The sequence below is a fragment of the Lactuca serriola genome, chromosome 3 (genome assembly GCF_051521515.1).
Source record: "Lactuca serriola cultivar US96UC23 chromosome 3, Lser_US96UC23_V15, whole genome shotgun sequence".
In the NCBI taxonomy this organism is placed as follows: domain Eukaryota; kingdom Viridiplantae; phylum Streptophyta; class Magnoliopsida; order Asterales; family Asteraceae; genus Lactuca; species Lactuca serriola.
The window spans coordinates 236,639,717-236,711,805 of NC_136410.1; the positions used below are offsets into that span (position 1 = coordinate 236,639,717).

At 36.3% G+C, this 72,089-nt stretch overlaps 2 protein-coding genes and 3 long non-coding RNA genes across 8 annotated transcripts; 1 reads left to right on the forward strand and 4 right to left on the reverse strand.

Annotated features, from left to right (window-relative positions):
• Positions 1–2,995: 2,995 nt before the first annotated feature.
• On the reverse strand, positions 2,996–9,511 carry LOC145093738 (F-box protein AUF2-like). 3 transcript variants are annotated; one of them, XM_079031978.1, is made up of 2 exons: positions 8,491–9,511; positions 2,996–3,591 (listed from the first exon to the last, which is right to left on the reverse strand). In XM_079031978.1, exon 1 carries the CDS (start codon positions 9,458–9,460, stop codon positions 8,501–8,503), a length of 960 nt encoding a protein of 319 aa, XP_078888104.1. In that variant the 5' UTR covers positions 9,461–9,511; the 3' UTR covers positions 2,996–3,591; positions 8,491–8,500. The 3 variants fall into 3 exon arrangements, with proteins under 3 accessions (XP_078888104.1, XP_078888103.1, XP_078888102.1); XM_079031977.1 differs by lacking the exon at positions 2,996–3,591 and adding an exon at positions 8,056–8,277; XM_079031976.1 differs by lacking the exon at positions 2,996–3,591 and adding an exon at positions 8,056–8,292 and having other exon boundaries at positions 8,491–9,510.
• A 4,607-nt stretch (positions 9,512–14,118) lies between these two features.
• LOC145093739 (F-box protein AUF1-like) lies at positions 14,119–16,491 on the reverse strand. Its single transcript, XM_079031980.1, has 2 exons — positions 15,466–16,491; positions 14,119–14,959 (listed from the first exon to the last, which is right to left on the reverse strand). The coding sequence occupies exon 1, from the start codon at positions 16,454–16,456 to the stop codon at positions 15,476–15,478; it is 981 nt and encodes a 326-aa protein (XP_078888106.1). The 5' UTR covers positions 16,457–16,491; the 3' UTR covers positions 14,119–14,959; positions 15,466–15,475.
• Positions 16,492–18,722: 2,231 nt separating this feature from the next.
• LOC145094836 (uncharacterized) lies at positions 18,723–21,467 on the reverse strand. The gene is made up of 3 exons (XR_013703592.1): positions 21,094–21,467; positions 20,798–20,947; positions 18,723–20,701 (listed from the first exon to the last, which is right to left on the reverse strand). It is a non-coding gene; the product is annotated as an uncharacterized LOC145094836 (long non-coding RNA).
• A 1,670-nt stretch (positions 21,468–23,137) lies between these two features.
• On the forward strand, positions 23,138–24,123 carry LOC145093740 (uncharacterized). Of its 2 annotated transcripts, XR_013703037.1 has the most exons (3): positions 23,153–23,641; positions 23,791–23,838; positions 23,926–24,123. It is a non-coding gene; the product is annotated as an uncharacterized LOC145093740 (long non-coding RNA). The 2 variants fall into 2 exon arrangements; XR_013703036.1 differs by having other exon boundaries at positions 23,138–23,838.
• Positions 24,124–26,886: 2,763 nt separating this feature from the next.
• On the reverse strand, positions 26,887–27,401 carry LOC145094837 (uncharacterized). Its single transcript, XR_013703593.1, has 2 exons — positions 27,138–27,401; positions 26,887–27,056 (listed from the first exon to the last, which is right to left on the reverse strand). It is a non-coding gene; the product is annotated as an uncharacterized LOC145094837 (long non-coding RNA).
• Between the last annotated feature and the right edge of the window lie 44,688 nt (positions 27,402–72,089).

Sequence of the window (72,089 nt, forward strand, 5' to 3'; positions counted from 1 at the left end):
TTACTCAACGTAGGAGGCACGGAGTCCAGCTCATGACTCCAAGAAAAAGAAGCGCTTCTCGGGAGGCAACACGAGTTTGGTTTGCATTTTCTTTCTTTTTCTTTTTAGTTTTTAGAATACTTTTAGTTCTTAAGAAGTCAATCATGTCATCCGAATTATTATCTGCATAAGGAGTCAATAAAATGAAATAGTAACACTTATTGAATATCTTATAAAATTAAAATTGGATGAATTAATAATTTTCATGAATAGACAGGACTCACGACGTGAACCATTACGGGTTCACGACGTGAATTAAGATGTAATACAGGCACGATTATTCTATATGAATTATATTTTTAAGCGTGCCCACTTTCAAGTAATAACCCAATATATGACTTAGCCCACTTCTTATTAAATTGGCCTAATTTTAAGTCCAGACAAAACTCACGACGTGAACCATTCCGGATTCACGACGTGAGTTTTAAATTATTCAGGATCACATTTTAAGGGATAAGGAATCAGTTTGACCTACCATTTGTTTATCCCTCACGAAGTGAAAACTGCAGTTGGTCCCCTCCGTCCGATTTTGGCCGACAACTCCACTATTTTCCTTTGTGCTTACGTAATACTCCAATCTAAGGGAGGAGGGAGTCTTTCCCACTGAACCCACTGCGACATCAGCTTTTTTCTTTGATTTTTCTTCATCTTTCCGAACCCACAACACACGAAAATTCTATCTTTTTCAACCCACTCAACCCACTCAAATAAAAAACAATACTAAACAACTAAGGTACAAGTCTTAAAACATATGGTACAAGACAAAACGAGAGATAGAGAAAGTAGAGAGAGAGGATGAAGTGGGTTCGTGAAACCAATTAAACAATCTGCCGAAGAGGGAGTGGTATCGGCAGTAACTATATTGCTAATTAAGATTTTACCTTGATTATTTTGTATATATTTTTTTAATTAAGTGGGTTGAGTGGGTTGAGAAAGATAGGATTTCCGTGTGTTATAGGTTCGTAAAGATGAAGAAAAATCAAAGAGAAAAGCTGATGTGACAGTGGGTTCAGTGGATTCAGTGGGTTCAATGGGAATGACTCCCTCCTCCCTAAGGTAATGTTTTTAAGTGCTAAGTTTAATTCATCTCTAAAAAGTTTAACTTAGGTTTAGGGTTTGTAAGTTAGTTGAAATGTATAAAATATACCCTAGAATTCGTGAATTAGCCCTGAAATGTTGATGATATATGGTCGAAAATATCATAGGAGTAAATCCCCAGCATTATACTGGCCAATTTGTACAGGAACATAACATAATTTGACATGGATGACGAACTCACGGCGTGAATTCTTAGGAATTCACGACGTGAATTCTGGGCTGAACAGTTTTCTATTTCTTTTATTTCTAAACTTGTGGGTTGTTTCTTTTGGGTGTGTTTGTTACTTGTTTTTGCAGAAATGGGTCCTAGAAGGGAGGCACCTCTTGGAGTTGCGGGTTTACACCCATTTTATAATTTTCCCACAACAATGTCCCGCGACATCTTGACTCGATGGAACAACAAATTAGGGTGGCTCTACAACCGCGAGATTGTTGTTGCTCCTACAATCAATTGGACGTGGTTGAGGGAAGTCAGGCTCGTGGAAAGGTTGTCCCCATTTTTGAAAAAATATTTATTGGAGATGAATACTCGTTCACTTGTTCAGGTTGGCTCAACCTATTTCAAATCCAAGAGCGGGTGTATAAGGAATTTTGTGTTGAGTTTTTCTCAACAGTGACATTCCAAGAGATTGTCCAAGACCCACATTGGCCGCAAGCTTTGGTGTTCCGGTTGGGGGGGTGAGTACCGGGAGTGCAGCCTCGTTGAATTTGCTTGGAGAGTTGGACCATATGATCGACAAGAGGCAATGACTCCCGAATTTGGTATGTTCTTGAGCACGGCAGCTAGAGGATACACGGAGGGTGTCACTGGATATGTTTTCTGGCATAATATTGCGTCCGGAATGTTTAATTCCGGAGTGTCTCCCGAGAGTAGTATTCGGTCCCCTATCCATCGCTTACTCCACCATTTCATCACATTCTCCATCAATCATAGGAGGCAAGGAGATAAAGTAACAAAACAAAATTTATTCTTCTTATAGTGTATCTTGCAGCCCTGAGTGTGTTGCAACATTCCTTATTTTCTGGCACGTTTTCTGGTCGGGTTTGCAGCTAGTTCTCGCCCGGGGAGCCCCATTTGTGGAGGGCAATTTTTTACGCGTTTGGCCCGCCCGTATCATTTGGTTGTTCCTGATATTACTCGTTCCATGACTTGTGTGGATGAGCATGAGTTTGGCATGGGGTATTTGGAGACCATGCGGGTTGTCAGAAACTTTGGGTCGCTGATGTGCACGAAAGTACCCACTAATTTTAATATCTATAACCTAACAAACTTAGACTAACTATGCACTTATAGGCAGTGTACCTAGTCAGATTACAGTATAGCTTGGGTAAGTCGGGTGTCGATCACAGGGAACGGTGTTATTAATTTATATATTCACTACTAAATTAATCTAATTATTAATAAGCCAAAAAGGGTTTGTATCTAATTTTGCAAGTTTAGATAAACTTAATTCTTTAACAAAAACTCAATCAGTAAACAAAATACTTTTGTTAGTTCGAATCCACTTTCACTCAATGGTTATACATTAGTCAAGACTATTACCGTTGGTTACCAATTTAAGAAGTATTAGCAGTTTAGTTATAAACCTACTCATTATTAATCAATTCATGTAAATCTATGTATGGTCACACAATAGTTAACACATAATCAATTATTAAATAAGATTGGAGCTATGAAGATTAAGTATTCAAAACACACTTACAGTCATAATATGCGTTCTCTAACACAACTTAATTCGATGATTCAATTACTTATCTAAGATTGGTTTGATCTTAGCTCTAATAAACTAGTGTTCACTTTGTTATTAGGTATTCATATTCATGCAGATTTGTGTTCCCTAACTACACAGAACAAGAATTTAAAGCAATTAAATCACTAACTAAACATGCTAGGTAAAATCAATCAACACAAGCATATAACCAACAAATAAAGTCTAATCTAATGCATTCAAACCATGAGTTCCAGCTTCATCTAGCTAACAGAAGCAGCTGGATTTAGCTGGACATGTTAACAACTAAACAGTCAAAAGCTATAATCAAACACATGATAAATGTACCAAGTTTATAAAGCAAATTATGATCTTCCTCTTCTTTGGTGTTGAAAACCACTTCCAGATCTCTTTTTCCTCTGAAATTCGCCTTCTGGAATCTCTTTCTTCTGCCAAAAGTCTCCTTCATTCGTAATGACCAAGAGTGCATAAATATCCTCAAAAATCCCGCGGCACGTCGTGGCTATCTCTGCCACGACGTGGTTTCCAAGTTATCCGTATCGGGCAAGGACTCCTTCTTCACGTGATCTTTATCTTCTAAAATACTCATGTCACGTCGTGGTTGTCTCTGCCACGTCGTGGTTTTAGTAATTTCTGTGGATTTCTTCATCTCTTGTGTTTCAAGTCTCTAATGTTCTATATATTGTCACTTTTGGTCCCTCTCTTCGAAAATACTTCTAATTGACTGCAAATAACAATTTAAAGTCATAAGTATCATTATTCTAAACATATTATCAACTTATTAATAAAAATGTCAATAAATATTGCCTAAAAATAGGTATAAATATGGCAATATCAGTCGCATTGGGGAATAGTACCTTCAGATGATGAGGGTAATAAGGGTGATGAGCAGCTTGATACACAACCAGAATAACCACAACCGAGGCCGAGGCGTAGGAACGTAAGAGGAAGGGGAGAAAGAGGGAAACCAATGCATCCACTCGCATCCATGGTAGGAGCACCTTTTGGGGGTGATATGGCTGGTTATTTTGACCAGTTATCTTTGAGTGTCAACTGGATTGGGGGGACTATGGAGAACATGGTTCAGCATTTCCATGTGGATCAGCCGCCTCATTTGGGGTATCATTACCCAATTTGCCCAAGGTGGACGGAGTATCGAGGACATGGAGGCGATGGAGCGGGCACTAGCGGGGTGAACGAGGATGACGATGATGATTGATCGTTTATTTTAGTTTTGTTTGGTTTGGTTTTATTTTGTTTTTATTTGTTTAGGATTGTAAAACTAGTAAGATATTATGTTACTTTTCTCTTTCTTGGTTGTTATTTTTTTTTTTTCAGCATTGCTAGGAGCGCGTACAAAGGTTGTCGAGATATGAGTGCGTATGTGTTTAGCCGGGAGTGTTTAAAGTCGAGAGTCGAGACCCATAATTTAAATTAAGTGTGGGGTGAGTCAAGCGAGAAGAAAGTTAGAGAGAAGAGTTGAAATTAATAGGGTTAGAAGAGTCTTAATCCATTAAGATATGAGGTTGAAAATAAGAATTGAAAGAAATGTTTGAAGAAACATAATTCTGGAATTCCAGTTCTCACGTCGTGACTATTTTGTATTCACCTCGTGAGTCAGTATATGGTGACTTTCCAGAACCCGCTTCACATCGAATTCACGTCGTGAATCTTTATAAACTCACGTCGTGACTTTGTATTTTTCACAAAAGGAGTCTTATTTTTCCATATTCATTATGTGGTTTACCACCATTCTTTTTGGGATTATTATGAAGATAATCATGGCTCATTTTCTCTACCATGCAATGTGGCGTATGCTTTCCCACATTGTTTTGTCCATTCTGAACATTTTTCTCAAACTCTGTATTCAAGATGCACGTTTTCCGCACTTTTGGAGATGATCACGCCACTATCCCAGGGAGTTTGTTCCTTTTTCTCCCTTCTCTTAATTTTTATATTATTTTAAGCATATAATGGGAGCATTGTATGAAATAAGTATGGGGTAGGGGGTAGAAAAAGTAAATTGCTAGATAATTTGGTAAATTTTGAAATTTTTAATTTTTAATAATCAAATCTAGTAATAATAATTTGAACTGTAATTGCTAGTGTTATTGGGATGATCCGATAAGAGCTCAAATGTTTAGTTGAGCCAATACACGTTATAGTGCATTTGTGGCCTCCCTTATTTTAGTGAAATCATGGAACAAAAACATGACCCTGCTTAGTTTGAGGAATGCAAAATGTTTTGCAGCCTAAACTTGAAATGTATCCAGGAAAAATGTCTTAACCAATAAAGGTTGAAGTTAAGCGCCCCTGCTTAAGCATGTACGTTTTGAGTGAAAAAAAAAATTGAGTTGTACATGTAAAAAAAAAAGAGAGAGAGAGAAATTACTGAAAAAATTCTTGAAGAATTTTGGAGCTATCAAAGTATGAAGATCAAAGATCAAGGTTCTAAAGAATAAAAATTTGAAGATGCCAAAAAATTATGAAAGTTGTGAATTCAATGAAGTTAGAGGTTAAACATCAAACGAAAGAAGAATTCAAGAGCTCCAAGTTGTGGTATCTTCTAAAAAGTTGTAATTCTCTAGTTATGTATGCTTGGGTAGCTTTACAAAATATCTTGAGGTTAGAAAGCTCTCTAAGGATGGATTCGGAGGGTTGCATAAAACGAGCATTGTTCGAAAGAAGTGGGTAATTGTTTATGAAGATTATGAGTATTTAAAGTATGGGGGTCATTTAGGAAAAAAAAATGTAGACACAAATGCATGCGTTGAGGTCTTGGCATAATGGCTGAGCTGGAATTGGATTGTTTTATGTAATGCTAGTGATGAAGGTTTGAGTTTAAATAAGTAGATTTGCTTGAGGGCAAGCAAAGCCTAAGTGTAGGGTATTTTGATATTGTCATATATATATATATATATATATATATATATATATATATATATATATATATATATATATATATATATATATATATATATATGGTCATTTGCATAGGATGATGGTACTTATAAGGTTAAATTATATTTTGCAGCAAAAAAGAAGACATTTTGAATAAAAGGGACTAAAAGCGTTAAAGAATGAAACTTTGAAGGTTGAAGGCTTGAAAGACAAGAAAAACACCCAAAAAGATGTACTCACGACGTGAACATTTGATGATTCACGACGTGAATAAAGAGAGATAGAATATAAGCATCTGGGTGAAGGAATCCTTGACGATCACGATTACCTCAAATTCACGACGTGAGTTTTAAATTCTCACGACGTGAACGGTGAATTTGAAGGGAATATAAATATCTTTACCCATTACGATTAGAGGGACTTTTGGCTGGCTTAGGAGGATTCCTGGAGTCGAAATTCAGAGGAAAAGAAGTGGAAGCTAGTTTTAACACCTAGGAAGGAGAAGTTCATAATTTGTCTTTATAGATTGGTACAGTTAAACATGTTTTTTTATTATAGTTTTTGTTTGTTTAGCTGTTAATATGTCCAGCTAAATCTAGCTGCTTTTGTTAGCTAGATGAAGCCGGAACTCATGGTTTTAATGCATTAGACTTGACTTTACTTGTTGGTGATACGCTTGTGTTGATTGATTTTACATAGCATGCTTGAATTAATTATTTAATTGCTTTAAATTCTTGTTCTGTGTAGTTAGTGAACACAAATCTGCATGAATTTGAATACCTAATAATATAGTGAACACTAGTTTATTAGAGCTAAGATCAAACCAATCTTAGATAAGTAATTGAACCATTAAATTAAGTTGTGTTAGAGAACTCATATTATGACTGTAATCATGTTTTGATTAATCAATCTTTCATGACTCCAATCTTATTTAATAATTGATTATGTGTTAACTATTGTATGACCATAAATAGATTTATATGAATTGATTAATAATTAGTAGATTTGGAACTAAATTGTTAATACTTCCTTAATTGGTAACCAACAGTAATAGTCATAGCTAATGTATAACCATTGAGTGAAAACGGATTCGAACTAACAGAAGTGTTTTGTTTATTGATTGAGTTTTTGTTGAAGAATTAAGTTAGTCTGATCTTGTAAAATCAGATAAAAACCCCTTTTTAGCTCATTAGTAATTAGGTTAGTTTAGTAGTAAATAAATTAATTAGTCAACACCGTTCCCTGTGATCGACACCCAACTTACCAAACTATTCTATAATTCGACTAGGTACATTGCCTAGGTGCATTTTAGTTCGTTAGTTAGGTTATAAATTATAAAATTAGTGGGTACTACCGTGCACATCACCCACCACCACCACCCACCCACACACATACACACACACACACACCGACCGATCGGACATGACAAAGCAAAGCGTGCTCAACGTCATACAGACGAAGCTGATAGAAAGCAAAGTTCGACCAACACAATCTAATCACCCAACAAAAGGTTGATGTGCAACGTGAGCACTCGGAGTTTCTTGGTAAACAAGCGGAGGAAGATCAAATAGCGAAAGATTTAGCAATTCTCCAAACTAACGAAGAAAATATGAGATCACGACAAGTACGAATGCTCCAGAAAATGAAGGAGATGATCGAAAAGAAATATTTGGTTGACTAGTATATCGTTTTTATGTTTTTAGGACTGATTATTTTGTGTTCAATGGTTTTTTTTGGTGTGTAACGTTGTTTTAAGTTTTTAAATGTTATGGTTAATCTAGGATTTAATTAAATTGCATATTTCATTTTTTATAAATAATCTAACGTGAATGAAAATTTTGAAAAAATAAATAAATAAATAAATGTTGACATAGAAAGTTAAAGTGTTTTAACTGGTTATCCATTTCCTTTATTTGGTGTTATAACACCATTTTGAGATGACCTTTATTTGGTGTTATAACACCATTTTGAGATGACACATGTGAGATGACCCTTTTTGGGTATGATAACTAACTACACATCCACTGGTCTTAAACAATAATTTAGCCTTCAACCCTATTGGTACATTTTAAACAATAATTTCTTATATTTAGGAGATGTTTTGTAGAAAACCCAATGATTTAGTGTTTGAACCATTAAAATGGTCTAAATGATTAGGTGTTGTTGGGTAAGGTTGTTGAACAGATCTGTTGAATGAGAAAAATCACCATTTACCCTCAACAAAAACAACTTTCAAATGCATACTAGTCAATCAAAATCTACAGATTTTCAAAGTAACATTTATAAATTATATAAAGACCAATGTATCAATTCTATGTAATCTCAAAAAAAATCAAGTTTTATGGACACAAAACTAATCAAATGAGATTCAAGAAAACAAGAAAAGGAACCCCTCAACATCGCCTTCATTAACTTTCAAAGCAGAAACAACATTTAAAACTGTAAACCATGTCGACTTTATACTATACAACTTCATTTCATACGATTAAACAACTAATGAGCAGGTTCTCTGCATCCAAAAGACCTGAGTGTAAATATTAAATTGATCATAAGAACAAGTTCTAACTTGATAGATATTCAATTGCAATTTGAAAAGGATAAGAGTCGTAATATGCAACGTAATTGATTTGTTACTTCAAAAACAACTATAGACGTTAATGGAAATGTTTAATAAATAAAAAGATAAAACTTATAAGAGTATTATGAGGATCAGAGTATGGACCTGATTCATACTAAAGGCCTAAAGCATTAAGCATTTCCGTCTGCATAATCTCCTTCTCCAAAACATCCTTCACAGCTTCAGTATATGCAGCTTCTTCTTTATCTTCAAAACCATCTTCACTGTTCTTAAGAAAATCATTTCTACCCTGGATATCTTCCCTCTCAAATAGAGCACAAAATATACCCTTCATCACATACCCTGAAACTGGCAACTTCAAAACGGGAATGCAAGTTTCAGTCCCGATAAAAGAACCCTTTCGACTATTGATCTCGGCTTCCGAAGCTGAATGTACCCATTCCTTCACCTCATTGAGTTTTTCCCCACTCAGAGAAAGCCTCCCTTTTCTCCCTGAATCAGTAATGGAAACCTCTTCCAACATTGGTAGATCCTTAACGATGTTCATCAACATCTTATGCCACGCAATCACATCATTCAGACACCGATACGAAATGTCACGTTTTTTATTGATATGCTGTGCGATACTGATTAACTCGTTTTCTTCATCCACCTTTCCAATTTGATATATTCCATCATTATCACAAACATAATTCGGGGATAGAAATACAAACGACTCTACTCTGCTACCAAACTTAACCCTCCACTTGAACAGACAACGATTCTGGACAACTCTGTGATCGGAAAACGGAAGTTCGATGTATAAAGACTTCACTCCTGTAAACTTTCTCAAAAAGCCATGGGCGGATAGCTTAGGATGACATGGCCTACTTTGGGAGATATCACCGACGGGGTTCTTATTGGGAATGTTAGGGTCTTTGAAAGGAGCGGTGAAGGAAACGGCATCGACTTCAAGTACAATCGAGGAGAAACGTTTGGAAAGCAGGTAACAAAAGCATAGGCTTCTCAAATCGATTATTTTGTTTAATATTTGGAGGATAATTTCATCTGGTAAACGATTGATTGAAGACGAATCATCTGCATCTCTTTCTCGGGATTTCTTGGGGTTCCTCATTTTACAGAGAAAGTGTGCTCATCGGACACTGTAACCCTAATCGTCCTCCGGTTAAATTTAAAGTTTTTTTTTTTTTTTTTTTCCAGGGATGCTAGGATTATCTTTTTAGCTTATTGTTTATAGCTTATTTGTGGTGGAAATAAGCGATAAGCATGGGAGGGGATGCTTATTAAAATTAACTTATTTTGCTTAATAAGCTGGATTTTATCCAACATTCAAATTAGCTTATTGTGGGAATAAGCAATAAGCACCTTTTTTTTTCTATCCGAACACCCCTAAATATTAAGTTTAGTTATAATTTTTTTTTGTGTTATGGAAGGTGCTTGTTGTTTTAATTTTTATTGAGGTTGGTCTCTGACCCAAATGAAATGATTTATTTACTTTTTTATTTTCTATTTTCTACTTTTTTTTAATTAATTATAATTTATTTAATTTAAAAAAGAAAGAAAATAAACCCTCTCCCCACTCTCCTTTTCTTCACCGGTTAACACCCTCCATCTTACTTCTCACCACCATCGGTCAATGCTGCCACCACCGGACATCCGTCGACACCGAACCTCCATCGTCACCGGAACTAAGATAACCTCCACCGAGAATCAGATCACCATCGTCCGCGACTCACCACAACTTCGGATCACCACCAGAAAACACCTTCATCATCAACGATCCACCACCATAACCTTTTTTCAAATAGGCACCCTTACCATCCTTTGCTAGCCACATCTAATACCATCTCCCATCATACCGTTGTCCACCTACAAAAACCCACACCTCTATTTCCACCAATTTTGTAATGTCCCTAAATTCTATAATAAAATTTTCATTTAAGATAAGTTTAACCAATTAATTCCCTTACATAAATCAATAAGTGACATTCATTTGAGTTAAAATCATAGGGTTATCAGAGTTGAATTCACAAAACTACGAAAAACCATAATCTTCTATGTGTGTACAATCTCGTTGAGCCCTTCACACGAACAACCTGCAAAATATTTTAATCCACAAGTGTAACATAAAGCTTAATGAGTTCTCCAGTATACCACATATTTCACCATACATACAATGCATACAAGCAAAGTCCTCAGCCCTAGCGCCGAAGTCTCACAGACATATAACATATATAACAAGCCCAACCTTAGGGAGTATATGGGACCAACCCAGACTCCATTGTCAGGGGCCACACCAAAGCTTCATGTTCTGGTACTATGAAGATTGTTAGTTAACCAGAAATTAATCCTAATTATGATGAAGCAAAAAGGAAGAATGATGAGGAGTTTGAAAGGTTGAAACATTTACTAATTTAAATGGATCAGAACGAAGCGGAGAAAAGGAGAAGGAAGCAGTTGAACTTACACCGAAGGCACTTTGGCATGAATGGAATTATGAAGGAATGATGGATGATGCCATCAAGAACGTTGAAAAATATTGGCTAAATCCAAGATCATCATTAGCTTTGGAGAATAAAGTTGATTGTCAATTGGATTTTTCGATGACAGCAAGAGCCCTTTTGTTCAGATGTTTTCGAAAAACTTATGGTGTTGCAATAAACAATGGAGTCACAAACAAGAATCTTTTTGAATTCTACTCTCGCAATCAAATCCACAATACGATGTCTGGAGTTTTAAAAAGATAACTACAATTGTAGACTACGAAGCTGAGAGCGTAATGAACGATGAGTTCATTAACTACAAGTTTAAAGCATTGCGAGGGAGCAACAATGAAGAGTTCATATTTTCTTTTGCAGATCTGCCTATCATGAATCCTCATAACTATGTTACCAACTTTTCTACTTAACCCTACGTTTTGATCTGACTCTAGTCAACCAATCTATAATTCATAAAATCGAGTGATACAAGCATATTAAGATAGAATGATCATCTAACTCTAATAATACTCAACAAAAAATAGAAAAGATAATTACTTTAACACATAAGGATCTTATCAAACAATAATAATAAATAAACGACTAGATTAAATCCAAAATCATGAAATCAACACATAGGTTCAAGGTTCAACTATTCTAAACGAAAGTAAAGAGTTTTTAGCTCATAACAAAGTAAAAACATACATAAATTCCTAGTAAAATTTGCTATACATGATTGAACAAAGCAAACTAAATGATTAAACGCATTTTGACTCTTAATCTCTTCAATTCTCTCTCTCTCTCTCTCTCTCTCTCTCTCTCTCTCTCTCTCTCTCTCTCTCTCTCTCTCTCTCTGGGTTCTTTAGTCGTCAAAGTTTGAGTAATAATCGATGTATCCTCCAGGGAATGAAAGAGGTTTGTAAATCTAATTTTTTCAAAAATCATGTCACCATGCTATGGTGATGTGATTGCCACGGCGTGGTGTCGTCTCATCTGCGCACCTCCAAGTAATCCGTGTTGTACTCTATTCGGTAAGCATATCGACAATGAGACCTCACCGTGGTGTGGTAAGTGTTTTGCCACGATGTGGTTTTCATAAGTTGTTGACTTTTTGCTCAGATTGTTTCCAACTTCCCAACTTCCAACACAACACTTCAACTCCTTTGATATGTCCGATGCTACAAAACAAATTTTAAACATTAGAAATATCAAATATCTCGACTAAGACAAAGTGTAGCTAAAATTTATAAGATCATATAAAATATTAAAATATATGACTAAATATGGCGATATCATAACATAACTTAAAAATATTTGTCAAAACTTTTAGAATAATAAAATATCAAATATTATATAACGTTGCGGTTAGATAATCTTTTAGACAAAACTACAAAATTGGTCCTTGTGGTTTGCGAAAAAACTTTGGATAGGGTCCAAAACGTTTTCAACCTGCATGGAAGGTCTAAAATCAAAAACTTCTTGTAATTTTGGTCCAAAAAATCTTAAAAAGACTATTATGCCCTTTTGTTTTCTTTTTATCATTTCTTTTTTACTTTTCTTTATTATTTTATTAATATTAAAAATAATATAAACCCCCACACAAGACACACACTTTCTTTCTCTCTCTCTCACTCACCCTCTCTCTCTCTCTCTCTCTCTATATATATATATATATATATATATATATATATATATCGTTCAATTTCCTCAAAACTTATAACGAAAATATGAAGTTTCAATCAGTTCGCAAACATAGTTTCCATTAGATTCACTAACAATTTGGGTGCAAGTTCAAGGCTACAGCTCTCCGTATTCAAGTGATATCGGAGGAGTAAGCCAATAACCCAATGAGTTCTCAAAATAATAAAAAAAAAACGGATCAAAGGGGAAGGGGGAGAGTGTTTCGTGGCTTCTACCTGTGAGAATGAATGATATGTAATCGATTTATCCCTATCTTCTTTCCAACCAGATTGTACGCACAAAGAGACCCCCAAAAAAAACTTGGGTGTTGAATTTTTTTGCCCACCTTCAAGAACAAACGATCATGGATGGGAATTGAAGCTTATATTCAGAAATTTGAAATATATGCTGAAATCCCTAAACAGTTGAACTCGTCCCTCATTCTTTATGCTAGACTGATGATGATTTGGTGGTTTGGTGTTCCAAAGGTACAAATCTAAGCTGATCCCCTACCAGATAAGAATCACCATTTATACCCTTATTCTTCACCATCTTCACCTGAAACTCTTGATAAAAAAAGAGAGAGAATAGCCTTCAATGATTTACACCCATAATCCTTTGTTCTTCACAACTTTTTTACACCCATCAAAACATGCGATCGATTCAGAGTGAGAAGAAAAGAAACTGACCTAATTCTTTCAGATAATGATCTTCACACACACTTGGAGGATCGATTGCGTGGGTAATCGTTTTACTGAAGTGTAGTTGGGTATCATGAGTAATTGTTTGATTTTCTACAAGAAGTATTAAGAGAGAGAGAGAGAGAGAGAGAGAGAGAGAGAGAGAGAGAGAGAGAGATTATATTATTTTTAATATTAATAAAATAAGAAAGAAATTAAAAGAAATGTAAAAAAAACAAAACAAAAGGGCATAATAGTCTTTTTTAGATTTTTTGGACCAAAATTACAGTAAGTTTTTGATTTTGGACTTTCCATGTAGGTTGAAAACGTTTTGGAACCTATCCAAAGTTTTTCGCAAACCACAAGGACCAATTTTATAGTTTTGTCTAATCTTTTATCATTTTTTTGTAACTAGATATGTAAAATTGTTATGTTTTCTAGTTTTGGAAAAAATACACGACAAAGTTATTTTTTAGTTTTATTATATGGCATTAAGTGTATTCATATTGTACTATTTTTATTTTGTTTAATTATAATGTCAAGTAACTTTTTAAAAACATGATGTGTTAGTTAAAAATTAAATTATATGAGTGGGGTTAAAAAAACATTTAAGAAAGATAAATGATAAATTGTTTAATTTTAGAAAGGAAAATTCAAAAAATTAACCTTCACAAACTATTTGATAAAAGTTATTTGTCAAATAAAAGTAAGTGGAAAAATAAGGTGAAAAAAAATAAAAAACTTTTGAGAGTTAATAATTAAAGATGCTCTAATTTATTAAACAAAATGTTATTAACTTAAATCATCTCCAATCATTTACCATTTTAAAAGCTCTTATGAAAATATCTAATTTACCCCACATCTTTGGAAAAATCTTTGAGAATATTTTATAAAGCTTTCTCATATAATTTGTTAGTATTAAGCATATGTAATACTTCTATATTTAAAAATTACTAGACAATGACATTAAATACAAGAAATATATTACAATACATGTAATTAATCAAAATCTACAAATTTTCAAAGTAACATTTTATAAATTAACTTTCAAAGCAGAAACAACATTTAAAACTGTAACCACGTCCGCTTTATACTATACAACTTCATTCCATACGATTAACCAACCAATGAGCAGCTTCTGTGCATCCAAAAGCTTTAATGCCTCTAACATGTTGCCGAGCTTAATATGCAACCTAATTGAGGCCCTGTTTGATTTAAGTCTGATCGAGTCCGGTCAGACAAAAATGTCTTACTCGGTCAGATCAATGTGGGTCAGCGTGTTTGATATGTGAAATAAGACCATGAGACTCAGTCAGCACCCTCTGACTCGGTAAGTAAAATGAAAGTAGCTGACTCAGTCCTCTTTGTTTTCTTCACAGTTTTGCCCTTTGCATCACACATCCATTGACATTCCAGCTAACACAAAACCGAACATATATATGCCATTTTCACGCACACAAGAACCAGGAAACCCACCACAAACACCACGACCCATGTTCATCCTTTTAAACCCAACCAAAAAATGGCATCTTCATGAGAGAGAATGAGAGGGGGGCACCCTTTTACCTGTTGATCGAGTTCAGGAGGATTGAAAATTGAGATCGATTGAAGTTGAGATTTGTAGTCACCTACCTGTTCTTCCCCCACCGATAGGGAATAAAAGTTGAGATTTGTAGTGGTGGTGTTATCATGATCGATGGTTCAGGGAGGCATGGAGGTTCCATGGAAAAGAGCTGCAACTTTTTTATGGAGATTGGGTGATATCCCATTCTCTCTCTAGAATTGAATGAAAGGGAAAGTGAAAAGAAAATAAAGGGTAGGTATTAATTTATTAAAAGGAGGTTGAAAATATCACCGACATGTGATTGGGTTCTTCACATGCCTATTACATTTAGCTATATTATTGTTTTTAAAACAAATAAAATTTATTGTTCCTTAAAAGTGTTAATTTTTAAATGATATGGAGGTAATTCATGCATTACATTTGGACCTTTTATTTATTTAATGATATTTGTCGAAGTTAAATTTGCATGCAAAAAGATATATTTTAGCTTACATAAATAAAATAAAAGAGTAAAGTTGTCAATTTTCTCATTTAGCACAGTCAGTCAGAAATATAATCAAACAATATTATTTCAATCAGAAACAGATGCAGTAAGAACTTCTCGGACAGTAACTACCAAACAGCCCCTGATTTTCCATTTCAAGAAGAAAAAACTATGGTAGAAAATAATTGATTAAGATATGGAACTTATAAGAATATTGAGGTTCAGACAATGCACCTGATTCATACTACATAAACCTATGCATGATTCCCTTATGCTTTTCCAAAATCTCCATCATAGCTTCGGTATATGCAGCCTCTTCTTTATCTTCAAAACCACCATTTTCACTGTTCATAAGAAAATCATTTCCACCCTGGAAACCATTCATCTCAATTACACCAAAATATATCCCCTTCATCACGTACCCTGAAACTGGCAACTTCAAAACCGGAATATAACAGTTATTTACTATATCAGGAACCTCTACACGATTGAACACAGTTTCCGAAGTTGAATGTACCCATTCCTTCACCCCACTGAGTTTTTTCCCACTCAGAGAAAGCCTCCCTCTTCCCCTGGAATCAGTAACAGAAACCTCTTCTAACAATGGCAGATCCTTAACCAAGTACAACATCATCATATGCCTAGCCGTCACATCCTTCAGACACTGATACGGAATGCGACGTCTTTTGTTTTCATCTTCATCCCCATTTCCATTGAGATATAATCCATCGTTATCAGAAATTGAATTCGGGAACAGAAATATAATCGATTCGATTCTGTTACCAAACTTAACCTTCCACTTTAACAAACGATTATCGACAGCACGAAGACCCGAAGATAGAAGTTCGATACATAAGGACTTCACTCCTTTAAACTTGATCAAAAACCTATAGGCAGATAGAAACGACTCACCGTATAACGACGAAATGATACGCGCAAACGACGAACTTGGGGCGACATCACTGACGGTGTTCTTATTGGAAATGCGAGGGTTTGAGAGAGGAGAAGCGAAGGAAATCGCATCGACTTCAAGTACAATCGAGGAGAAACGTCTGGAAACCAGATAGCAAAAGCAAAGGGTTTTTAAATCGATTAATCTGTTTAATATTTGGAGGATGATTTCATCTGGTAAACGACTGATTGAAGACCAATCATTTGCATATCCTTCGCGGGATTTCTCGAGGTTTCTCAATTTTTTGAGACAGAAAATCGACGGTGTGCTCATCGCACATTGTAACCCTGATCATCCTCCTGTTAACTTTTATATTGATGACAAAAAAGGTGCTCTTTTTCGCACGATTAAGCGTGTAAATGTGATAGTTACTTTAAAAAAAATCCACCATTTGTAATATTTAATTAATTTTCTACAATAAAGTTCTCTCCTCAGTTTAGTCTTTTAGATGATGTTACTTTTTATTATACATTAAATACGCTTGTATTTTTATTAATTTTTTTCCTATCGAACCTTATGCATTTTAAAATTTTAGTTTATATCATTACTATAATATAAAAAAGTCTTTTTTTTTCTTTATTCTTCATTATTATATATATATATATATATATATATATATATATATATATATATATATATTGTTTTGAATATTGTTTTGAAATAAAGCGTGTTTAACAAAAGTAGCTGATAGCTAGAAGTAGATAGCGGGTAACTGTTAGCAGGTAGCGGATAACATGTAGCAAGTAGCTGGTAGCGAAAAACTGTAATTTTTACTTGTTATATGAGTGTTATATATATATATATATATATATATATATATATATATATATATATATTGTTTTGAATATTGTTTTGAAATAAAGCGTGTTTAACAATAGTAGCTGATAGCTAGAAGTGGATAGCGGGTAACTGTTAGCAGGTAGCGGATAACATGTAGCAAGTAGCTGGTAGCAAAAAACTGTAACTTTTACTTGTTATATGTTAGGTTAAAACCCGTGGAAACCACGGGTAATAAAAAAATGATATTGATGATTAAAAATAATTATGAAACATCAAATTTTTATTAAAATTTTATTAAATTAAGTTAATGATTTTGATAGAAGGGATATAAATTTGAATAAAGTGTAAAAAAAAAAAAAAAAAAAAAAAAAACAATCAATCATGCAAATAACATTGATATACAAAAATTTTAATATAACAAAAACGTAATAAAAATAAATTAACAAAACACAATAAATTTAAAATATTCTTTAGTGCTCTCATGTAAACATAAACCCCTTATGTTTATTAATTTTAACTTTTATTGTTTTGAGATTCTTTACCGCTCTCATGTAAATGTAAACCCCTCTTGTTTATCCATATTGGTCTTCCTCATATTTAACAAATATAATAAATTCTTACTAATTAAAATAAAAAGCCTCTTACACATACAAATTTTGTTAACCTTGTATCTTATAATGTAGGGCCTCCAAAGTCAAATTCAAAACCGAGAGTAAACCCTTCCCCTCAATTCCTATCAATTATCATATCCAAACAACAAACCAAAAAGCATATTGTGAAAATTTTCAATTTTGACATTATTGTTTTAAACAAACACATTTCCTTCAAGAATGAACAACATAAATACTTTTATAATAAAAACTAAACAAGTTAGGTTACATTGTTATCCAAATTAATTGGTTACCAATAAAACCTAATAAATAGAAAATAAAATAATGGGTGAACATGATTTCTGACTTCTAAGCTTGTCTTAATCTTAATATATTAAGTTTGTACTTTAATTAGTTTTTAGAACACACTAATTTTGGAAGTGAGATTGATTATATCGGTTCTTAAGATTTTGAAACCGGTCTATAAATCACTTGAAATTCTCCGGTTTCTAGATATTTAAAAGTATTTTATTCTCAAAAGTTTAAATAAATTAACATTCCTAATTTGATGTAAGTATAAGAAGAATGAGTTGGTTTTGCAAAAAAAATGTTTACATGTTTGGTAATCAGTGATATCATCATCCATTATTAACATCAAATTTATGAACACCAAGTAGAAGAAGATGAGCTCATACTTCGCACACCAACAAATAACAAAAGCATTGGGATATTATAACAGACTGAAAAGTGAAAGTGTCTATATTTCTTGTATTTAGCCTAAACTTGTAAGGATAGATGCAAGAAATAGAAACACACTTTGACTTATTTGGACGATATTTTTCAAAGTACAATGTTGTAATAGGAAAAGTAAAGTAGAATGCTATTATTAAAAATAATTTAAAAGTATATTATTATTATTTTAATCTAACCAAATAAAGGGCTAAATGCAAGATAAATAATAAAAAATGGTTACGTTGGTACATAATATGTTTGTAACTCATGATTTTTTTTTTTTTTTTTTTTTTTTTTTTTTTTTTTTTTTGGATTAGGATTAAATAAATTATGTTTAAAATAGATTTTAAAAAAATCCTATCACGCTTTACTATCTTCCTTCCAAGCAGTTCAAATTAATCATACATTTACACTGTAATAATCAAATTTAACTCATGTCGTCTTAAAATGATAGAAATAATTTTAAATTTTAAAGCAAGTGTAAAATCATTGACGCTGAAATTAATTCTTAACTAAAAATTTACTCTTTAGCTTCTTTTACCTTTGTTTAAAACATACAACCAAAATCACAGTAGACACACAATCCATACCCAATAGTCTTTTTTGAGTTTTTGTAGTCTTTGGCATATAGGTTGACCCACTTCTTCACACACCTAAAAATCAACAAACAAATTTCAATCAACAATAAAAAAAATTAAGCAAATATGTGGATGAATATGCTCTAACTGAGTTAAAATTTCTAAGTAGAATGCTATAATAAAGAGGAATAAAAATAAGATGCTATAATAAACAAATCAGCATAAGTAATTAAGTATGTTGCTAATTCTTGCATTTAACTCTAAAAATTAGTAAACAAAGATAATTTAGAGAAGTACTTAAAAGTGGATAACCTTAGGAGTTTGTTATAGAAGTATGTATTGAAAAGATATGCAAATTTGCTTATATGTTTTCTGATGATGTCATCTGTTGAAGATATCTAGCCAAAAAAAAGCAAGTCATGTAGGCTACTTGGACATATTTTTGAAGGGTATATATGTAAAATACTTTTTTTAATTGTTAAAAGATGAAATTATAAATTTACCGTATATAAAAGTTCATGATAGTTGATGAAATGTATGTCTGAGGAGTAAGACAAGTCATAACTCTATAAATAACTTCAACTAAATCCCGGTCATCCTTGTCAACTCAGAAGCCAAGGGTAATATGGTAAATAAATGGAAATATGCTTAGAATCGTAACAAGAAAAGTATGTTAAGTGATAAATATCCAATTTATTAGAGGAGATTGTGTGGTTCACCTTCAAGGGTAGTAGAATATAACTTCTTGCATACCGAAAACGAAAATTTCATCAAATACATTGACTGTATTTGATTGTAATATATTTTAAAAAAATGAAAAAATGTACCTATCATCTAATATTTCCACAACATGCTTCTTGTAAGCTGATAGCTAAGGTGAAATGAAAAGAAATATATAATGTCAGGTTTATTTAAATGGATTAAAAAGATATAGGTTATATAAAAGGCTTAGCAAACTGACAAGCCGTTCTTCCTACCTGTTTAATTAAAAATCCAGAATCAAAGGTCAGTCATATACTCCACTCTATAAACCGAGTGATACTGGTCACTTTGAGTTTAAAGAAAAAGATGATAGCTTCATTTTTGGCTGCCAATTGTAAGTATGAAACTAAAGAAACCACAATCCAACTTGGAAATTGACAGAGAAATCATTTGTTTTCATTCCTTATCATTTCTCTTCCATCAATTTCAAATATGTTGTCATGAATTCGATTTCATATTCTTTGTATAACTATAAATATGGAATCATAATGAAACTAAAAATTGGGTAAACTTTGAAAGATAGAAAACTGTAAGGATTGAAGAAAGAATTTACCTTGATAACAGACATTTGATCACCAAAAATTAAGAATATACCCATTTAAAGTATCACGAATATAATTTGTATTGATGGCAATTAGCTCAGTCATTTGTAATGCATGATTTTAAGGGTAGAATTGAATGGAATAAAAAAATATGTAGATTTTTTAGCGGGCATACCTTAAATTGAGGGCTGCAATCTTGAAATTTGAATCGGTAATGAAATGATTTTTCAACAATCATAGCTAATTGAAATCAAAGAGCTTCACAAGGTTCTGACTCATAATCATCTTCTAATAAATAAACATACTGAATTTATTCAACTGAGTTGCAAAAGAGCTGGCCTATTTGCATCACAACTATTGTTCCCATCATACTTATTAATTATGAAAATAAGACTAACAACCCTAATCAAAACAAACCACAGAGAAAAGATAAGAATTACCTCTCTTTATAAAAATTGAAATCTTACTTATGTCTCCTAAGTGGAAGATACTTTCGCAACTCTAGCTGAAACCTGCAATCTAGGTGGAAATCACCTAAAAATAGTGCACAGATGAAATTTTAACAAACTAAAACAGGAAAAAATAATCCCATTTGAGTTAAAAATATGCATAAATAAGCCATTCACAAACCTTTGCCTTTGCTCCGTCATCTTCTCTAAAGAATTCACCTAAACTTTATCAAATTTTAAAAATAGGTTGACCCATTTTTTGACCATATCTTTGACAGAGAGCTCAACCGGGAAGAGGGATGAGGATAGAATGTGCTTAACTGCGTCTGGTCTGTAAATGGAAAAATTCAGAGTCCAAAACCGTAATCTTAGCAAATAAAATACTAAAAATACTTCAATTTCATCCAAAAAAAATACTGAAAAGACTTCAATTTCATCCCTCCTGGAAACGTCAAAGGGAAGGGTAGAAAGACAAACCTAAATGGTGTAGACGACGCCATAGCTTCATGACCTAGACATCGCCTTGAATCCAGAGAAGAAGAATAAGGATTACCATTAACCATTGATCAGATCGAGGGTTTGAATGGGACAAGTATTGAACCGAATTTTACCATAGAAGCCCTGCTCCATCAATTTCAATTTTGGATAGCTTATGTTTTGTAAAAAAAAATTTATCGTGATTTCAAAACAGATTAAGAATTGTTGAATTCAAAAAATCAGGGATCAGATAAGGAAACACTACAGAAAATCAGGAAGAGAATGAAGACCGGAAGATAAGTAGAGCACCGATTCAAATCCCTCATTTTTGGATTTTAAACAGGTGAAGATCATGTTCCTGATTTTGCTGAAGGATGAGTAGAATTGACCAAATGGTAATTTCGGGAATTCACTTAGGAAAAAGAGTGGGAAAAATCGATTTAGGGAGGCTTATTGATTGCCACGTGGCAAAAATGGTTTTATTTATTAGGTACAAATGTTTTACTTATCTATTGTGTACATGTATAATTGATTATCGACCAATCATTTTACTTATTTTAAGAAAGTAATTAATGCATATTAAATGCTGAAGATGTAATTAATATCCATTATATCTTCAACATGTAATATGCATTAATTACTTTATTAAAATAACTAAAATGATTGGTTCAGAATCAATCATACATGCACACAATGGATGGTGAAAACAAAATAACCTATATATATATATATATATATATATATATATATATATATATATATATATATATATATATATATACTAATTTTAAAGCCCCTAAAAAACAGTACTATGTTCCTAGACCACCTCTAATTTTGTTTTTTGTTTTTATTATTATTTTTTTTTAATATTTGCAGGAAGCACAATTGTTTTAAAGTGCTGGAGCTTTTCTCTTTCCTAGTTTGTTCAAATCCACGTGTTTTGATGCCTAACAACAAGATGCTCCACCGTTATTGTCACCCACTATGAATGAGATTAGTGTCACCGATGCTTACTCGAGTCGCCTACCACTTATCTGTTTCTTCTCCTCCCACCGTCACTTCTTCTACCATCTCTTCTACAGTGCTCTTTGTATTCTAGATTGTTCCAATTTTTTTCCACTTGAACTCGCTTCACTATCTTCCATAACTGCAGAAACATCTTTCTCAGAGGGTGTTTGTTTTATCTTTTAAACCAACTTTTAGCCTTTATCTTTTCGTAAAAGTTAAAAAGGAACCAAAAGATGTTTGGCAAAGGGAAAATATATTTTAAAAACAACTTTTCATAAAGAAGAAAAATGAGCATTTTGAAAAGTCACGGAACGTGACTTTTTGTAACTTTTGAAGCCTTTAAAACTGAAATTACTTTTATACCCCCAACTACCCTAATCCCAATTACCCTTTTTAGTCACTTTACATGTAAAAGTTAAACCAAACACTTTCTAAAAACAATTTTTGGCTTTTACTTCTTAAAAGCTAATCCAAACACATTTTTAAAAACATCTTTTGTAAAAATTCTTTTTACAAAAAAGTCCAAAAAGAACTTTTTGAAGTTAAAAAGATATCCCAAACACCCTCCTCAACATAGCTCACGGTCGACTGATTGGATTTTGTCTTCCATCCACTTTTAAACAATCATCTCCCTTCTGCACAATGTTTTGAAACCCGAGTTGACCCGACCGGTTCAACCGGTTGGACCGTGACCCGAGGTAAAAGACGGGTCAATTAAAAACGGTTTTTTGTAAAAATACGGACCGGATCGAACCGGACGGGTTTCCCTTGAACCGCGGTTCGACCGCTTATGTTGAACCGGTTAAAACCGGGTTGACCCATTTTAATAGGGTTTGAATAGTTGGATACAAATAGCGAACACTAAAACAACGAGTCTTTTGCAATTTCTTTAATGTTTTTCAATATTTAAACTTTGTGGACATCAAATTATTGGTTTTATATGTTTATGCATTATGTAGGAAAATAAAAATATATAAAAAATAGAAAAATACAATAAACTGGGTTGACGCGTGAACAGTTCGTCACACCGGTCAACTAAAAACACAGGTGTTAAAACATTGCTTCTGCAGCGCCTTCTCCTATCCTTTCTCCTGATTTCTTCATGACTCATCACTTTCACAAGGTGGAATTTGAAAAGTCCATTACAAATAAACCTTACTTGCAACCCTAATCGTAACACAGATACGTTCACTATTATTTTTCTTCAAGGTTTTTAAACAGTTTCTTTGTTTATTTTCTGTAAAGCGTCTGTGTAAGTGGGAAAGATGGTCGGAAAGGGTGGGAAGGGTCTATTGGCCGGAAAAACTCCGGCGGGTGCAACAACAAACAAGGGTAAAGATAAGAAGACTCCGGTTTCCCCATCTGCTGATTTCCCCATTGACCGATTCGTGAATACTGAAGATGACACACTCACACTGGTCGACAGGAAGTCAGGAAGTATTGAAGCCAGATCTTGACGCAAGCAATGTAATGCTTTAATGGTTTGAATGATTTTCTATTTGCCGATTTCTCGATTTTCCGTTTTCACTACACATCAGGGGTAAGTGAAATAACGCTTTTTCCATTTGCTATATAATCACAAACTCCCAAAACTCTGTTTCTAGGGTTTCACATTCCACATAGCAAAACTCCCAATTATTTCCTTAGAGAAAATCAATATTTTCTGATTTATATTGACTTTTTTCATAGCCAAAGGTTTATACATACAAGGCGTATTCTCAGTACTTCTTACAAATGGTATTGAAATTCTACATTTACTAATATAATTTTTTTATGACTGTCCAGAAATATTTAAAAGTGACTTGAATTTGACTTGATTTTCAGGTTGTTGTTGTTGGGTGCTCTGCAGAATCGTTTCTTCAAAGAATTTAGATTGAAAGCCACAAATTATGGTAGCTTGAAAAAGAGGAAAAACCATACTCAATTTTACGGATATTGTTGATGTTGTACTCTTAGAATGACCTCATAATGGAATATTTGTATAAGAGACTTTGTTGTTATAGTAAATGTTTTCATCATGCATATACTTATTTATCTATTCATACATATTCGTGACAGTGTTTTCTACATTACAAGAAGTTAGGTAATTTAGTTGAAATTGACTAATTTGCTATTCATATTGTATTCATTGGTTTTCCTTTATTTGAGTCTTCAAGAAAATGGGTTTTTTGTACACAAGTTTCTTCATTGGGTTTCCTTTTATTTAATACCCCTAATTTATTTTTTTGGCCATTGAAGTCTATAGGTTCATTTCATACATAAATGAGAGTTGGTTCATCGACGATTACAGTTTATTGAATGATAGTAGCCATCTACAAAATATTAATATGATTTAGTTATGCTGATTTCATACATGGATGATGGAAAAGGATATTTGATTATTAATAGAGAGGTAGGCACAATAAACACATAAGTATTTTAGATTTTTTTTCTTGATGTATGGTACTCACTATGAATATTTTGTTACAATGTGTTAGTGTAGACATAGAGGATTTGGAAAATACACCAAAAGCTGAATTTTAAAGATACTTTAAACTGACAAATTTGAAGAATGAGGTGTTATTTCTGAATATTGCTTTAGATTTTATTTATCTGGTACCCGATATGCATCCTTTATCATAAGATTACTTACTTCACTTGATTTTTGAAGCTTTCTTTATATATTATAAGAGATTTACAAAATAAAGTTTTTCCCATTTTGTAGAGACACTAATATTGGAATGACCAAAGAGGAACTAATAGACTATCTTGGAACCATTGCTCAAAGTGGATCTTCAAAGTTATAGAATGCATTGAAGATACTTTTTCTTTTTTTATATAATTCATCAACAACTATGAGTTAAACAAATACAATTTTTAATAATTTTGTGTAGGAGAACAAGGATGTTAGAAATGATAACAATTTGATTTGTGAATTTCGTGTTGGGTTCAATTCAACTTTTTTGGTTGCTGAAAATGTCTTTAATACCCTTTTACCCTTTTATTATTTTCTAAAGTTTTCATTACATAGATTCTAAATATTTTATAACAACGGGTGAATTTTTCTACCAAGAGTCCAAGTTCAGACAAGAAATACATTTGGGAAGCAGCAGCTGAGACGTAGTTCATATGTAATTAGAGAAGAAATTGATTTGTGTCTATATCCAAAAATGGGTCTTCCATTAAGAATTAACTTTTATTTTGTTGGGTACTTCATTCGACCGAAGGCAACCAATAGAAATCAGGAATGATTCTTATATGTTCAAGGTCTTTTCAAAGGCATTTTATCTTCAAGTTTTATAATTTTCAAAATATGGTCATTCCTGATCTGTATGTGTATATCAGGTAACCCACTAGATTGGACCTATCCTTATAGATGATGGTGTTGGGGAAGATATAACAAATCAAATTACAAGTGCCTTGTAGCCAAACAGAACATTCTATGTAGATTCTAATGGGAGAGACTTCATTAAGAGGGTATATATTTTCTATATGCCTATTTCAGTACTCTAACACATGTCTGTCACATGATATAATTTACTGTTTCGCAAGTTCGTGCTTTTAGAACTGACTGGAGGTGCAAGTGAATAAACCAATTACTGGAAGTTGTTACCCAATACGTGTTCATTGCATATTCGCATGTATGTTTTTTTATTCCATGTGATGGTGGGAAAAGATGCTTCAACCCAACATGGTTGACATTTATTCAGCAGGTTGTAAATGTTTACACCACAAGTTCTTTAACTTTTTGAAATCCCCACTCAATTATTTGTTAAATTCTTATTAATTAACTATTTTTTTTGTTTATAATAAGATCTGTCGAATGACTCACTTGTGTCTGACCCCGCAAAGCGGGGTTCTTTCCTAGTTTTAGAGAAATTGTAAACTGTCTCTAGCACGGAATAGGTGTGGTTGCCACAGTGACAATAGAGAACACTGCCCCCAACCCTGTAGTAAGAGAGTGTGGTCTCTCTCTCTCTCTCTCTCTCCAATGTTCCCACATCTATTGTGTGATAGAGAACCACATTTTGTATGATATAATTGATATGGCGCCTACGTGGCGAAAAAGAGAGTGTGGTTCTTGTGACACCACACCAGGGCCGGTCCAAACGTATATGGGGCCCAGGGCGAAAAGGAAAAAAGGGCCCCTTAAAGACAAATATCATAAAGATTCAAAAAAATATCATTTATTTTTCACTATAAATGCGTACAATTAGCAATAACAAGCAAACCAAATTGTTTATCTTTTGAGTTAATTTGAGTTTGAACCAACTTTAGACCCAAAAAATCATGTTGGCGATCGCCCGTGTTGCCCACCGTCTGGACCGGCCCTGCACCACACCCTCCCGCCTTAACATAACTTCAGTAAAAAAGCATCGATATGACGTCTCTACAAAATCCAGGTCGCATCCACATCAACAAAAATATCTATTTGGCCTTCTCGTATAAGTGTATAGATGGTATCCACTAATTTAGAAGTCGGCTTGGGACAGTTGAATTCCATTATTATTACTAAAAACAGTTTCTAAACCCACCGCTCTTTCTCTCCCATCAAGAAACCACCCTCACCATTATTCAGTAAGATGATAAAAATTAGTTTTATTCCTACATTGATAACCAAAACGCTCCAGTCATCTTGCAAACACATCAATCTAAATGGATGACCAAAATGCTCATTCACACATTTCATCAAACACTAGATATACATATAACGTTATATATATATATATATATATATATATATATATATATATATATATATATATATATTTGAGAAAAAGCAAGCATACACTGTACCGTCCCAAATTCACAAACAAAAATTTTCTTTTTATTAAGGTAAAACTTCCCAATTATAAAATCATTTATTTCCTAATTACAATTATTGAAAATCAGAGTAATGTAAGAATGCAGATTCTTCATGCCGCTGATGAATGTGTAGAGTCTCGCATTCACCTTCCCACAATAACCAACGATATCTGAAACAATAAAAACTGGGTAAGGACAAAGCTTAGTGATTTTTCCCTAAAATAACACATACGATAAACATACAAACATACATAACGGCCCACAATCATCGGATTAGAATGCCCAAGCCCAATTAGTCCTCAGAATGGAATGCCAACATGCAACATGTCTAGGGATGCAAATGGATCGGGGATTACCCGCGACCCGCGGGGATCCAACTCGAACGGATCGGGGATTCCCCGCCTTAACGGGTAGCGGATTGGGGATGGGAATCAAATATCTTACCCGAAGCGGGTACGGGGCAGGGGCGGGCATAATTTTCATTAATGGATATTAGTAGCTTTCAATGCACAAGACATAGATAATTGAAACGTCCTATGCCTCTTAGTCATTGGTGAGCGTGTGACTTGTGAGAGAGATTGCATATAAAGATAACACTTATCCTTCTGCAATGCATTTCGATTTCACACTCTGGTCCACTTTTCCATTTCTCCTTCTCCAAACCATCACGAGAGGGCATGACCATTAGTGATTCTTCACCAATCGATCAATAACTTTCTTTTCCTTTAATTGATTTCATGTAATCGATTTTGTGCAATCATATTTGCAATAACTTTTTCATTAACCGATTTTCTGCAATCATATTTGCAATTTGTTTGAACCGATTTTGAATAATCTTTTTTCTAAATATGTTTTTTATGATCAATTTTATGTACTTGCTCTCTGCAATTATAGATTTTATTTTCTTAACTAAAGTTGTTCATTGCAATAATCGATTTACTATATTATACAAAGTTAATTGCTTATTGTTTTATAAGCTAAGAAAACAACTGGATATTAAAACTTGGATTTTATTTGTTGCTGTTTGCTGACAACTCATATCGTTTCAATTGATCAATTTTTGTGGTTTAATGTTGTTTAAAATAAGAAAATAACATTTATGTTAGCTTGATTTTAATTGTTTCTTCCATTACTTTTGTAATCTGTATCTCTTGTTGTTACGTTTTTTTTGTTTGTAGCTATGTAAAATAAGAATGCATGCATATTCCATTATTTGTAACTAAATTTCATTCTTTGTAGTAATTATTTTATGTAACTATATTTTTGCAGTGACGTTTAAGATCAACACACCACACAACCATACATAAGATTGAGAAATGCACCATGCATGCACGTACAAGCTTTGTGGATCAAAGTTTATAAAAGTTTGATGGATATATAGATCAAGCATTATTTTTTGAGCAAGAAACGTACGAGACTAATAGTGGAATTTTAATTTGTTGTTTTTATTTTATTTTCCTAAAAAAATGAAAACATCATTATTTAAACTTTGTCATTCATGAGAAATGAAGTTTGAACATTTGAACATTTTAATTGTTTTGATTATTGTTTATTGTCTTTTTTATAATTTTTTAGATTTACAAAAAAAATTGTCTTTTCTTACAAAATGGATATCCAACGGATTCCCCGTATCCGACAGATTTTTTTTACCCGTACCCGTCGGGGATTTGGTGGGGCGGGGGCAGGGATGGGTATGTGTATTAGAGGTCGGGTATGGGGACGGGTTTTGTAGTCCCCGACAATATCCGCCCCCATTTGCATCCCTAAACGTGTCCAATCAGCCATCAGGCTGGAATACTTAGGGTTTGTTGGCCTACCGTCTAACCCAACCACTCTTCTCGAGCCTTTGTGCCTACGACTTACAGTCGGCCTGCATCAAGTATCTTAGCCTACATGACAAAGCAGGACTGCCTCAACCCACTACCACCATATGTCGATATATAAACAAATAATTATAAAGTAGGTCGATAATACATGGAAATAACAATCAACAACTCACTACCACCTACTAGTCCTCACAGTGCATACTGTTCCGCTACCAACTAACCTTCATGAAGTGCGTAACCATAAGTAACCAGAGGTGAGATAGCCACCCGAACAGATGATCCTACTCTCGAGCCACAACCAAACTAGGAACAACAAGAAATCTTAGATCAAGAGTTCTCAGGTTATCCTACTTGACTACATACAGCCCCTAGGGTACTCCACTAAAGATAACCAGTAAGTACAAGTAGTCATACAGATCTACAGATCACTACCGCATAGGAACATCCTATATACTTGGATACATATCTAACATATCACTACAACATATCAACATCCTATATACCAAGATACATATCTAATAGATCACTACAACATAGTAACATCCTATATGCTAGGATATAGATCTAATCGATCACTACAGCATAGCAACATCCTATATACCAAGATACATAACCAACAATCCAAGGAATGCATAACTTGATGGGTTTTAAGCATAACAACAATTCATATGTATGCATGCAACCCTAATGCTTTGGATCTAGGTTTTCTCTAATTGAACATGCGAACTTTGAACATAAAAGGAGAAACCCTAGGATGTATCTATAATTTTCGAAATCAACATAAAACTAGGGTTAGGTTACATACCTTGATTGTTATATTGTAATAACAATGATTCCCTTATAGATCTTGAAGCTTGAGAACTTAGTGTCACCAGTGTAACACCTCTAATGGCTCACAAACACACAATTCAAGAGAATGATATGAGAAAGGAGGAAGGAGGACAATTTTTGGTTTCTTCTTCTTAGAATGATTCGCCGAAAATCATAGGGTTTAGAACCCTTTATATAGTGCAGCAAGGATGCTATGGATAACCCTAATCTGAATAAAATATCATTATTTCAAGTATGATAATTATCCACCTCCTTTAATTATCCATATATGAGAAGATATTCTAGACATTCTAGAATAATATTATATATATATATATATATATATATATATATATATATAATATTATTCTAGAATGTCTAGAATATCTTCTCATATATGGATAATTAAAGGAGGTGGATAATTATCATACTTGAAATAATGATATTTTATTCAGATTAGGGTTATCCATATATATATATATATATATATATATATATATATATATATATATATATATATATATATATATATATATATTATTTTGTCCACCGCCTTCGCTAGGAAGGTTCTGGACCCTTTTGCTCAACTATTAAAAATTGCACTTTTAGTCCATGCACTTTTAATTAATTCCTTTATTCCCAAAATTAATTCCAATTAATTTCTGACTAAATATTAAATAATAATATGATTAATAATTAATATATTATTTCTATAACATATTAGTAAATCATTAGTTTCAATTTATTAATCAAATCAGTAAATTCTTCCTCCTCCTAAATTAATCATCATGTCTAGTTGCAAGTGTGAAGGAAACCCAAAATGACCATTTCACTATCAATTCAAGTACATACCAATTATAGTTATGAGCTTAGACACCTAATCCAACAGTCTCCCACTTGGATAAGTCTAATAACTATAGTACGACTTTAAAAACTGACAAGCAATCGTAGCTCTCAAAGCTTATGTCGAACTCTGACCTAGTCAGTTGCGTGTCCTAAGATAAGGGATCATATAATCCTCTGTTCTGCAAGATATCATGTGAAAAAATGACATGGAATAGAATCATTCTCATTGTCCGACTGTTTGTTTCCTGATTTTTGATTTGTAATGACGAAGAACTTAATTGAACACATCAATTTAGTCCTGACCGGGCCCATCACATAATTCAACACCAAATCATCGAGGGGCCCAATATATCACTTTTCCCTTTAGGGAAAAAGGAACAGATAAACTTTGACTCATATGCTTGTACTATTTACTCATCAAACCATGTACAATAATACGTTTTATAACACTAAGTTACTGATGCGTTTACACATTATCAATGTACAACCAACTTGTAAACAACAACTCATATATCTCGGTTTAAAGATTATACAATAATATCGTCTCAGAATCACTCATGATAAATTCCATGAATTAATTCACTAAGCGTGGGTTTAATCCAATACTTAAATCCCCATTTCAAAAGTATTCCTGAATGTTGTAGCAAACCATTTCTATGTCTAAACACTTAGACAATATACAACCCAATTCATGACAACCTTAATTCATTAATTACTTCCAAAGTATGATCGACTGTGGATATTTCAATAATCTAATTATTCGGAAAGTAAGACATGCAAAAGAAACACAATGATAAACAATTGACAAAAGATAGTAAACAATACTTATAAACAAATCTCCATTTATATAATCATCAAATGTCAATTACATTTATTTGTTAAAAGTTTCTAAATATCTATCTAATCATTAAAACTAATATCATCCTTTAGACCAATGCTCCTCGTGTGTTGAACATGCTTAATCCTACTAAGACCCTTTGTGAGGGGATCGACAGGATTCTCTTATGATGATACCCTATTAACGACGAGGATTCCTTCTTCTATGTAATGTCTGATAAAGTGATATTTTCTGTCGATATGTCTTAATCTACCATGATATATTGGTTCCTTGGTCAAGGCAACCGCTCCTTCATGATCACAGAAAATTTCCTTCGACTCCTTAATGGTTGGTACTACTCCAAGGTCTCCAATGAAGTTCTTCAACCAAATAGCCTCTTTCGATGCTTCGCTCGCGACAATGTACTCTAATTCACGGGTTGAATCAGCCATCGTCTCCTGCTTGGAACTTTTCTAAGTCACAGCTCCTCTATTAAGGGTAAACACCCAACCAGACTATGAACGAAAGTTGTCTTTGTCTGTCTGAAAACTGGCATCACCATATCTAGTAACTCTTAAGTCATCACTGGCACCAAGCACAAGGACCCAGTCCTTAGTTATTTGCAGATACTTAAGAATATTCTTGACAGCTATCCAATGAGCTTTACCCGGATTTCCCTGATATCGACTAACCATGCTCAAAGCAAAAGCTACGTCAGGGCAAGTACACGTAATAGCATACATGATCAATCCAACGTCAGAAACATATGGAAGTCGACTCATTTCCGCTATCTCAACATCAGTACTCGAACTTTGAGTCTTACTCAGTTTAACATTACTTTGGATAGGTAACTCCCTTTCTTTGAATTCTCCATGCTAAAAAGCTTTAGCACCTTATCCAAATATGTACTTTGACTAATTCCAATTAGTCTTCTACTCCTATTTCTCAAAATTCTTATTCCAGAATATAAGCAGCCTCTCCCAGATCCTTCATGGCAAAATACTTTCCAAGCCAGGACTTAACTTCTTGCAAGGTTGGAATGTTGTTTCCTATAAGTACTATATCATTAACATATAATACCAGGAAGGTGACTATACTCCCACTAGTTTTGACATATACACAAGATTCATCTTCACTTCTAGAGAAGCCAAACTCTTTAATCTTCTCGTCTAAGCAAAGATTCCATCTGCGAGAAGCTTTTTTCAATCCATAGATTGATTTCTCAAGCTTACACACTCTATTGTTGTACTTAGCATCCACAAAACCCTCTTGTTGACTCATGTAAACATCCTTAGGAAACTTTCCATTAAGGAAAGCAGTTTTGACATCCATCTGCCAAATTTCATAGTCATGAAATGCAACTATGGCTAACATAACCCTAATAGATTTAATCTTAGCCACCGGTGAGAAGGTCTCATCATAGTTAACCCCTGGGGTTTGAGTAAAGCCCTTTACAACCAGTCGATCCTTGAAGGTTTGCACCTTTCCATCCATTTCGGTCTTCTTCTTGAAGATCCATTTGCACCCAACTGTCTTACGACCTGGTACATTGTCAACCAAATTCCAAACTTGATTGTCATATATGGACTTGATCTTGTTGTCCATTGCCTCTTTCCATTTAGCAGAATCAGGGCTCACCATGGCTTTCTTGTAGTTAGAAGGCTCGTCCAAATTTACCAATGTACTATCACTAATAAACATATGACCATCCATAGTTATATGCAATACATAAAACTTTGGTGTCATTCTAACTCGAGTGGAACGTCTAAGAGGTAATGACTCGTTAATAGGTTCAACAGGAATGTCTTCCTCAGTTTGCGCGCTAGTGTTATAGGTTCCTTCATCGCTTGGATCTTGAATTTCTTCAAGGTCAATTGCACTCCTACTGTCCTCTTTGCATATGAGCTCTCTCTCGTGAAAGACTCCCCTTCGTGATACGAAGACCACATTCTCACTTGGTCTGCAGAACAAGTATCCAAAGGACTTATGTGGATAGCCGATGAAAATACATCGCTCACTTCAAGGTTCAAGCTTTTCATGAGTCTCTCTTTTAACGAAAGCTTCACAACCCTAAACCTTGATATGTGACAACGAGGGAACCTTCCCTTTCCACATCTCGTGAGGTGTTTTGACAACCTTCTTTATTGGAACAAGATTAAGAATGTGGGCTGCAGTCTCTAAGGCATACCCCCATAATGAGATTGGAAGTGAAGTCCGACTCATCATGGAACACACCATGTCCAACAAGGTTCGATTACGCCTCTCAGCCACACCATTAAATTGTGGTGTCCTAGGAGGTGTCAATTGTCAAACAATTCCACATTTCTTGAGGTAGTCGTGGAACTCAATACTAAGATACTCACCACCTTTATCGGATCTGAGCATCTTGATCTTCCTGCCCAATTGATTTTCAACTTCATGTTTGAATTCTTTGAACTTTTCAAAGGTTTCTGAGTTATGCTTGATTAAGTAGGTTTATCCATATCTGCTATAATCATCGGTAAAAGTTACATAAAATCGATTTGCATCCCTTGTGGTGGATCTAAAGGGCCTACAAACATCCGTGTGTATGAGATCCAACAATCCCTCACCTCTTTCACATGAACCCGTGAAAGGTGATTTAGTCATCTTTCCAAGTAAACAAGATTCACATGTATCATCCGACCTTAAGTTGAATGATTCCAACACTCCATCCTTTTGGAGTTGGGCAATGCGTTTCTTGTTGACCTGTCCAAGACGACAATGTCACATTCATACCTTGTCTAAACCATTAGATGAATCAAGTTGCAACACACTATTTCCTAAATTGTCTACAAACATCACAGTTTCATACATGCCATCACAAGGTAGTGCTTCAAAATAAATGCACCATTATAATAAACATAAACATAACCATTCTCATTATCAAAAGAATATCTAAAACCTTGTCTATATAAACCATGAAATGAAATAATATTTCTTGTCATTTCTGATGAGTAGCAACAATTATTTAAATCTAAACATAACCCACTACTAAGCACTAAAGAATAAACGCCAATGTAACATACACGTTCAGTTATCGTGGTATGTATTTTTAAAAGTGAAAAATATTATGAAATATTATATGAAATTGAAGTATTGAGTTCTAGCAGATGGTTTTTACTAGAAATGAAGTAAAACTATATTTAGAATCAATCAGAAATGATTGGAAGTCTTATGAAATTACAATCAAAAGGAAAATAGTGAAATTTAACGAAAATATAAGATTTGAAATAAGTAAAAATTTATTATTAAAAGTTGTAGATAATCTCGTTAGAAAAATTTAGGCGAAAACCTCATCGAAATCCGAGTTATAACAAAGAAGTTATGACCAATCGAAGATCCATGACAAAACTGGCAGGACGCCGAATGACGTAAAAAGTGAGTTTTGATAAACTACTTTTTAGACTTGATGATCTAAATGAAAGTCGTAGTATTCGTTAAACCAAGAATTTTCATAAAAAGAATGCCAAAATGTGAATTCGTATAAGGAAGTTATGATTTTTCTAAGTTTCGGTATAGCGGTAGACAGCTAAAAACTTGAAATAAGTTTGAGCGATATTTAGCCAACACAACCTAAACGAGAATTGAAGGTCTCGTCATTAGTAGTATAACGGTAAAAAGACTGACGAAAACAGACGTCGGATGAAGAAGTTATGAATTTTAACGGACTTTTCCTGTCCCGGCCCGTTAAAAATATAATAATAATAATAATGAAATTAAAATTAGCCGATGGAGTCTAAACGAAAGTTGTAGAGTATATTCTCGCCTACGTGTGGATATACAAAACGTCAAAAACAGATTATATAAATTTTATTTCGGATAATATCTGAGACCATGACAAGGTTGATCCAATCTGAAGGGTACGCTCAGCGTACCTAGTTGTACGCCCCATGTACTTTGGTTTTGCACGGTCTGAAGAGAGGCCACGATCCACCACCCGAAGCTTGACACGTGGAAGACTGATCCAAACTACGCCCCGTGTAATGCCTCGTACGCCCAACGTACGTGCGAGGTTCAGCCCCTATAAAAGGGCAGCGAGGCCTCCGACTTTTGTTGCTAATTTTGACACTTCTTCACCCTAACCTTCTTTCTTCTTGGTATTTTATATCCCCTAAGGCCCCGTATCATTCCCGAGTCCCGAAGCAAGTCCCGAAGCCCCGAAGTTCCCAAGAAAATTATACTTTCAAGTTGAAACTCTGCCCGTGTAAGGCCAGTTTTAACCTAAATTCCCCGGTTTCGTCACAGAAAGTCATATTTAGAGCCGAAGTGCTGCCCAATTTACTATATTAGCCCCCCGGTTATTTTACGGTGAGTTTAATATATAGGAACAATTGTATGTTATGTGTTATATGTGCTATGTGCTTTTCAGTGTTGTTATTCCGAGTTATTTTCCCGTATTATTTTTATTTATGCTATTTATGATAGCAAAGCTATACCTTTGACCATGTGATCTGCGAAAGGACTTAGATTTACGGTGGTACTGGTACGTAGCCTCTGGCCATGTAGAGCATGTCTCTGTAAGAGAATGACTTCTATTCTATGGCATTGGCAGATGGTTAGACAGGGCTATAAGTCTGAAATCTACCGAAATATTTAAATCAGAAAGTGTATGTCTTCTGTGCCATTTGGGTCGAAGCTTTATTGATGTATATCAAGTATAGAAATTGTCATGTCTCATTGATCGTATATCTTTGAATCAGGTTATTCGTTGATATGGAAAGCATGTCATATGATACTCATCTACCTTTGTTGTTTCTTGTTCCTCTTTGCTTCTGCCATATTGAAGTATATATATGGCATAACGTTATATTGTATCTATTATTGAACTCACTAAGCGTCACAACTTACCCTCTCAATGTTTAAACAATTGCAGGAGATAAGTAACCAGTATGGTTATATACTGTTGGAAGATGTATAATAGTTTTTACTATTACTTTTGTACTTTGGTTTATGTATGTATAAAATTACAATATCCTGGGTAGTTATGTAATATACTAAAACTTAGTCGGTTTGTATCCAATCTTTTGTAATCACTTTATCAATGTAAAATATCTTTTTTATGAATATGCATGTAGCATGTTTTGGAGTATCTATATTGTGAAATACGAAAGTTGGGGTCTTTCAATCATGGTATCGAAGCGGTGGTTTAAGTGAACTAAATTCCACGGATTGGTATTTAGACTTAAACCGTCAGAAGTTCAATATATGAACGGTTTCGTTAGGAGTATATGGATACGAACCATAGGAAAGACTTAAGTAAAGTATTAGGTAATAATAAATCCTGATATTCTAAAATACTATATTACTCCAAATTTTCAGAAGAATGGCTGAACAGGAAGGTAGCCATACCCGTGAGGTTGGTGGAGGTCCTCAACCTGGTAAAGTAAATACTCCAGTATCTCCTCGTGAGGAGCGACTATTGGGTAAACTTACTGGTATTATTCGACAGACTTTCGAAGAACATAAAAAGAATGGTGATAAAGGAAAAGAGAAAGCCACTGGAGAATCTTCAAAAGGGGAGGTGAAGCGTCCCTCGTTCAAAGATTTCAAGAGTAGTGGTGCTACAGAGTTTTCAGGTGTTCTTAATCCCATTATTGTTCTTAACTGGATCCAGAACACATAGAAAGTGTTTCGTATTTCTCATGTGGATAATGAAGACAAGGCTAATTATGCTTCTACTATGCTCGTCGGAGAAGCCTTGGTCTGGTGGGAAGCCACATATGAAGCTCTCAACGAGTATGACCAGGAGAATTTATCGTGGGAGATGTTCAAAACTCGTTTGCTAGAGAAGTATTGTTCTCTAGACATGAGGAGGAGATTGGAGAAAGAGTTTCTTGAGCTTAAGCAAGAAGGAATGACCGTGAATGAGTATGAAACTCAATTCAATCAAAGAGCACGCTTTGCCACAAAGTATATCCTAACCGAAGACGATAAAATTCAGTTATTCTTGGATGGACTACGGTATGAGATTCGCGATTTCGTAGCTAATCAGGATGTTTTGTCCTTTGACAAAGCTGACGAGTATGCTTGAAAGCGTGAGCATGACTTAGAGATAAATGGTGCCACTTTTTCTATTCCAAAGCATCCACGTATCGATCAAACTGTTTCTGTTACCTTTATTCCACCAACTCGATCTATTCAATCTGATTCTAATACAAGAGAGCAATCTCAGAGCTCCATTCATGGTCGCGATAGATCACAATCTTTTTCTATTCAATCGCCATCATGTCGTATTTGTGGAAGGAATCATCCGGGCCAATGCAAAATAGACAAGGAATCCGTTGTCTATTATGGATGTGGAGAAATAGGTCACATAAGGCCGGCTTGCCCAAGGAAGGATGTTACTTGTTATGCATGTGGTATTACTGGCCACAAGAAGCGTTTTTGGCCCACTCTTACAAGTCAAATGGCGGGGAGTCAAGCTTCCGTTCAACAACGAAAGAATACTCCAAAGGAGGAGGTGCTAAAAGCTAAGGGCCGTGCATTCTAGATTACCATAGAGGAGGCACGCGAGGACCCAAATATTATGACGGGTACATGTCTTGTCAACTCTAGACCTACTCACATCTTATTTGATTCTGGTGCCTCAAATTCTTTTGTGTCTCATGAATTTGCGCATTCTTTTCAAGTTGTTTGCTATGCACTCGTGCAACCATTTCACGTAGATGCCATAGGAAGTGTATCATTACTTGCTGGTAAAGTCCATAGAGATTTTGTCATGAAAACTGAAGGTTATAGTTTTCTTGTTAACCTTATTCCCATCTTCTTGCCCAACTTTGATAATATTCTCGGCATGGAATGGTTGTTAAAGAACACACTCAGGTGTGAAAAGTTTCTTTGTGAAAACTTATGAATGGTGACTTGGGAACTGCGAGACAATACTTGCGACGAGTATGAGTAGGTGTGAATAGTAGTAGAGGCCTATACTACTGAAAGCACATGACTCACACTTGGATTAGGGAAAGTCACAAGGTTACCAAGAAACTAGTAATTGATTCCGTTTTTGTTCAAGTATGTCATTACCTTCGTTTCGGTGATGACTAAGAAGATGATTTTCGTTCAGACCTCAATGGTCATAAAAAATCGAGTCCAACTAAAATAGATATGTGAAGTGAGGTGATTGGTTCAGAGAACCATGTCTTGTGTAGTGACACAATTTCAGTCAAAGAATTGAAGGATGAGATGGTCAGACATGGAGAACAATTGAAACGGTAGAAGATACGCTTTGTGCATATGTCTGGGAGTTGGTGCACATCAAGTGGAAACACCATCGAGGCGCAAATTATAATTAGGAAAATAAGAATGAGATAAGAGCGAAATATTCCCAATCATTTTTATCGTTATGATTTCGGGGACGAAATCCTCAAAATGAGGAGGTATTTGTAACATACACGTTCAATTATCGTTATTTATTTTTAAAAGTGAATAATATTATGAAATATTATATGAAATTTAAGTATTGAGTTCTAACAAATGGTTTTTACTAGAAAAGAAGTAAAACTATATTTAGAATCAATCGGAAATTATTGGAAGTCTTATGAGATTACAATCAAAAGGCAAATAGTGAAATTTAACGAAAATATAAAATTTGAAATAAGTACAATTTTATTATTAAAAGTTGTAGATAATCTCACTAGAAACATTTAGACGAAAACCTCATCGAAATTCGAGTTATAACAAAGAAGTTATGACCAATCGAATATTCGCGACAAAACCGGCACGACGCCAAATGACGTAAAAATTGAGTTTTTAATAAACTAATTTTTAGCCTTGGTAATCTAAATGAAAGTCGGAGTATTCGTTAAACTGATAATTTTCATAAAAAAACGCCAAAAGCTGACTTCGTATGAGGAAGTTATGATTTTTCTAAGTTTCGGTATAACGGTAGACAGCTAAAAACTCGAAATAAAGATCGAGCGATATTTAGCCGACACAACCTAAAAGAGAATTGAAGGTCTCATCATTAGTGTATAACGGTAAAAAGACTGACGAAAACGGACGTCAGATGAAGAAGTTATGAATTTTTAACGGACTTTTCCTGTCCCAGCCCGTTAAAAATATAATAATAATAATGAAATCAAAATTAGCCGGTGGAGTCTAAACGAAAGTTGTAGAGTATATTCTCGCCTACGCATAGATATACAAAATGTCAAAAACAGAGTTTGTATGAGGAATATATGAATTTCTGAAGTTTTTAAATAATTAATATATATATATATATATATATATATATATATATATATATATATATATATATATATTATTTCAGATATTATCTGAGACCATGACAAGGTTGATCCAATCTGAAGGGTACGCTCAACGTACCTAGTTGTACGCCTCATGTACTTTGGTTTTGCATGGTCCGAAGAGAGGCCACGATCCACCACCCGAAGCTTGACACATGGAAGACTGATCCAAACTACGCCCCGCATAGTGCCTCGTACGCCCAACGTACGTGCGAGGTTCAGCCCCTATAAAAGGGCAACGAGGCCTCCGACTTTTGTTGCTAATTTTTACACTTCTTCACCCTAACCTTCTTTCTTATTGGTATTTTATACCCCCGAAGGCCCCGTATCATTCCCCAGTCCCTAAGTAAGTCCCGAAGCCCCGAAGTTCCCAAGAAAATTATATTTTCAAGTTGAAACTCTGCCCGTGTAAGGCCGGTTTTAACCTAAATTCCCCGGTTTCGTTACAGAAAGTCATATTTAGAGCCAAAGTGCTACCCAATTTACTATATTAGCCCCCCCGGTTATTTTACGGTGAGTTTAATATATAGGAACAATTGTATGTTATGTGTTATATGTGCTATGTGCTTTTCAGTGTTGTTATTCCGAGTTATTTTCCCGTGTTATTTTTATTTCTGCTATTTATGATAGCAAAGCTATACCTTTGACCATGTAATCTGTGAATGGACTTAGATTTACGGTGGTACTGGTACGTAGCCTCTGGCCATGTAGAGCATGTCTCCATAAGAGAATGACTTCTATTCTATGGCATTGGCAGATGGTTAGACAGGGCTATAAGCCTAAAATCTACCGAAATATTTAAATCAGAAAGTGTATGTCTTCTGTGCCATTTGGGTCGAAGCTTTATTGATGTATATCAAGTATAGAAATTGTCATGTCTCATTGATCGTATATCTTTGAATCAGATTATTCGTTGATATGGAAAGCATGTCATATGATACTCATCTACCTTTGTTGTTTCTTGTTCCTCTTTGCTTATGCCATATTGAAGTATATATATGGCATAACGTTATATTGTATCTATTATTGAAGTCACTAAGCGTCACAACTTACCCTCTCAATGTTTAACAATTGCAGGAGATAAGTAACCAATATGGTTATATACTGTTGGAAGATGTATAATAGTTTTTACTATTACTTTTGTACTTTGGTTTATGTATGTATAAAATTACAATATCCTGGGTAGTTATGTAATATACTAAAACTTAGTCGGTTTGTATCCAATCTTTTGTAATCACTTTAACAATGTAAAATATCTTTTTTATGAATATGCATGTAGCATGTTTTGGAGTATCTATATTGTGAAATACGAAAGTTGGGGTCTTTCAGCCAATCTTGGTAACAAGTGACGATCTCCTATTGCCCATAATTCGGTTCATTTTCCCTTTCTCCACATCTTCACTTCTTCATAGTCCCTGCAACTCAGAGAAAATGTGAAAACTGTTTGATATAGTGTCTAAGTCCATAACTTTATTTGGTATGTACTCGACCCGACCCGGCATGGTCCATTTGGGTTGCATGGCATTGCAATACTTGGATAGACTAGTTGAGAGAATAAGGCACTTATGATTATTAATAAATTATAAGTTCTAATATATTATTAATAGTATTATTTAATTAGTATTTGATCAAGTATTAATCTAGTATTAATTTGGTGATCAAAGTGAGACTAATTAAATATATAGGGTTGATTATGATAATCATCATTTCTTTTATGGTGGATTAATGATCCATGGTTTATGGGTTTGGTTATAGCCATATGGAGCTCCATGGATAGTCCATCGGAGTTACAAACCCATGGGTCATGAGAAATGAAGAGTCATGACAATTAAGAGTATTCATGTGAAAACCCTAATTATGACAACACTATAAAAGGAACCCTTTGGCTAGCAAAATCGGGACCTAGTGTTACTAGAGAGGGCATAACTGATTTTGAGTGCAAGAAGTATTCTCTCAAGTTATTCCAAGTTTTGTGGTGTTGTGTGGAGCATTTGAGGCACAACATTTGGGGTGCTAGGCTCACAAAGTCTTGAAGGAATCCAAGCAACAACAAGGTATGTATTTCTACTAGTTTCTATGTTTCATATATTCCCCATGCCATGCTAGTTAGGAAATAACCTTGAAAAAGAAATTTGCATGTATATAGAGAAAACATAGATTCAAGGTTATTAGGTTTGCATGTACACTTAGGAAGTGTTAGAATGCTCAAAAACCCATCAATGGTATCAGAGCCTAGGATTGTTTTCTGTATACTTGATGCAAAACTGCTTGAAAATCGAAAATCTGCTCACTGACAATTGGACTCGCCGAGTTCATGGGGAGGACTCGCCGAGTCCATGAACAAATTCATCCTACTCGACGAGTAGAATCATGCACTCGACGAGTAGGAGCATGTTGGGCAGTTTTTTCGTGTTTTGTTGCTGGAAATGGATTAAAATCCTTATCCCAATCTGTTTTGGACTTGTAAAATCTGTTTTTCAAAATGATAATGATTATGTTAACCCATTTTACATGACTTTTATCAATTTTCAAGTATTGTATATGTTTATTTGATTTCTTGAAATTGCTTGACATGAATTTGTGTTCTTATGAGTTTTTAGAAGATCATAGGAATTATATGTAGCCTCCATGTGTGTTTAATTCATGATCTTAATGACAATGATGATGTCCATAACTTTTCCTCAAGTTATGGATAACCAAAATTTACTTCTTTAAATTGTGATTAAAGAACTAAAGAGGTTTCATAAAATGAAGAGTCTTCATTTTTATGAACCATTAAAACTCATAAGTTACAAATTGAAGAGACTTGGAATAATTTCAATTCTTGCCCTCAAGTTTTGGAATTTGAAAAGTCTTACTCTTTAATACTTTAATTCCAAATTAAACCTTAGATTTTTAAAAAAGTTAAAAAATCAACACTTATACTATTATTATAATTTTATTATATAGATATGTATAAGAATATGTCATTCTTACCGTTAGTAGGCCTCATTCACAAAGCCGGTCTATAAGGGGGGTATAAGGTTGTTGCCTATAAAATGGTGACTTAATGGGTGTCCACTCTCACCCACCGCTTCCTTGATCGGTGGAGGGTCGTTAGCCGAACGGGTAGGATACGAATTTAAATGCTCATTAAAAGTATAATGAATTATAAAGTAACTATACATTATAAATTCCCAATCTTAGTTACTTTAGAAAAATGTGAAATTGGTGCTAGCCCATAAAATTACACTTTGTACCTTACCAAGTCGTTAGTGGAGCATGTGTGGTTAACCGGTGCACTAACATGGACTAGTAAGAGTGGCAAAGGGTAACTTGACTTTATTATAAATCGGTGGAGCGTGTGTGGTTAACCGACACATCGATTAGGTAATATTGTTGAGGGTACCAAGTCAATTTGTATGGTTATTGACACCTTGTTTGTGATCCTCGGCATCCCAGTCACAAACTTGAGAGGGCACAATCGAGATTCAAACATGCCATTGAAAGTTCAATGTATCTCAAAAGATCTAGGAGTTTCAAATCCAATTAAAACTTAATTATATTTCGTTTTTCATGGTGGAAATTGGTAAAATCGTCATTTACCTACCTTTAACTATTTTATAATTTGGATTACGGCATCCCTCTTCCAGTTATAAATAGGTTATTGGGTCCTAGCCTTAATATTTCATATTGGGTGTTATATTAAGGACTTTAAATCAACTAACTTGAATTTCTCCCATTATAGATGTCTAGTTTAGACAGCTATGGTCTTCCCAATTCTTTAGGAAGAAGCTTCCTAATGAAGATGATATCCCGAATGGCAATCAAGGTGAAAGATCAATCCCTTTGTTGTGCATTAGTGGGACTAAAAATCATACTTCACTTCCTTCACATACTCCAATAAATCTCCCTATCCCACAAGTTTCAAGACATGATAAGTTCTAAGTCACTCAATCCCTATTGTCAAACAAAGTCTATATGTGCTTAGGTCTTGGAGATTAAGTTACATATTGACAAGTCGGGAGAGTCGGGTGTCGAAGTCTCAAGGTAGCTGGCTGTTGGCTTGGTCACTCCCTGATGACAGATCACGACATGACCCTTAATGATCTTACCTATTTGCTTGATGATGCTGAATCAGCAATGATTTGGGGCATTGGTAAAGCAAAATTTGATTGGAAGATCAACTTCCCAAACTTCCATGGACATTGACAAAGGTAACATTGGAAGTCCAAGAAACCTTTCTCTTCCTAATTGAAAGGGATTGGCCATAGTCAACTCGGTTGACAAAATGGTAAAACGAAGGGCCAAGTCTGTGATAGTCCCGTGTACCGTTTCCAAAGAGTCCATATGTTTATGTTGCCAAAGGAAGGGCATTGGTTGCGAAGCTGCCTAATTTACCTAAAAGTCCATAAGGATAGTAAAGTCAAATGTTTGACTCTACTTTAGGTAAAGTCCATCGTCTAACTCTATTAAGTTTCTATTCTGAGATTCTTATTGCATGATGTTACTGGGTCACATGTTGATGTTTTAAGAATCAAAGAAAAGTGAAGAAACTTAAAGGAAGTATATGTTGATTCTGATCGCGAAGAGGGATTTTGATCGCATGGTTCGGTGATCAGAATTTTGAGCTGTTACTTAAGAGTTGAAACATATTGCTTAGGAATAGATAACAACAAGGTTTTCATATGGGTTGTAAGGATAAGTTTTCCGCAAAGTTTTAAAATAAAATAAAATGGTTTTGATTTTATTTATTTTAAGTATCCTTACAATGACATTTGTGAAAAAGGTTGTTGCTTATATGTTTCCATTGATAAGCAATATGGGTAAATGGATTTGATTCTTTCATTAGTGGTAGTGTCATAATTTACCAAATAAGGAAAGATTCTCATCACCCGAGTTTCAGTTGGATAGAAACTTGGAATCATGCAACTTGTATTGTATGATAAATGAGAAGTTTTCATCTTTGGGAAATTAAGACTAATTCCTTGTTCACATGTGCATGTGAGTCAAGTGAAGGACTAAAAGATTGGGTACACTTGGTTGTGTGTTGGTCAGGTCCACCACAAAGGTTGATAAGATTATTCAATATGATTTACTAAAGTTTAGTAAATATGATTATACTTACAAGTTTAAGTATAATTCTAGATCATTGAAGAGTTTCAATGATAGACAGAATGAGTAAGAAGAATCAAATAAGGCAGAAAGATAAAAGCTTCTCCAATCTGAAGAGATGGGAGAGTACTTGAGTATTTTGTTTTATGATTATCTTAGTAATTATGAAACCATATCACAATTGATCCTCTAAGGACACCTTAGTTCATTTGTTTGGCTAAGGAGAGGAATCATGAGTTGTCAAAATGGTTAAATCAAAAGATAAATCATACATCAAAATCAAATTTTAGAGCCATACTCCAAGATTGAGTCATTGAGTGACATAATCTTTAGAAAGTTTATAACACTTATCAAATGTAGAGTAAGATGTGTCCTACTCATGTACATTTGAGGTTGGTTAGTTGTGATGTTTTGGATAAAACAAAGACCAACTAAGTCCAATTATGGGAAGTGTTTAACTTGATATGAATCCGCACTAACTATTGAATATTTGTTTTGTCAAGGAATGGTTCTTGACAAAGAGAATAATATATGTCAAGAGTTCAGTGGGAGTCTTAAAAGGATCTTAAGATAGGTTCAAGAACTAATCAAGAGTTTTGTTAATCACTAGCCCACGACTTGAGGTTTGTAACCTATCATGTTGACATATTCTGTGCTCATCCCAGTTAAGGTTGGCTTTGTATTGGAGTTCTCGACTGTTTGCATAACAACCTGAAAGCAATGGTAGGCCCTTGTGCTGCCAGGTGGCAAGAAATTAAGATTGCACAAGCTCAATCCATATGAATTTGGAAGTGTCACTAACCTAGTCCTGTGATTATGGTTTTGATAAAATTCACATGGAAAAGAACACATACACCATAAAATCTAAGTGTAGTAAGGTTTCTCTTCGATTCATGAAAATGATGGTGAGGAAATGCTTCCACTAAGAAGATTTTAAGTAGATAGCGGTTGTGATATTTGCATTCTCATATTGTTAGTGGATCATGTGTGGTTAACCGGCACACTAACTAGTGAGAATTGCAAAAGTTCTAGACAAACATGTGAGCTATCTCAGGAAAGTTGTATGTTTTTGATAAAGTCTTATCAAAGCAATCTAGTATCAGAAATATGAACTTTGGTAAGAAAGTCAATAAAGTATTGATTTCTAGAAGTCCAGTTGATTTCTGAGTACATGTCAAAGCTAGTGGGAGCATAAAATTTTATGCTGGTAATCATTATGCTAGTGGGAGCATGATGATTATATTAAGTATTGCAAGTTAGCAATGTTAATTACAGAAAACAAAAGTTTCAATTTGCTTTGAAAAGTTGTTTGCTATAATTAAGGGAGAGGATTTTATACTTCATTCCAATTCTACCAGCTTAGATTGATTTTTATCAACTTTAGTCAAGGATATATATGAATGTTATGTTGGAATTGTTCAACATAAGGAATTTCTATATATGTTGCGTTCTCAAAATTCGATTATGATTATGGCATACCTCTTCATAGTTCGAATTTTGACAACATGGCAAATAAAATTTTTATAGCATGTATCGTGTCCCGTGTGCTTCGGATATAGGATCGATTGCATGTACTATAACATTCATCCATTCTAAATTTTCCTAATGCTTAGGCATTAAGAAGGGAAAAGGGATTAGAACCGGATATGACTAAAATGATTAAGCAATTGCCGAGGACAGTTTGAGGGTTACCAAAGATTGGTTACTCATGGACAATTGGAAGTATAGAGTTAGGAACATATTGACATATTTTGAAAAGAGGCAACTCTTGTTCAAAAGTGATGATCAAAATGGGAATATGGAATTGTTTCCATAAGTGGAAGTTACTCTTTGAATCTATGTAAGATTAGAGAACTTAATGCAAGAAGGAATATGGAATTGTTTCCATAGGGGGAAGTTACTCTTTGAATCTATGTAATATTAGAGAACTTAATGCAAGAAGGATATTCAAAGGAATGTACTTTGAATTTGAGACTTCATGGAATTGCTTTGCATTGAAATATCCTATAATGTTTGTTGCCAAGTCTTTGTGACTTTTGTGCATAGTCATTACAAGGGGATCATTGCATATAAGTTTAGAATCTAACAGATTACAGTAAATGGCAAGAGTTTGGTATTCTTGCATTTACAACAAGGATTGGAATTATGAAATGAGCATCATTGGAATATTGTCAATTAATCTATTTCACAAAGAGAGGACCATATGTAAACATAGTGTGCATACTTGGAGTATGGCATAATGGTTGTTTGGAAAACCATAGTGTACATGCTTGGAGCATGGGACAACTAATGTTTTAATTCAAGCATAAAGTTGATTAATCGAAACATAAATAATGAGTAATCAATATGGTGCTTAAATAAAAGGTGTTTTTTTATTTACACTCAAAGTGTTGGGGCCATATAAGATTAATATTATTCTTGTGTTTCACTTTGCATGTTTTGACTTCCAGAATAATTATGTTATGGTATATATATATCATATTATTCAAACCATCCACAGTCAGTCATATGTTGGAAGTAGATATGAATCAAGACTGTCATGAATTTGGCTTGTATGATTTGTCTAAAGTGCTTTAGACAATGCAATGGTTGCTACAACATTCATGAGTACTCATAAGGGCTGAGTATTGGATTCAACCCACGCTCACTTGCATCACTTCATGGAATTTATCTCGAGTGATCGTGAGACGCTAATATCATATAAATCTTCAAACCTAGAGATATGAGTTGTTGACTATGAGTTGGTTATTCAGTGATTGTACAAAAACGCATTGGTAACTCGATGTTATAAAACGTGCCTTTGTGAATAATTCAACAAGTAGTTAGTACAAGCATATCAGTCGAAGTTTATATGTTCCTTCTAGAAATAGAAGCGATATCTGGGCCCCTCGATGATTTGGTTTTGACCTATGTACCGGTCCCGGTCAGAACCTAATTAATGTGTTCAATTTAGTTCTCTGTCGAAACAAATCAGAGATCGAGAAATAAATGCTGGACATTAAGTAAGACCATGTTCCATGTGTTTGTCCGGCTGATATCATGAGAACAGAGGATTATATGATCACTTATCTTAAATGACGTATCATCATCATCTCAGTTCCGAGAGACTTTGAAAGTGCTACGATTGCTAGTCAGATTTTGAAGTCATATTTGCAAATATAGTTATTAGACTTATCGAAGTGGGAGACTATTGGATATAGTGTCTAAGTCCATAACTTTATTTGGTATGTACTTGAACCGACCCGACATGGTCCATTTGGGTTGCATGGCATTGAAATACTTGGATAGACTAGATGAGAGAATAAGGCACTTATGATTATTAATATACTATAAGTTCTAATATATTAATAATAGTATTATTTAATTAGTATTTGATCAAGTATTAATCTAGTATTAATTTGGTGATCAAAGTGAGACTAATTAAATATATATGTTTGATTATGATAATCATCAATTCTTTTATGGTGGATTAGTGATCCATGGTCTATGGGTTTGGTTATAACCATATGGAGCTCCATGGATAGTCCATAGGAGTTACAAACCCATGGGTCATGAGAAATGAAGAGTCATGACAATTAAGAGTATTCATGTGAAAACCCTAATTGTGACAACACTATAAAAGGAATCCTTTGGCTAGCAAAATCGGGACCTAGTGTTACTAGAGAGGCATAACCGATTTTGAGTGCAAGAAGTATTCTCTCAAGTTATTCCAAGTTTTGTGGTGTTGTGTGAAGCATTTGAGGCACAACATTTGGGGTGCTAGGCTCACAAAGTCATGAAGGAATCCAAGCAACAACAAGGTATGTATTTCTACTAGTTTTTATGTTTCATATATTCCCCATGCCATGCTAGTTAGGAAATAAACTTGAAAAATAAATTTGCATGTATATAGAGAAAACATAGATTCAAGGTTGTTAGGGTTGCATGTACACTTAGGAAGTGTTAGAATGCTCAAAAACCCATCAAAAACCACACCCTGTATCAAGAACCCAAGATTTCGAATGTGATGAGTTTTTAGATAGAATAGTGTAAATACATGTGGGGGTTGGCTTAACCTTTCCATCCTTTATGTCTTGCAAGTACTTGGGGCAGCTTATCTTCCAATGCCCTTGTCAAGGAAGTAAAAAGAAGTAGCCTCCTTCGGATCAGAGGCAGGTGGCTTCGGAACTATATTTGCCTTTAGGGCCATTACTTGACGACCCGGCTTGAGACTTTCCCTTCAGAAATATAGGCAAATAGATTTGCCTATATTTCCTTCGGAACTATATTTGCCTTTAGGGCCATTTCTTCACCCATTCCTTTACTTGGTTCAAGTATTTTTGAATGTGTGTCTCTCTTGCTTCATATTCTCCGTTAATTTGATTGTCGGCCAAGATGTAGTCGCAAACACTTTTATTTTCAAGATGTTCATGCTTCTCGCTTACCGTAGACCTGGGAGTAAAGCTTCGTATTTTTCCTTGTTGTTGGAACATTATAAAGCGAACTATAATGCATATTGCATTTGTCTCCCTATGGAATGACAAGGATGATTCTTGCTCCCGATACGTCTTTGCTAGAGGCTTCGTCTATATGTAATATACAATCATCAAACTTCCTGCTTGTAGTAGGGGTTTGGCTTGATGTTGCCAATTGAGCATCTTTTACGTGTATCATCATTTGGACTTGATCTTCAGGCATTTATGTTAAGAAATCTGCTTAGTCTTGCCCTTTGATATTGATTCTTAGCTTGTAGTTGATATCATGATCTCCTAACATGATGGCCTATTTGGCTATTCATCCTGACCTTTTAGGTTGTATCAGGATCTTCTTGATCGGTTAGTTTGTCAACACTAGGATTGGATGAGCTTGGAACTACTGAAGTAGTTGCCTAGACACATATAGTAGGGATAGAACCATTATTTCATTGATCGAGTAGTTTTGGTCAACTCCTTTCAAGACCCTACTTACGAAATAAACAAACATCTGCTTCTTTTCTTTGTCGGCTACTATACGAGGGAATTATTTGATAACTTGAAATAGTAAATAATAATCATTGGCAAAAATTAATCTAAGCAATATTGGACTTAATGGATTAAGTCCTTAGTGGATGAAGCCCTTAGTGGGTTAAGTAGGAAACTTAACCCTAATCGTCATTTTATGAGAAACCGTAATTTCACTTGGGTTTATTGTTGGGCCTTTAAATTGGGCCTTGATGATTGGGTTATTAATGGGCCATCCAAGATCAAGAAAATGGACTAGAATAAGTAATGGGCTTTGTGGTAAGGCCCATATGAGGAGTTGGGCCCAATTTGGAAAATTATGCCATAGATGGGCCATAGTTTGGGCCTTCATGATTATGAGGTATTGGGCCATTAGAATACTAAATGTTGGACTTGACTTTTTGGTTGGGCCTTTAAATAAGACCATGTATAGGTTTGGGCCCAATTTGGAAATTAGGCCATGTGTTGGGCTTTGATTTCCTAGTTGACTTTGGGCCTATGGATTGGGCCTTGGGGTTGCTTAAAGCCAAGCTTGGGGTAATGTAGTAATTATCGAAATTATGTACTCATGCTTATGTAGTGGAACCCAAATATTAATTGGGTGTGATTTTGGTGTTGACAGTTCGGGAATTTATCAGCCAGTTGCTGGGGTTGAGTCTGCGGGACTTCAGTAGTGTGGGATTGTGTCTATGGGACTTCAACAATGTGAGGTGAGTTACCTTCCAGTAGCGGAGGGTCTACGACTACAATGCCGACCTACCAGTAGGCGTAGTATGTTAGATGATTGTCTTTGTGATATTCATCTAGGTTTGCTACTACCCGATATGTTTATGTGCTAGCATGATATGTTATATGTGATAGTGGTAGTAGGGGACCCACCAGTTTGGTCATTAGGACTGAAGGGTAGGCCGGGCGCTCCAGAATTTCCTGACAGTATGTTTATGCTATGATATTATGTGGTAGTTGTAGGAGGTGAAACAGTCCTCGTATGTCGGTCGTAAGGACCGACGGGTAACTCAAGCACCCCAGAATGGCTTGACCCGGGTAGTCAGGCACCCTAGAATTGTTTGGCATTATATGTGTGTTATATGGTAATGTAGGGGCTGAAATAGTCCCCAGTAGTCGGGCGAAATAGACCGATGGGTAAGTCAAGCACCCCAGAATGGCTTGACCAGGGTAAGTCAAGCACCCCAGAATGGCTTGACCTGGGTAGTCAGGCACCCCAGAATTGCCTGACAGTATGTTATTGTATGGTGTGTGGTATGATGGGGGAACTCACTAAGCTTCGTGCTTATGGTTTTGAGTTTTGGTTTCAGGTTCCTTGTTTTCAAAGGAAAGGAGTCAGCTCGATCGCAGCGCATCACACTATGTTTTTCCCACATGAGATCTTTGGGATTACACTCTGATATGGTTTTATGATAATATGTCTTGATTATTGACACTTTTGTTTTGACATGAGATATTAATATGAATGTTTTTATACTGTTGGTTATATATAATAACTTAATTTGTTGGGTCGTGTTTTGTATGTTGCGTCTATTGGGCTCGTTAGTTAGTCCGTTTTTGTATCTCCGGTATGGGCCTGTCCGTCCATGAGTATAGTAGGGTTTATTATAAATATAGGTGCTTGCATGCATCTTAGGTTAACGATAGTAACGATAGAACAGATTGATCAGAGCATTATTCAGAAGTTTATTATCGTTCTTGTAACCCTAAATCCTCTACAGCGGAAGTTCTTAGTCGAGCTCTGCTGAGGATTGTTTGATTTAATCATTCGACACATTGTGATTCAATCTTGTTTTGTTTATTGTTTTATGTTCTTCGCACTACCTGTTACAAAGATCTAATCGATCTTCTAGTTTATTTTAAAACTTATCAATTGGTATCAGAGCAGGAGGCTGTGTAATTCATACACATCTTTTCTGTGAAAAAGGTTGCGATTAGGGTTATTCCGCATTAACTAATATTTATTGAGCCGTCATCCCATAATTGACGTAACTCAACATTTATTTGTGTTGCTCTAATTTAATATATTACAAGTCTGATCTTTTAAACAGTTTATTCGATCAAGCATGGATGAGTCACAATCAAATCCCATTAACATATCAAACAACATTGGATCAATGACAAAGATTCCCATCCTTTACACCCAAGATTACGAAGTCTGGGCACATCACTTTGAAGATTATGTCATCGGATCTGAGGACAATGGATATCTCATCTGGGAAGCAATCGTATCTGGACCATTCGCTCATTCAGCAACTTCAAGAATTATTAAAACTCAGAAAGAGTATAATGATATATTGAAAGACGTTAAAGATATTGCTCAAGATGAAAAAGATAAATTTTAGTGCAATATTAAAGCATTGAGACTAATCAGATTCGCTCTTCAATCTGATACTTTCAGGCTGGTGAGTTCATGCAGCACTGCCAAAGAAATATGGGATAGGCTGCGAGAGTTATATTCTACGGACGAAGATCTCGAGCATTCCATTCAAACCTTACTTCTGTTCGAGTTTGGTGAATTCAAGCAAGGTCCCAAAGAAACTGTAACTCAAACGTTCGATCGCTTCAATCATCTTCTTAGCAAGATGATTAAACATGATATTGAAAGGAAGTTGATTGAACAAAAGGTTACGTTTTTAAATGGTCTTAGATCTGAGTGGAGAGCGGTTGTGTCCACTGTCAAAGCACATGAGCAATTCAAATCTTACTCATTGGCAAAGCTGGTAGGGATTTTGAAATCCCAAGAAAAGATTGTCTTGCAAGAAAAAAATGTAGTTTCTAGCTTGGGATCATTGGCTCTTCTGTCCAAAAGCAAAGGTGTGATGGAAGATGAAGACCTTAATTTAGAGGACTATGACCTTACCTCTGAAGACTATGCAATGATGGTGTCAAACCATAAAAGGTTCATCAAGAAAAGATTTCCTACCAATAAGAACCGAAATTGGCAGGGAAGTTATAGTTTCGAAAAGGTCAGGGAAGAACCGAAGGCAGAAGAACCAAAGAAGGAACCGAAAGCTGAAGGAGATTCGGGTGTGAGCTGCTATTATTGTGGAGGAAAGAACCACTATGCCAAAGATTGTGTCCTCAAGAAAATGGCAGAAAAAGGATGAGGAGAAAGATGAAGAAGCTATGTTGATGAAAAAGCTGGAAGAGATCAAGAAAAAGAAAGCTGTCACTAACCCTTCAATGAATGCTTTAATTGTGTAGGGTTCGGTAGCAGATGATGAGTTCGGTGGCATGGAGGTCTGGTCAACCGATTCTGAGGACGATGAAGTCAGGAAGCCATCTCATGGAAAGGCCTTTGTTGCGAAAGGTGAAGGGAGCGGTAGAAAGTGTTTGATGGTGTCAGATGTATCTCAGATGAGGGGATACAACACAGACGGTGGAAATGAAGACACAAAGGAGCGAGAGGACTTGTGCTTCACTGCAAAACCTCTCAGCGTGCGGTTTAACGAGCTTGATGAATTAATCAAGAAGGTACAATCTGTTTTTGTTTCATTCAAAGTCCCACAAAGTTCATATGAAAAAGAACTAAAAAATGTTAATTCAAGAATCTCTCATCTAGATAGCAGTTTAACTCAAACACGGGTCACCAATTCTAACCTAACTGACCAAATAAGCAGGGTGTCTTCAAAGAGTGAGGAACGGAGGATGTGGATCGAGCTGAAGGAGTCGGAGTTAATCAAATCCAAGGCTGAAAACATTTATTTACAAAGAGACAATTTAAAACTTTTAAAACAGAGAAATGTCTTTTGTTTAATTGCTAAACGTCTTTACACTAATATCACTCAACTTCATTTGAACTGTGAAATAGGGCAGAAAATTCATCGCATGATTTTGCCCTTCCTTGAGTTCAAGGAGGATGAAATTGACGCTGAAGCATATAATTGTGAAAGTGTAGTTTCGTCTGAGGATGTTAATCCGACATATATGTATGGCCTAGACAAAATCGAATCTTTCATAAAGTCCAAGGACCATAAGGACATGCTGAAAAATCTTTTGGATGAAAATGATAAATTAAAACTAAGAACCAAAACCATACAAAAGTTTGACTCATTGAATGCCAACTTGAGCTCAGAAAATAAAATTGATGTTGAAAATGCATCTGAGCTTAATGAGGACGATGATATGAGTGAAATTTCTGTAGAGGACATAGTTGACTGTTCAGAGTTTGTCAAGAGCGAGCCCAAAAACCACAAAAATCTTATTTCAGAAAATTCTGTGGAGTTTGCTCGTCTGTCCCAACAAAAGTCCCCGATCCTTGAAGAAAAGGCTGTTATATACCAAAAAGTGCGAACAACTCCAAATCAGGTGTATAAGGTCACAGGCGTAATAGAACATCAGACAGCCGAACTCACAGCCATTGTAAACGAAGATAATGCTGATGGTTGTGATGAGTTCTTCTGGTCAGCCCCTATCGACAATGCTAACGAAACTGTTGGTCTATCAGAAAGGACATCATGGAAAACCAAAGGCAGATATGTGCCAGAGCCTTTGAACAAGCCTGATAGCTTCGACGTGCCAAGTACTAGTGGTACAAAAGATGTTCCTGAAGAAAAAGGAGTTCCTAGAAAAAAAGTCACTCCTTCAAGCGAAACATCATCAGTTCAAAGTGAACCAGCTAACAGAAAGCAAAAACAAAAAGCGAATATCCATCGTCAGCCGAAGCAGGTGAGAAATCAAAAACAACAAAGGAATCAGAGATACAAGAAGAATCTCTCTGAAAGAAAACAGTTTTAGCAATCTCAAAACACCCATTTCTCTTATCATGACAGAAATTTAAAGTCAGAGAAAAGTACTGTTAGATCACAAGAGAGTAATAACAACCGAAGGGAGAGGTTCGGTTCTGAAGGTCATAACAACCGAAAGGATACGTTCGGTTCTAAAAATTATGACAACCGAAGGCAAAGGTTCGGTTCAGAAAACACAAGCTACCGAAAGCATAAGTTCGGTTCTGAGAGCAAAAGCAACCAAAGTTCTAGGTTCGTTCCCACTAATGATAAAAAACAAAAGGGTCACTTAGAACCTCAAGTCAAGAAAACATCTCAGTCTAAATTCTCTCGTTCTTCTTCTACTAATTCTTCTAATTCCTCTCAACCACATTCTAAGTTCAATTCTGTTCGCACTCAAAAACCTAAATCATCAACAGATCTGAAAGGAAAATCAAAGGTTTCATCAGTTGAAACAAATAAAAATAATCCCAAAGTCCAAATACCTAAACCAGTATCCAAACCGAAAGCAACAACTCCCAATAAAATTAAGGTTTTCACCATTAAAAGGAAAGATGAAACAACGTTAATAAAAAGAACATATCTTGTTGACATCTCTCTTACTATTCCTGTTCCTGTGAAAGGCTCACGTGGACCCAAGAAACTTTGGGTTCCTAAATCTGCTTAATTTTTGCAGGTTATCAGTGACGAGCAGTTTGACGAAGAATGGTACCTAAATCTGCTTACTATTCCTGGCTGTGGCACCGAAGGCTCTCTCATCTCAACTTTAAGGACATCAACAAACTTGTCTCTGGAGGTCATGTTAGAGGTCTTCCATTGCTCAAGTTCGATCGAGAACATTTGTGTGCTGCATGTGAAATGGGGAAGCAGAGTCGTCAAAGTTACCCATCAATTATAAACACTAAAGTTGTTGAACCACTAGAGTTAATTCACATTGATTTGTGTGGTCCATCATCTATCGAAAGCATCGGCGGTAGCAAGTACATTCTTGTCATTGTTGATGACTTCTCGCGTTTTACATGGGTGTTCTTTCTGAAGCATAAATCTGAAGCGACTCTCAAGCTAAAGGTGTTCATCAAGCAGGTTGAAGTACAGCTGAAGAAAGTCGTTCGCAACATCAGGAGCGACAATGGTCTAGAATTCAAAAATAAAGAATTCGAAGAATTCTTGGCCGACAAAGGAACCAGTCACAACTTCTCAGCTCCCTACACCCCTCAACAAAACGGAATTGTCGAAAGACGGAACCGATCTTTGTGTGAGGCGGCCCGAACCATGCTAAGTTTTGCTTCTTTACCTTTATATTTTTGGGCTGATGCTATTGCCGCAGCTTGTTTTACGCAGAACAGGTCATATCTCAATAAGCGATTCACTCTCACTCCTTATGAGATCATCAACAACAGGAAGCCAAATGTCAAATTTTTCCATGTGTTCGGATCACGGTGCTTCATCTTCAATTCTAAAGAACACCGTAACAAGTTCGATGTCAAAGCTGATGAAGGGATATTTTTGGGCTATTCTCTCACGTCTAAAGCGTATAGGGTATTAAACAAGCGCTCGAGAAAAATAGAAGAGACTTATTACGTGACTTTTGATGATAGCTATGTCAAAAAGCTAAAGGCCAACAAAGACACAGTTGGAGAAATCTTTTCTCAAACAGGTCAAGTCACAGCCTCAATCGCAAACTGATATGTGCATAATTAGTTCATATTAAGTATTCATTTGTTAACTTAATTATCGCATATTATGGACAAAAGGTACTTAAAAGTGTTAAATTATGTTTTTCAGTCCAAAGATGAAGCTCGGAAGCGAAAGGAAGCGGGAGAAACAGTTAGAAGATTGAGAATGGAATAAAGAAGAAAAACACTGAAAAAGGCACCTACTCGGCGAGTCAGACCGTCTACTCGGCGAGTCCAATCGAAGAATCGAGAAGATAATGACTCGGGATCCCAGAGAGTTATCGCAATACGGGGAATGTGAGAGGGACTCGACGAGTCACCACTTGACTCGACGAGTCGGATGCTATATTTAAAGATAATTCCACAGATCGATTGGATTCGACTTCTAACCTAATTTAGTCGACAATTAACTTCTGTTAAGCCGTTTTGAGGGTCTAGAAGGCGGCCGGAAGGCCGTTAAGCTAACGGGAGCGGAGATCGGAAGGATTGGAGAGCAGATACATGTCGGTAATCATATGGGTTGCTAACATGACCATGTTTAGCATTCCATTGTGGTACTTTTCTGTATTTAGTTTCTGATTTAGGTGTAAAAACCTTTTACTTTGTGTTTATGATTGAATGAAGCTTTGATTATTAGACTAATTGCTATATTAAATAGTTTATTTGTGTTTAATTTATCTTGCCAAGCTTGTTTAAAGATCCTCATGTGTTAATGATGATTATTTTCTGTTAATTGTTAAGTGAATTGAGTTGCTTGAACATCTGCTCGATTACTTGTCTCTTATGATTTTTGATGACCATTGAGATTATAAGACTAGAAATAACGAATGTGAAACTAGAATTAATTTGAGAATAGGTAAGTTAATGTGTGAGCCTTGTTTGATGACCATCAACAAGAGGTTAATTAAATGTCTAAATTGATTAACTATATTTACAAGTCTTGCTCGATACGAACTGAACACTAGGAAGCATGTTAGTTTAATCAACTGATCACTGTTTGAATTGAGTTGTTTGCTAAAGGATTAGTTATAGTGAACGCGAATCTAATCATTTTAGGAATCGGTGAACATTGAATAAATGAATTTGTGTATGTAATTGTCTATGTTTTAAGGTGTAATTTATCTAAACCAAAGTACCTGAAGAGATGTGCTTTCCTGTTAGTTTATCGAGAGTTGTTAATTGTTAGTTTGAGATTTATTAAACCATTTTCTTTATTATTTCCGTGTGATCTATAACCTATAATCAAATATATTAAATTAATCCACCGTTCCCTGTGATCGACACCCGACTTACCTAAGCTATACTGTAATCTGACTAGGTACACTGCCTATAAGTGCATAGATAGTCTAAGTTTGTTAGGTTATAAATATTAAAATTAGTGGGTACTTTTGTGCACATCACGTTTTTGGCGCCGTTGCCGGGGAACGGCTTTCAATTAATTTAGTTTATTTGATTATTCGTTATTTGTTTTTAGTTAGTTTTTTTTAAGTTTGATTTTCGATGATATCATTTCACTTGTCGGGAAGGTTCTTGTTGTTATTTTGCAGGAATTTGGGATCATACACATTGCTTAGTTTGATTTTTTGCATGGGTTTCGAGATTGCAAGCGATTAGGGAATTCTTGACTTGTTTAGTCTACTACTGTGTTGATTTGTCCAACTCAATCTATGAGGCGTAGTATAGCAAGGCGTATCATGGTGGTTAAGTGGAAGACCGAGCTCTTGCTGTTCTTGACTAGTTTGGTCACTTCTTGTTCTACTTTTAGTTAAAGGTGCAAAGAAAACAAAGGAAATAGTCTGACAGGTCCCGGAAGTTTTTGTTTTCACAAACCACCTCTTGCATGCAAGGGATTTAATCAACAATTGTAACTTGATTTCGACGAAGTCGAGTGATCGTGATATCCTTTTTAGTTATTCTTTTTATTTTTAGTTTGTTTAAATTTTGTTTTCCATGTTGATGCTCTTGATGTTTCAGATCTTTGCAAAACTTTTACCCTTCAGATGCTTTCAGAATTGAATTAGGAGTACTAGCTTCAAATGGGTTTAGAGTCATGGAATCAAAGTGAGAAAGAGAGTCAAGGAAGTGGAACTTTAACGTCAAAGTGTCGAGTCCGGTCCTTAGGGGTATGAGCAATTGAGTCTAAACATGGGGAAGAGTTAGAGACGTTTTTAGAGGCTAAAACAGTTGCAAAATACCATGTTTTTTCGTTCAGTGGCCTACTCGACGAGTGCGCTAAGCTGACTCGACGAGTCGCCTTGTATTTCTACATATTCTGAGAAGGCGCGCTGGTACTCGACGAGTCCACCATAAGACTCGACGAGTCGTTCAAATGTTATACCGACGGACTGCTGATTTGATGCTGCTACTTGTCCCACTTGCTCACTTATTCTTCCATATCAATTCTTGAAGATCTTACACTGATTTCCGCGTATTTGGAGCAACCCACATGAGTTTTGACACCCGAGGCATGGATGAGATGTTACCATGTCTAAAGTTGATTGAAGTTGGAGCTTGAATGAGAGTGATCAGCCTATCGACTGCTATCCCAGGGGAGTTTGTTCCAATTCCCTCTTTAGTTTATGTTTATATTAGGCATAATATGCAATGAGGGCATTGCATCAAATAAGTGTGGGGTAGGGGGTTGGTTACATAATAGAAAATCTAGAGTCTTAATTTAGGTTAATTTTAAAATTTTGCATACCAAAAGTATTACTTAGGATTTATTTAGAAATTTTTGGTAAAAAATTAGGATTCCATGTTAGAGTTGTGTTGATAATTGCATGATAACTCAAATGTTTAGTTGAGCCTATACACGTTCTAGTGCATTTGTGGCTTCCTTATTTCAGTGAAATCATGAGACAAAAACACAATCTTGCTCAGCTTGAGGGATGCAATATGTTTAGCAGCCTAAACCTGAAATGTATCCAGGAAAATTATTATCATTAACCAATAAAGGTTGAGGTTGAGCGCCTCTGCTTAAGCATGTAGGTTTTGAGTGAAAAAAAAAGTGAGGTACATGTAAAAAAAAAGAGAATTACAAGAAATTGTAAGAATTTTGGAGCAAATAAAGTGAAGATCAAAAGATCAAAATTCTGAAGAAATCCAAAAAAAGTTGAAGATACCCAAAAATCAAACAATAAAGGTGATGAATTCAAAGAAATCAAAGATCAAATTATCCAGAAAGTGAAGAATTCAAAGAGCTCCATAATGGTATCAAAAAGTTGTAATTCTAGATTATGTATGCTTGGGTGGCTCAATTAAAAATACCTTGAGGGTAAAGAGGTTTTCTGCGGATGGATTCGGAGGGTTGCATAAAATGAGCATAGTTCGGGGTGAGTGGGTGAATGTTTATGAGGATTGTGAGTATTTGGAATATGGGGGGTTCTTTAGGAAAAATTTTAGACACAAATGCATGCGTTGCGGTCTTGGCGTAATGGCTGGGTTAGATTGGAGTTGTTATACATAATTCTAATGTGTTAAAATTCAGTTTTGCTTGGGGGCAAGCAAAAGACAAGTGTGGGGTATTTTGATATGTGCATAATTAGTTCATATTAAGTATTCATTTGTTAACTTAATTATCGCATATTATGGACAAAAGGTACTTAAAAGTGTTAAATTATGTTTTTCAGTCCAAAGATGAAGCTCGGAAGCGAAAGGAAGCGGGAGAAACAGTTAGAAGATTGAGAATGGAATAAAGAAGAAAAACACTGAAAAAGGCACCTACTCGGCGAGTCAGACCGTCTACTCGGCGAGTCCAATCGAAGAATCGAGAAGATAATGACTCGGGATCCCAGAGAGTTATCGCAATACGGGGAATGTGAGAGGGACTCGACGAGTCACCACTTGACTCGACGAGTCGGATGCTATATTTAAAGATAATTCCACAGATCGATTGGATTCGACTTCTAACCTAATTTAGTCGACAATTAACTTCTGTTAAGCCGTTTTGAGGGTCTAGAAGGCGGCCGGAAGGCCGTTAAGCTAACGGGAGCGGAGATCGGAAGGATTGGAGAGCAGATACATGTCGGTAATCATATGGGTTGCTAACATGACCATGTTTAGCATTCCATTGTGGTACTTTTCTGTATTTAGTTTCTGATTTAGGTGTAAAAACCTTTTACTTTGTGTTTATGATTGAATGAAGCTTTGATTATTAGACTAATTGCTATATTAAATAGTTTATTTGTGTTTAATTTATCTTGCCAAGCTTGTTTAAAGATCCTCATGTGTTAATGATGATTATTTTCTGTTAATTGTTAAGTGAATTGAGTTGCTTGAACATCTGCTCGATTACTTGTCTCTTATGATTTTTGATGACCATTGAGATTATAAGACTAGAAATAACGAATGTGAAACTAGAATTAATTTGAGAATAGGTAAGTTAATGTGTGAGCCTTGTTTGATGACCATCAACAAGAGGTTAATTAAATGTCTAAATTGATTAACTATATTTACAAGTCTTGCTCGATACGAACTGAACACTAGGAAGCATGTTAGTTTAATCAACTGATCACTGTTTGAATTGAGTTGTTTGCTAAAGGATTAGTTATAGTGAACGCGAATCTAATCATTTTAGGAATCGGTGAACATTGAATAAATGAATTTGTGTATGCAATTGTCTATGTTTTAAGGTGTAATTTATCTAAACCAAAGTACCTGAAGAGATGTGCTTTCCTGTTAGTTTATCGAGAGTTGTTAATTGTTAGTTTGAGATTTATTAAACCATTTTCTTTATTATTTCCATGTGATCTATAACCTATAATCAAATATATTAAATTAATCCACCGTTCCCTGTGATCGACACCCGACTTACCTAAGCTATACTGTAATCTGACTAGGTACACTGCCTATAAGTGCATAGATAGTCTAAGTTTGTTAGGTTATAAATATTAAAATTAGTGGGTACTTTTGTGCACATCACAAACCTATTTGAGAAGTTTGTCGAGTTATTCGATGAACCAGAGAAGGCTACTCTCTCGGAAGTCAATGCAGCAGACAACAAAGTAGATCAACTGAAACAACTCTTCGAAGATGCTGCCAATCGAATGAACAAAGGAGGATCAAGTTCCAATGAACCTCTACAGCACGATGCTTCAGTTGAGGGGGAGAATCCATCCTCTTCTTCACAGCCGAGTTCACATGTTGAGGGGGAGAACAGCTCTCAAGCTGATCCCGAACGAGCAGCAGCAGCCGAAGGTACTTCAGCACCCGAATGTGCTACAACACCCGAAGGTGCGTCAACACCCGAACGCTCGACACCGCCCGAAACCCCTGTAGCTCCGGAAACTCAATACACACTTGAATGCTTATCTGTCAAGGGGGAGAATGTCGATATGCTTTATGACGACGACAGTCAATCTGAACTAGAAGAGATGGTAAATGCTGAATTGGATCCATCCTATGATCCAAATTACCCTCCTCTTGTCAAATGAACCAGAGATCATCCTGTCTCCCAGGTTGTCGGTAATGTCTCTGAAAAGGTTCTAACCCGATCACAACTTAAGGCAAAACAAACTTCCTTATTTTCAAAAGTAGAATTCTGTATGTTTAACTCCTTGGTCTCAAAAGTTGAACCAAAGACAATTAACACTGCTCTTGATCACTCCGATTGGGTTCAAGCTATGCAAGACGAACTGAATGAATTCGAAAGGAATAAAGTTTGGCGCCTCATTCCAAATCCTCAAGATGCCTTAGTTGTTGGTCTCAAATGGGTCTTCAGAAATAAAATGGACAAGGAAGGCAACGTGATACGAAACAAAGCATGTCTGGTGGTGAAAGGATATTGTCAGGAGGAAGGAATCGACTATGAGGAAACTTTTGCTCCTGTAGCTAGGCTGGAATCCGTTAGAATATTTCTTGCCTATGCTGCACACAAAAACTTTGAGGTCTACCAAATGGATGTCAAGTGCGCATTTCTAAATGGAGAACTTGAAGAAACGGTGTACGTGGAGCAACCTCCTGGATTCGTAAATGAAAGGTACCCCAATCATTGTTACATTTTGGACAAAGCCGTATATGGACTGAAACAAGCTCCGAGAGCCTGGTATGAAACACTAACCAATTTTTTAAAGATGTCCAAATTCAAACAAGGTTCGGTTGACCCAACCTTCTTTCGTAAGAAGGAAGGTAACCACCTTATGATTGTTCAAATTTACGTCGATGATATCATCTTTGGCTCAACGAATCCTAGCTTAATGGCTGAATTCAGAAAGCTGATGGAGACTGAATTTGAAATGAGCTCAATGGGTCCAATTAACTTTTTCCTTGGTTTAAATATTAGACAGGGACCCGAAGGCATCTTTATTAATCTGGAAGCTTACACAAAGACTCTCCTTGCAAAATTTGACATGATGGGAGATTCAAAGGTTAAAGTTCCAATGGCGTTCGGCACCAAGCTCACTCCATCCTTGGATAAGCCAGCAGTTGATATTACGCTATATCGCCAGATGATCGGTTCTCTGATGTATCTTACTGCTAGCAGGCCTGATATAATGTTCTCTGTATGCTACTGTGCTAGATTTCAGGCGAATCCACGTGAACCTCACATGCTTGCAGTGAAGAACATACTCCGTTATCTCAAGCGAACTACCTCTTTAGGCATGTGGTATCCACCGAACTCAGGCTTCTTCATTCAAGCCTACTCAGATGCAGACCTTGGAGGTTGTGGACTAGACAGGAAAAGCACCACGGGAGGCTGCCAATTCCTCGACGGGAAGTTGGTTAGCTGGCAGTCAAAAAACAAACTTGTGTGTCTTTGTCTACAGCTGAAGCATAATACATTGCAGCTGCACCCTGTACTTCTCAAGTGATTTGGATCCAAAGTCAACTCTAGGACTATGGACTCAATATGAAAAAGATCCCACTATATTGTGACTCTGAAAGTGCAATTAGGATCTGTCATAACCCAATACAACACTCCAAGACCAAGCACATAGCACTGAGGTATCACTTCATTAAAGATCATGTGGAAGATGGGAACGTTGAAATTCATTTTGTTTGAACCACTGATCAACTGGCTGACATCTTCACCAAAGCTCTTCCTGAAGCGTCATTCAACAAAATTCTACAAGGGCTAGGCATGATGGAATCGGAGTCAGTACCACAAATTACCTCTCAAACTCAAAAGTAAGAAGCGAAATAGACCGAACATTCGGGTTCGGGTCTTGAACTAATGTATCGAAATGAACCGAACGCTCGGGTTTGACTGAACCATCTGCTTTTCGCTCCTCAATCAAAGGTAGTTTTCTTGGTTGTAGATCTTATGTATAATTGTTCCAAATGGATTTATCTTATTATCAAAGTTATTCTCTTTTTAAAACCTATTTTCTTTGGCAACCGAAATATACCGAACGTTCAGGTTCGGTTCCAAAATTTTTTTTCTCACCCGAAATAGACCGAACGCTCGGGTTCGGTTCCAAAGTTTTTCACAACCGAAATAAACCGAACGCTCGGGTTCGGTTCCAAAATTTTTTTTCTAGTCTTATTTTTTTTTTATTTCTTTCAATTTTATTTATCAAAAATTCCAAAAATATTTTGTTTTTTTTGTTTTTTTTTTCTTTTTGGCTTTAATTTTATTTGTGTGTTCGTTTATGGGGAAATTGTTGAATTAGCTAAGTGTCCCTAGAAGCATGCTACTGTATGTGTCCAAAGCCTCACCTGATTCTGAATAATAGCCTTAATGACTTGGTATACACAAACCTTGTCTTCCCAATTAGGCTGTCACATTTATTCTAATCATGAGCTACCTAACTCTCTTCTCACATGAGATAAGAGTTTTCTGCTTGGTCCTATTTTTCACAGCAGAGGTACTTTGATTTCTTACACCATCTACATTACATTTCTCCATCACACTCGTTTCACAAACGTAACCCTTGAGACTCTCAGAAATTACCACTGAGGTTTATGGTTACACAATTACTGTGTTCATGATCTTAGTTTCGTGCCACTACGAGCTAAGTGAAACCCAAAATTCAATACCCAATACAAATTGACGGTGAACAATTAATTTGCTCTAGTTTTCACTATTGAATTGACGGACGTATCTTCATGAAATCTCAAAATTTTCTTTTGTGTGATTCCTATGAAATTGTTACAACCAATAACATTTCTTCCCTTGGGATCCAGTTTTAATTTTTTTTTGAGATTTTATATTCGTAGCCAATTTACATTATTCCCAACATACTTGTTCAACAGACTACACCGGTCTCACAAGTACTTCGTTCACTTTCTATCTTATATCAAGATTAGGAATGTTGAATCGAAGCGAAAGCCACCCTAATAAGCCTAATTAAAAGAAGCCTTTCAACACTTCTTAATAAGTGTTTGATCATTATTCAAAGGGAAACCACATAAACACTTTAAGGTCTCTCTTGACTTTGAAGAAAGAGATTCGTGCCCGGGATCATTTGTTTCGTGTCTTTATTGACATCACATTTTTCCCTAAAAGTATTGCTTTATTTCTTTTCTTTTACACCCTTAGCACGAAAATCTTTGATTTTCCAAAATTCAGGTTCTATTAATTACAGGCATTTTCATTGGATTAATGGTTGATTAAAGGTTGTGGTTGATTTTAATCCACGTGGGAGTATTCTTCAAAAGATGCCGTTACAATTTAAAGGGATAAGGTGACGACTTGCTGACTCAGGCGGGAGTCTAATCGATTTGATTTCAAACGGCGCTAAAAGGGAAAGCATGCGAATCGGAATCGTCTCATCTCCAAACGGCGCAAGAGGGGCGCGTGTGAATCTGAACCGGTTCGTATCCAAACGGCGCATGATGGGAGGCGTGTTCTTAGGGGTTTGACATTCTCTCTCATGCGTGATCATCGGCAACCCCAACTGTCACGCATCAGTTAACTCCGAAAAACCCTTCGATTTTCAATCGAAGATTTGGGAAGATCTTTCTCTCTCCTAAAACCCTAGTATAAAAGGAAACATAATCCTTCATTTACCTCTTTACCGCAATTAAAATTCCCAGAGAGCAAAAATTCCTTAATACTTCCCTGTTCATCATCTTCTCCACTCTCTTCAAGCAATGGCAGATTCATCTTCTGTTCACGCAACATCCCACATACTGCCCATTCGCCCACAACAAAGCCTCATCATTGATTTGACCCCTCATGCTTACGATGCCTTCATGTTCCCCATTATCGAGTGCTTGAAGTTTTCTCTGATCGCTCCTGCACTTACAAAAGCTGAATCTGTTCTGATGGAGTTCTTGTCGCAAATCTTTGCGACTGCTCACTATGACAAGGCCGTTGACAGAATCTTCTTTGATGTTTTTCAGCACAAGGCATCAATTTCAAAGCAAAGGTTTTGCTCGCTGTTAGGGTTTGAACCTGATTCTACGAGGGTTAACCCTGAAACGATTCCAATGGGGCACTTGTTCAACATGTTTTATAACATGGGTTGTACGGAGGTGCTTACTACAGTCACAAAGTTCAAGAAGTCGTGCCTACCTCCTCAGGGGAACGGGATGTTCACTGTTCTTTTCAAAGGGTTATCTGAAAGAAGTGCTGGATCTGATGGTGCCAATCGGTTATTTCTGTCAATAATGTATGGTATCTACAATGGCATCAACGTAGATTATGGGTCTGTTCTATGGCAACAACTCATCCAGAGTCTCTCCTCTACTTCCAGGCATTCAGAGATTTCATACGCTGGGTTCTGGACTCTGATCACAAAATGGGTGATGGACAAGTACCACGTCCCCATTGTCGCTGGTGCTCCAATGTCTTCGATTGGTACATTCCATACCACGAAGATCATTGTCTCGGACGCTTCCAAGTTTCCGTTCAACGGTTCCATTCCGGAAACTATGTATGGCGATGTTCCTGCTGATAGTCGGATTATCAGGACATACAAAGAATTCAAGCGTTCTGGTCCGAGGGATCTCACTCCAGCGATGTTGAAGTCCATTCATGACGCCGACAAGCCTGCTCCAAGAGGCAAGAAGGCTGATAAGGGGAAACAGGTGGCAAAAGGAGCTAAAGGCCCGTCTCCAAAGAAGAGGAAACCAACCAAGGCTGCTCAGTCTCCGCAGCTTAAGAGAAGAAAAACTCAGCCGAAGCGAAAGCTGATCATCGCTTCCTCCTCAAGCGAGTCTGAGGGTGAGAGTTCGGATTCTGACGACTCTCTACTAGGCAACACTCCACCCAGATCTCCTACCCCAGAAGTTCATGCCTCTACTTCTCTAATTCTCTCTCCACCTAAAACCATTCCTTTTTCTATTCCCCCCATAACTTCCACTACTTCAATACCACCCACTTCAATCCCAATACCACCACCAATATTCACCGACGCAACCACAACATCCATTGCAGATGTTAGAGCCAACGTATCTGATACGGGGGTTCATGCTGATGCACCCGAAACCACTCCAGCACCCGAAACCACAAAAGCACCCGAACCTACCCCTACACCAACACCCGAAACAACTCAACCCGAACCTACCCATACTTCTGCACCACCAGCTTCACCACCACCACCTTCTCCTAATCATGCTTTAGAGGGAGAAGAACCACTCCTTGGCGGAGAGGATATGACGTTTGACTCACTCTACTATAGTCCGTTTCAAGTGCATAGTGATGACGACGACGACGCTCCAGTAACCAAGCGACATCTCAAGGAGCTCCATGACAAGATTGACTTGCTCATCGCCTCCTATTCCACTACTCAGTCATCCCTTTCTGAAGATGTAGTTCAGAAGATTGTTGACGCTTTCTCCAAGGCTCAGCAAGATTCCATTGCTTCTGCAACCTCCGCCATCGATGCTTCAACGAAGGCCTGTCAGGATGTGACCGAAAAAGTCGATAAACTATTTTCTGATGCCTTTGCCCTGTTAAAGTCTTTACAGGAGAGTGCTACTACTGCTAAGACTACGTTGGAACCAATTGTTCAACAGTTGACAACGTCTGTCTCCACTGAGTTGAAGTCCTTCGCTTCATTTCGTCAAACGCTTTCAGACGACAACTCAGCATTTCGCGCAACCATTGACGAGCGTCTCTCGAAGCTACAAGAAGATTTGGCTGCCGAGAACTCTCTCATGGATGTTCTAGCCAGGAAGACCACCGCTCTGAAGGTCAAGAGTGTTCAAATCTCCAACTCTCAACAGGAGATTGACTCTCTTCGGTCCGAAAGGGAGGTGATAAAGTCGTGTGTTTCGGATGTCCACTCTGCCATCTCCAACATCCTCGAAGCACATGATCTCATTCTAAACTACTCCGTGAGGTGTACCCTTGCAGAGAAGCTCGCTCCCGCCCTTGCCCTGCTAAGCAAAATCGAAGGGCTACTTGATTTCGTGTCTATTCCGAAACAAGGGGGAGAGAAGGAGTCAATGTCTCAACCACCTCCTTCCTCAAAGGCAACTTACATAACCGAACCTCCTCTAGTAGGTCAAGCCTCCGGTTCTGGTGTGAAAGATAAAGGTAAGAAGATTGCTGAGGAAGAAGATGAAGATCAAGAGACTATCGCTGATCTGTTAAAGCGAAAACGTCGAAATGATGATGCTGATATCAGTGCTCGTGTGGCTAGAGAAGCTGAAGAAGCAGAAAGAAAACAGAAGGAAGCCCACGACCTTCTTGAGAGTAGGAAAAATCTTTTTCCTGCCTGGACTCTTGAGAGGATGATAAAAGAAGCCATCGACACTCCGAGTATCTTGTGGCTGGAACCTGTAATCTCACTTGATTGTTCCAACACTGTCGACTCTCAATTCGACATGCCTCTGACCCGAAAGGCGTTCATCTTTCACGCCTTCTCCAACGTTTCAGAGTTCCCTCATCCTCATCCACAGGTTGATCAGGACTTAATCAATTTTTATCTGAAGGCCGCTCAACCTCAATATCAGACTTGGAGCGCTCAGAAAATTGTAAACGTTTGGGTCTTGAAGCCGTACAGTGAAGGGAACTTCATCAACATTTGGTTCAAGATACTTCGGGGATCTGCCAAAACCGAACATGCCATTTCTCTTACAGATCTTCTGAACCTTAATCCCCATGATTGGATAATCTTGCGCAACATCCTACTCACTAACGAAGCTGAATACGGTCCGATCATCGACGATTTCAAAAGGATGCTCGTGTGCTACATCATGGAAGTTGCATTGATGGATCAGGAGATAGCGAGCGTATTTGAGAAGAAACCAACAATATCTCCTGTTGGCTCTGCCAGTGATCTAAACCAAATGTAGATGGGTAAAATTGACTCGAGAAGGAATTCGGTCATGTTCACCAGGAACGAAGGACAGAAATGTCTTTTTGCCTTGGCTGACAAACATCTGTACACTACTGCTTGCTTAGAGCATGTTTTGGGGATCATCCACAGATGCATGCAAAACGCAGCGGATGATGTCAAGTACTTCGATGACATGATACATTGGTATATTCGGTTCAGACAGACGATACTTGCGCTAATCTCTCGTCTGTTTGATACCACGAAGAAAGTTCCCGCTGCTGGCCCAAGCAAGAAGAAGAAGTAGTCTCGCTCTAATTTGACGCAAAGGGGAGATTTTTGGGTCGTGTTTTGTATGTTGCATCTATTGGGCTCGTTAGTTAGTCCGTTTTTGTATCTCCGGTATGGGCCTGTCCATCCGTGAGTGTAGTAGGGTTTATTATAAATATAGGTGCTTGCATGCATCTTAGGTTAACGATAGTAACGATAGAACAGATTGATCAGAGCATTATTCAGAAGTTTATTATCGTTCTTGTAACCCTAAATCCTCTACAGCGGAAGTTCTTAGTCGAGCTCTGCTGAGGATTGTTTGATTTAATCATTCGACACATTGTGATTCAATCTTGTTTTGTTTATTGTTTTATGTTCTTCGCACTACCTGTTACAAAGATCTAATCGATCTTCTAGTTTATTTTAAAACTTATCATAATTAAAACAAATTTTTTGGTCTTGAATTTTGGGATGTTACAAGTTGGCATCAGAGCCTTGGTTTGAGGGATTCAGGAACGCTCTCGGGTGTGTCTGAACTCAAACTAAGGACTTGGTATGAAAAATTTCAAAAGTAACATCATTTTATGAAAGAACTTTGAAAGGAATTTGAAAAGAAAACAGAACTTTGAAAAGAACAAGATGTGTGATGCGTGCAATCAGCCGAGCTAAAGTAAGTTTTCCCCAAGATACCCATACATGTGATGTTATGATATGAATATGAATATGAGAACTGCATGCTAGATTAGGGCTAAGGATCTAGGAAGGATGCCTTATATGCCTATTGTATGTGTTTGTAGACTTGCATGCTAGTACCGATCAGTGAGTAATAGGATAGCCTGTTTAGGTTATGCCTGATTGTATGAGCCTTTGAATTGCATGTATAGATTCCTGATTAGAGGATATAATGATTTGATTGGAATATGATGTTTAGATTTTCCATTGTCTGAATGATGTTTGATTTGTGCTTTGTGGGACTCTTAGTGATGTGAGTTAGCTACTAAGTGAATATGCTAAGTCACATGGGACATAGGCCGGATAATCACAGAATGATGGACTTGACCCTATGGCATAGCTCTTGTCTGATTCCAATCGTTCTAGTGGTGGGTCTTTTACTCGAAGGATTATCTGATCTCTGTTGCATGTGGCTATATTCATGAGGTAGCTAGTTGACATTAGTGGGAAGTCTTTCAACAACTGAGGACTGGGTGAGTACGGGAACCTAGGAAAGCCTAGGATATGTTTTAGTGGGTTAGTAGTGAGGCTTAGTGAGACTTGGGTGTACCAGTTTAGGAAGTGACTTGGAGGATCCGGGAGGATTGCTGAGGAAAGTATGGATAGGTGTGCAAGGCAGTATTGGAATGTACTACTGAAAGCACAGGATCCATACTCGAATCAGTGAGAGTCTTGGAGAATCTGAGAAGCTTCCGGGAAGAGTTTGTGACCCAGTTCGGGGACAGAGGATGTTCCAGTTGTTGCAGCTTAGCCATTGGCAAATGAGTTAGTGAGCGTGGCAGGGTGTTAGACCCTGAAGGGTATGATTTCCAAAAAGTTGCAGATGCGAGATCGATTTGGAGCACCCTGGAAAGAGAGGGTTGTGCCAGGTGCGTATAGTAGAGGGTCCCGGGAAGAGACCCATGACTTCTGTTCATCAGGTGAAAGGCCAGCAGAGCCTGAGTCAGTGCAGCACGTACATGACAGTGCACAAGGGAGTTTGTCGCTCCGAGGGTTTAGGCTACTACAGGGTAGCAGGGTTGGTCATGTCAGCAGAAGGTGATTAGTATTCCTCCAGATGTTGTGGGTATGTCATCTTCTATTGCTACTAGATGGATGTTCGGATACGTATCACGTTGGAGTTACGAGTGAGTTTAGATAAGTTAGATCTCGGGTCGGTTTCCTGCTAGTGTTTGGGTTATCAAGGATCATATATGTCATCCTGCATGCCGAAAAGTCCTTGATGAACCCACAGAGGGATGAATATTGGGGAGTGGGTTTTGCGGTACCGTTATCATTCCGAATCTTTGTCGAGATCTGTGTAGGAGTATTGTTTGGAAGATTCTCTGTCAGGGTTAGAGTGATAGTTTTCCAGTGAAGTCAACATTCAGGGGTTCTATCATTGTTCAGGTATGGTCAGTAATTGTCTATGGATGAACTTTGGAGTTTAGGGCACTACCGTTGCCAGGACAGAGCTGGTGACATGAAAAGGGCAGTGTTAGTCGCGGGTGTTAGATGCACAAGTGGTTGGTCATCGCATGTTCAAGAGAATTGTATTTTCACATGGGCTGTGTTCGGTTAGAGTTCAGTGGTACTGTAAGATTGGAAGTGGGAACGAGGATTCATCAGCCAAAGTGAAGCTTGAGACCTTCAATTGACAACATGGGAGATGGATTGAAGTGTCAGATTGGAATAGATTTCAAGAGTACTCTTCAAGATTTAAGAGGATGGGTGATCTTAAGGTTTAATTGGTGATTAAACACTAGCATTGGTAGGCACATGTTGTCATCCGTGGGATACTAGAAAGCGAGAAGGATTGGGAATCCTTCAATTCTCGCATGCTGTGAAGGCTTAGTCGAATCTAAGTGGGGGAAAGACTTTTTATAAAGTCCTCCAAATGTGACTTCTGGTTGCACGGGGTGCAATATCTTGGGCACCTTGTCAACCAGAAGGGTATTCTAGTCGATCCGGCCAAGATAGAGGTTGTGATGCAGTGGGAGATTCCGAGGTCTCCATTCGAGATTCGGAGTTTCCTGGGTCTAGTGGGTTATTACCGGAGATTATACGAGACTTCTCCGAGATTGCGATTCCTTTAACCCGACTGACCAAGAAGTCGGTGGCCTGAGCAACATGCAGCCTTCGAGGCTCTCAGATAGCGGTTGTACGAGGCACCGAATCTCACCCTGCCAGAGGGTGTAGATGATTTTGTGGTTTGCTGTGACGCTTTAATCACGATCATGGGTGCGGTACCGATGCAGCGGGGTCACGTGATAGCAGGTTTCGGGAACCAAGGTAGAGCTCCAGTTAGGACTCAAGTTCAACGGTGTGTTAGGTCGAGTGTGTGTTCGACCTGGTTGGGAAAGTGTTGTAAGACTATGGGGGTAGCCGTAGCATTCACTAGTAGTTAGATGGTTTGGAAAGTGTTGTAAGACTACGGGGGTAGCCATAACATTCATTAGCGATCAGGTAGTATGAAAAGTGTTGTAAGACTGTGGGGGTAGCCGTAGCATTCACTAGCAATAAGGTAGTATAGAAAGTGTTGTAAGACTACGGGGGTAGCCTTAGCATTCATTAGTAATCAGGTAGTATAGAAAGTGCTGTAAGTCTGCGGGTGTAGCCGTAACATTCACCCGGTTAGTGGATAGTCCTAGAGTGTTGTAGGTCTGTGGGAGTAGCCGTAGCATTCACTGGGTTAGTAGATAGCATGAACGCATTGTTAGGACGTGAAAGGAATAATAGTACCCACCAGTTCGGGTGTAACATTGGGGATATGGAAATCCGCAGATTAGATTTCGGAATTACCCATATGGATTAGATCTGGTTGAGCTAGTGATGAGACTGTAGGGACGTCACTATAGTTAGAGATCAGGGAAGCAATTGACTGCTTAAGGTCGTTTGTGATATAAGGCTACCATTAGTTAGGTAGTAATCACTTTTAGCCTTGGATTTGATGATGACAGGATTTGACGCATGGACCCTGATAGTTTTGTTTACTTCTTTTTAT

Bases quoted from the DNA above. Each gene is read 5' to 3' on its own strand.
- LOC145093738 (XM_079031978.1), bottom strand. From the start codon at position 9,460: ATGAGGAACCCCAAGAAATCCCGAGAAAGAGATGCAGATGATTCGTCT.
- LOC145093739 (XM_079031980.1), bottom strand. From the start codon at position 16,456: ATGAGCACACCGTCGATTTTCTGTCTCAAAAAATTGAGAAACCTCGAG.